This window comes from Danio aesculapii, chromosome 10 (genome assembly GCF_903798145.1).
Source record: "Danio aesculapii chromosome 10, fDanAes4.1, whole genome shotgun sequence".
In the NCBI taxonomy this organism is placed as follows: domain Eukaryota; kingdom Metazoa; phylum Chordata; class Actinopteri; order Cypriniformes; family Danionidae; genus Danio; species Danio aesculapii.
Genome location: NC_079444.1, coordinates 873,953 through 933,992, shown reverse-complemented (window position 1 = coordinate 933,992; position 60,040 = coordinate 873,953). Strand labels below are relative to the sequence as shown.

Below are 60,040 nucleotides of genomic sequence, written 5' to 3'. Positions count from 1 at the left end.
GTGTTTGGACTGTGGGGGAAACCGGAGCACCCGGAGGAAACCCACACCAACACGGGGAGAACATGCAAACTCCACACAGAAACACACACTGACCCAGCCGGGGCTCAAACTAGTGACCTTCTTGCTGTGAAGCGATAAATGTTTATCTGACAACCAAACATTAAAAAACACGATTAAAAAAAAACCCTAAGACTCCTGAAGTATTATGCAGATGTATTTAAAGAAGCTTCTCGATTTTAGTTGCTTTCCTTATGGTTATTTGTTTAAGTCTCATTGTAATTTAATTTGCTTATTTAATTTAGTTTGTTTAATTTAGTATTTCTTGTATTATTATTATTAAATCTTTATCAATACTGTAATTCTATTATTTTTTCCCTTTCTGTCTAATGGTATTATTTGTATTTGTATGTGATTTTATATTTTTTCTTATAGCTATGTATATGACGACGCAGCGGCGCAGTAGGTAGTGCTGTCGCCTCACAGCAAGAAGGTCGCTGGGTTGCTGGTTCTACACTCTGTGTAGAGTTTTCTCTGGGTGCTCCGGTTTCCCAAACACAGTCCAAAGGCATGTGGTACAGGTGAATTGGGTAGGCTAAATTGTCTGTAGTGTATGAGTGTGTGTGGATGTTTCCCAGAGATGGGTTGCAGCTGGAAGGGCATCCCCTGCGTAAAAACGTGCTGGATAAGTTGGTGGTTCATTCTGCTGTGGTGACCCTGGATTAATAAAGGGACTAAGGCAGAAAAAAAATGAATGAACTATGTATATTATTGAACTTTTTTAAAGATCTGTCTGTGATCCCCTGGACCTTGTTATGATGTCAGTTCAAGCATTTATAAATATATATATACAAATATACATGTGTGTGTGTATTAACTTTGACTAATATTTAAATTAGTTTAACCTGAAATATTTAAGTGTGACAAACGTGCAAAAAGAAAATCAGAGAAAGACAGAGTAAGGGGGCAAACACTTTTTCACACCACTGTATGTATAATATTTTACATTCACAAGGTTTCTTAAACATTTTAAAAATAAATAGCTTGTGCCTTATTATGTCTTAAATTATGAATAACCTCTCATTCTCAGCTCTCTCTCTCTCTAATAAATAAATAATGCTGTTTTAATTTAACATTTTAGTATGATTTATATAGTAATGAGCATTAAAGCAACATGATTGCTCACAGTAAAGTCACAAAATTGCAAATATATGTTATTATGAAGAAATATGATTGAAAGAAAAGCTACAGTAGGTCTTGAAATTTAGATTAAAAGACAACTGTAATCTTGAAAATATGTAATAGGTCATTTTAGAGTCATGCCACAGCATCTCAATTGGATTCAGGTCAGGACTTTGACTAGGCCACTAGAAGTCTTCATTTTGTTTTCCTTCAGCCATTCAGAAGTGGATTTGCTTTTTAACACAGGACTATGTCGTTTTGGATTAACTTTTCTCTTAATAACAACCTTCATTTCAAAACTGGATGATGTGTTTACTTGTGTTATTTTAATAAATATTAACATTTATTTGATTTGAAACGTTAAAGTCTGTTGTTCTCTCTCTTGTCCAAATGTCCTCTCCTTCTTCCTGTAGGACCAGATGCTTAAACGTGACACAAACTCCTTTCACAAATTGAAGTGCTTCTCAATACACATCACATCCATCGTAAACCTGTAAAACACGGTTTAAACATCTATTACCGCTAAAACAGCCTTTGTCTGAGTGAAACTGCTGGACAATGCTGTGTTTTACTGTTGTTACGCAGAGGCCGGACACCTGCTGAGAGAATTGCATTGCTGATGGGATGTAAAAGAGGAAAGTGCTGAAGTACATGTCGTTTTTTTTGTGTGTGTCCCGTCTCGTTGATGAATTGTTGACCATCTGTGACGTACAGACAGAATGACCACTCACATGTTTATTCTACATTAAATATATTTATATTTCACTAAATATAATCATTAGGTTTGCTAGCATGGAGTCAAAATTGCTATCCCTGCTGCTAAATTGTAATACTTTTTAAATATTTTTCCTAAGTGATGTTTAACAGAGCAAGAAAATGTTGACAGTATTTCCTATAATGTTTATTATTCTGGAGAATGTCTTATCTTCGTTAGACTGGAATACAAGAATTCAAATATATAAAAATATATATATTTTAGATCTACGTTTTTAACATAAGAATAACATTATATCGAATCTGTAATACGCAGGAAAAAGCTGATGTAATTGCTGATTTTCTAAGGGAAAAAAATAGCTTACTTAAAGTAGTGTGAAAAAGTGTTTGCCCCCCTCACTCATTTTTAATTTATCTGAATGCTCGTCACACTTTAATGCCTCAGATTATCAAACAAATTCAAACATTAGTCAAAGATAACACAAGTAAACACATCATGCAGTTTTGAAATTAAGGTTTTTATTATTAACGTAAAGCTAAATACATAGCCCTATGTGAAAAAAAGTGTTCCTAAATCTAATAGCTGGTTTGGCACCCCCTTAGCAGCAATCACTGCAATCAAGGGTTTCCGATAACTTGGTGTGTCTGTCACATTGCTGTGGAGGAATTTTGGCCCGCTCATCTCTGCAGAATTGTTGCAATTCCGACACATTGGAGGGTTTTCGAGCATAAACTGCCTTTTTAAGGTCATGCCACAGCATCTCAATTGGATTCAGGTCAGGACTTTGACTAGGCCACTCCAAAGTCTTCAGTTTGTTTTTCTTCAGACGTTCAGCAGTGGACTTGCTGGTGTGTTTTGGACTTTTTTCGCACAGGGATATGGTTACATCCCCCCCTCCTTTATTTTTTATGAGTCTGTTTATGCTTGTTTTGTTTTATTTACTAATTAACATATACATTTATATGACCCTGTTATTTCCCTGTTAACATTTTTTAACTCAAAAAATTTTGCTGCTTGTTCAAACTCCTTATCTAAAATAAGTTAATACAACACAATTCTTAAGTTTTTTGTTTTTTTATGGGTGGGACTTAATTGTTTCATGTTCAATCCACTTAAATTAGCAAAAAACGATCAAGTTAACTTAATGGATTGTGTGGAACCATGCATTTTTAACAGTGTACGTCCCATTTATAAACGCCCCGTTAACCAAAGCTGGTGGTCAATAATTGATAAGAGAGAGAGCGTAAGAAAGCAGAGCAGGTTAATAAGGTTAATCTGTTTGCTACAATACTGGTGATGTGTAATTGATCTGTAAAGCGGCAGAGCTGCAGGCACACTCCTCCTGCAGCCGCAGGACAAAGACTCGGGTCAATCCGGGTCAGAGACCCGGGTGACATCTGCTAATTGTCCCGGTGGGCCGGATGAGCCCCGCGCTCTGAATACTAGCAGCATTGCGGACGGCAGCTGCCACCACTGACCACCTCTGGAGACTCACACATTATTTACAACCAGAAAACCTTTGTCTGAAGCACCTGCTGTGCACACACTTACAGTAACACACACACACACACACACACACTAAGGCAGCACAATATATAGTTTCAGCATCGATATCACAATGTGTGCATCCGCAATAGTCACATCGCAGCCAACTTTCACTCATTCATTCTCTTTTCAGCTTAGTCCTTTTATCAATCTGGGGTCTCCACAGCGGAATGAACCGCCAACTTATCCTGCATATGTTTTACGCAGCGGATGCCCTTCCAACTGCAACCTATCACTGGGAAACATCCACACACACTTATTCACACACAGATATATGGACAATTTAGCTTCCCAAATTCCCCTATACCACATGTCTTTGGACTTGTGGAAGGAAACTGGAGCACCCTTAGGAAACAAACACAGGGACAACAAGCAATTTCCACACAGATTGTAATTTTTAATGATGTAATTTTTGAATGTAAAAATGTGCTGGGTAAAAATGTAATATATTAGACACAATCATTTTATAATGAATATTGATATATGATGAATATCAAACATAGAGCATAACATAAAAACAGAACAATACAAAATAAATAAATAAACGACATCATATAAATGTATATGAAATAATAAATGTGAGTGACGTTAGTAAGTAAACCAAACCAAATCACATAGAAAAAAAGAGGGTTCCAATATCATAGCCATATTTATTATTTTGTCTCGTTACATATTAATATTAGACACAATCTTAAAGAGGTAACTATGACTGTAATAATCGTTATAGTTCACACAAAAATTTAAGTTCCATCATCGTTTACACTTCTTAACTTGTTTCAAATCTCTATTAGTTTCATTATTTTGTTGAACACAAAGGGAGATCTTTCGAAGAAAGCTGAAAACCTGTAACCATTGACTAGTAATTGATTTTTTCTACTATGGAAGTCAATGGTTACAGGTTTTCATGTTTTTCCCCAAAAATATCTTCTGTTGTGTTCAACGGGAGAACTACAACTCATAAAAGTTTTAAAACCACATGAAGGTGAGTAAACAGTATTTTTATTTTAATTTTAGACGGAACTATCCCTTTAAGCCTCTGTTAATTTAAAATATAGAAACGCAAAAGACAACACAACACATCTACTTTCACGTTAGTAGTCTGAGAATGTGTTATTTTTGCTTTAAAAAGAGGTTAAGAAAGGCTTAAGCCTAATATATTACTTATTTATACCCAACACTGGATCTCAACCACGCTATTCTCCACTTCTTGAAGACTTCAGTCGATTAATTAGCATCACAACAGCTCCTCTCGCGCTCGAGCACCGTAAAATCACACAATTGCAAATAACGACAAGCTCTAATACAAAAAACTACACGGCTCTTCAGAAAAGGGCACATTTTAACCAGATGCAGGGCAATAAATAGCAAAGGAAGCGTGTCACCCACTGAGACACATTCACATGGTAAATTGTGTAAAGGAGGAGCTCGAGGGTTTGGTTTTACCTCACTGAGCTGCTTTACCATGTTAATTTTACACGCGTCTGTTTGAGGTGTATATAAGGTGAGGAAGTGATGGATGCTGGCACATATAACAGCACTCTGAGAGTTATACGGTCTTATTTACTTACTGCTCTCAGAACTCACCGTAAGGATGCACGAAGAAACGAGCAGTTCTGCACTGCAGGGGAAAACTTCCTTCTCTATCGCAGACATTTTGGATCCCGCCAAATTCAACGGGACTAGAGAAACGCGGGAAATCTCCAGTGAGTTTTAGCGTTTTTATATCGCTTTATTGAAGGGAAATTTCGTTTTAAAAAGTGTTATACTAGTATTGTTTGGTATAGCATATGACTGTGGTACAGTACGTTTTTTGCAAGCTAGCTATTCAGGAAAAGAAAAGAAATATAGGTTTTTCTTTGACAACATCTTGTAGAAAACAAATTTGTGAGGACTTTACGGGATATTTACAAAATAATTAACATTTATTTTATGAACTTCTGCAAAAATGTTGATAACATAATGACTTATTTATATAATAAGAGATTTTTGGACTCTTCAAAATAAAAACACAACAGGTGTTTTTCCAGAAGAGGGCAGCATTTGAATGTATTTGTATATAACAAAATGTATACTGTAGCCTACTATAGAGGCCTAAATATTGTTTTCAGTTATCAAAAGATTTATTAGTTCATACCAGTGGTGAAGTCGGGGCTATACGCACGTATACTCAGTATGCCTTTCCACTAGCTGTTTGGGTATTATGACTTCTGAGGATCAATAATTGCGTATACCCTCAGCATACTCACCTGTTTTGCTGATTAGACTTCCCTAATTTACGTGTATTCGCATCCCCTTTAACTGTATACCAAATTATTTTTTAACTCTCATCTTAATTTGTTTTTCGAAGTCAACTGAATGATGTCTCGCTGAAACGTTCCGGTAAAATTATAATTCAGCATGGGCGGGTTGGGTGGGTAATAGTACACCACCTTTTTTTTTTTAGGACTACACCACTGGTTCATACCATATTAAAAAATACAGCTATTTAATATTATAGAACAGTAGCAAGTTGCATGAAGCGCGTAGACTAGGCTTAAAATGTTAGACAGGTCAATTTTGAGATTCAGTTAACAAACGGTGGATTAGGTTAACTTTCATCTGAAAAATAAAAGTGATTGTCCTGTTACTTTAACTGTTAGTTGGTGAAACCAGTGCTTAAACTGATAGTTCACGCACAATCAACAAATGTTGTCATTATGTACTCACCGTTCAGTGGCAGCAGTCCTGTTTGGGATTCTCTCTTCTGTTGACATCATAGTAGCAGCAGGAAGTCAATGAGTCTTAATACAGTGATGAGTCTTAACACAATGACTGTTTATGTTTCCATTAACCAATGATTTCTATAGCAAAAATATTCGACATATCTGAATTATTATTTACCCTTTTATGAAATTTGTATACATTTTCATAATTTGTTTAACAGACCAAAATAAATTTTCACAGTATTTCATATAATATTTTTTCTTCTGGGAAAAGTCTTATTTATTTTAGTTTGACTGGAATAAAAGCAGTTTTTAAAACAATTTTAAGGTCAATATTAATAATATTGTCTACCGAACAAACCACTGCTATCCAATAACTTGCCTATTTATTCTAACTTGCCTTGTTAACTTAATTAATCAAGTTAAATCTTTTAAATCGCACTTGAATACTAAAATTTTTTTTTTTCAAAAATAATTAGAAAAATATGATGCACTGTCACCATGTCAAAAACGTTTAATTATCAGTTATACTTTATTTATTTTTTTAAATATTGAAAAATAAATATATTCTTCATTAAGCAACACTTGCGAAATATTATTAAAATAATTTAAATTTCACTGGAGTGCAAATATTTTTGACGTCAGTTGTATATTTGGTCTAGTTGAGGGTTTGTTCACATACTACAGTTAACAAAATAATGCACGCATCATTTTTTAATTGCACCTTCATTTCAGATAACAAAGAATCACTGAAGATGACTTCTCCAACTCCAGACCCATCGGGTTCAAACATCGCTAATGCTTCTGTTCCAAAAGCAAAGTCGAAGCGCATCCGCACTGCATTCACACTGGATCAGCTGCGCATACTGGAGCGAAGCTTTCAGAGCAGCCGCTATCTGTCAGTGTTCGAGCGCCACTGCATCGCTGCAGCCCTTGGCCTCTCAGAAACGCAGGTCAAGATTTGGTTTCAGAACCGACGCACCAAATGGAAGAAGGAGCTGGACGGTCATGGAGGAGATGAGCAGAGCCACTGCGCACCCGCAGCACTCACACAACACTCCTTCATGTACGCTCTGCCTGGACATCACGCTAATCATCATGTGCATTATTACCCACAACAAACACATTACCTGAATACATCTTTCCATCCTCAGACGCTTATGATGTTCTGATGTACTTTTGAACCTATAGAAATCTGATGAAAATATATGCAATTTACACAAATGAAAAGTTTATATTTGGATGCAGTTTCATATCCAGCTGGAAGGGCTTCCGCTGCGTAAAACATATGCCAGAGTAGTTGGTGGTTCATTCCGCTGTGGATAAATCAGGCACTATGAATGGAAGGAAAATGAATGAATATTTGGATTTAACATGTCTAAAATATGTTAAATATGCAACATATATTTCAAAATATTGCAAAAAAAATGGCTGTTTATATATTTTCTAGCATTGGAATTACAAAAATGTACATTTATGGTAAAATATACATATATTTATATATGTTCATCTAAAAAAAAAGCCCATCTGATTAAATTTATTGCACTTCTCTGTGATATAGATATTGCATATAATGATATATTGCATATTATAATATATTCGATATATCGTGCAGCCCTAATATATATCTACATACATGTAATTCCAATTGCAAAGAACGCTTGTTCACATATATTTTTCTTTCAGCCATTAGAGTTACATGTATGTAGATATATGTTAGGGCTGCGCAAGATACCGAAAAATTATCTTTATCACGATAATAGTATATGCAATATCCATATTGCAGAGAAGTGCAATAAATTGAATCGTGAGACAGATGTGGCCAATGAGATGCGCATTTGTAGATGTAATTAGCTTAGAAAAAGATCTATTACCTGTTTATTTTAGTATGATCATTATATACAATTATAATAATTAAATATATTATTGCTGATAAAAAAGTGCTAGTTTTATCGTATATAATATATAAGAAACCGTGTATCGTATATGAGGAATATGATTATCGCAACACTCAACAACAATATCCCATATCGCTGATTTTCCCATCGTGCAGCCCTAATATATTTTCAATTATATTAGCTATAATTTTATATATGTGTTCATTTATGGCCATGTATATATAGTCAGGTTTATTTAAAATAAATATAGTACACGATTATTAAACATAAATATAGTCAAATTATTCATATCCCTGGCAAATTCTGACTTAAAGTTCCTTTTATTCCACCAGCAAGTTTGTTTTTGAGTGGAAATGACACGGGCTTTTCCTAAAAGATAATAAGACGGCATTATTAGGGAACAAAATAATTATATTAATTGTATATTTGTATTTCCAATAGTAGGGACAAACATATTTAAGTGGCCATTTTTGCAATATTTCAAAGTACATGTTGCATATATGACATATGTTTTATATATGTGAAATCCAAATATCAACTTGAATGTCTAGTGAATGTTAACTATATGTACTGTAATTTGCATATATTGCTATATATATATATATATATATATATATATATATATATATATATATATATATATATATATATATATATATATATATATATATCAGATTTCTATGTGGGATGTGGGATTTATTTTTTTGCATAGACACTGAAATGAAGATCTTATGACGAAATGTCAACTTTTTTATATGTAAATAATCATATTTTTGCTCTAATGTGCTCCAGAGTTCCTTTAAAGAGAGTTTATTTTAAAGAGTGAACGAGGGCCAGCAAGATATTTAATGTATTTAATTTTTTACAACGCTGTCATAATATTAATGTCTTTACCAATTATATTTATACCACAGTTTAAATGAAACTATTTGTAAAATTCTAAAATACAAACAATAAAGATGATATTTTTACACATTATATTACTTTGTTATTTCAGAGAGCTGAACTCTCTCGTAAATTCTTGCTTAACTTAAAATGTATTTTCTATAGAATTTTTGTACCTCCGACAAAATACAGCACAAAACTAGTCCCTCAGTTTTTGTCTCAGACACTTGAAAGTGGGCTTTAATTATGCGAGTTATTCAAGAATGCTCTGCTTTGACTTTTCTAAGGTGTTGGGTTTTTTGCCCGCCAAAAATTCCACTGACTTAATCTATATAAGCCCAACGGCAACTATAGTTGCAGAGGTTCACATTTGCCATTTTCCATTTATAAGCAATTTTCTACATGTTTAATTTCTGAATAAATTCTCATGCAAGCAATCAACCAAATAAAAGATTTCAAGAAATAAAAAAGAAATTGAAATTCCTGTCACATGAGGCTTTCAACGTCCTACCCCTAATTCCAGAACGCAGAATGGAAGCAAGTCCTCCCTAACAAAGGCAATTTTGTGTTACTATAAAGGATTTTTGTTGTACAGACATGATCATGAAGCTCTCTAGAATCATCCAAACAAAACAATTCTCATAAGAGATTGTTTTTTCTGTACTTTGTCAGAAGTCCAGGTAGTGGGCAAATGTCTTGTAAGTAAACTGACAATAATGTCAACACTATCCTGGTGTCTATATATTAGTCACTGGTGTTTAATTAAGGATTTGACTCAGTAAGGACTCTGTTCATTGTAGTTAACACGTCTTAAGAGATAATCAAACTTATAAATACAGAGGTAACAATCTAGTGTGGGGCTAATAGGGGCTTGCTGTGGGCTAGGTAAGGGCCAACGTTTTCCATGAGGCCCTGCACTGGCTACTCTGAGTGAACCGGCAGACGTGCAACAACTTTAATCACGACGTAAACAAAACAAAAGACTTGTGCTCGAACAATTTCGAGCTCCTCCACGGGTCTTGACACTTTTAAATACTCGCGCCAATGGCCCGCTCCTCTCCCACAGCTCTCGGCCCCGCCCACACTGATGGGTCACTGCTAAGTCGACCAATCACATTTCAATCACATTTAAATTTTTTACTGAACACTACAAGTAGCTCAAACGGCAAGGGCAATGAAACCGTGCAAAGGCTGCGCCGGACCATACGCATACACTCGATGCAGAAGTATAAATCTAAGATACAATCTAAGTATAAATCCAAGACTTTAGTCTGCACCGGGCCTGTTTAGATTTGGTGTGGGCTGGCCGTAGCCCTCACTGTCTGCAAATAGCCAGCATGGGCCCTGCACAACCATGTTTGCTGGTCTAATATAGTTAATCACAAACTCTGGGTTAAACTCTGAGTTAACAAAATCAAGTGTTGTGAGTCAAATTAACCTGATCTTATCCTGGGGTGCGTTTCCCAAACAACAACGCTGTAACTCGCGGCTGAACTATCATAGTACGATACATCCTTTAGGAAAAGAACAATGTAGTGACGAGCGTTTCCCAAAAGCTGTAGTTTCTCTGTCGCAGATCCATCGTTTGAACCACGTTAGTTATAACGTAAAACGCCCATAATGACGCTCTAAATGGAGTGGAGTAACTACTTCTTTAGAGAAAAACCCCAGAATTTCTTTGTGCAAAGGGAGCGCAATTAAACATGAAGATCGCTAACACCGAACTGTAAAGATACTTTAAAAGCAAATTAAACGTATGAGTGATGACTTTAATGCTTTTTTAGTTTTTAATCATTCCAAGTTTAAATCAGAATGTTCTAAATGAATAGGGCATAGGGGGGATAAGTGGGAATAGAACACAGCCAGGAACTGTTTCTAACTACAGCTCCAGAGGTGTAGTTGCAAGGGCACAAGTTTGCGACCCAGTTTGCGAATGTTTATTGAAATGATGCATTTGGGAAACGACAAATCGATGAACTATGTTTGTAACAACGGAACTTGCAACCTTAGTTGGCTAACGATGGTTATGGGAAACGCACCCCAGGTTGGATTTCTTTGGTTTTGTCAACCCAAAAACTTACTCTGACCCGGAGTTTGTTTGCAGACCTCCTTTGTTTTTAGTTTTGTAATCAGCACATTGCCTCTGTTGCTCCCATCTCCCAGTTTATTACATTTATTTTAATAAGCATATTTCCACTGACAAAATATTGATGCTGCCAGTGAGAGTCAAATGGACTGGACTTGATGATTTCAGTTCATTTGTGCGCTGGAAAAAATAACATATAGAGTCAATTAAATCCAGTAGCAGATTCATTTACAGCTGGACGGCAGAAAGAGGCGACAGACAGGAAATCAGAAGATAAGAAGCGACTCCTGGCTCACGATGGTGAACGTAAGCAAACGTCTGAAATGCCTCCAAATGAGTCAAACAGAAACACATGTGTTTGATTAACGTCAGATGTCCGCTGGCACCATCAATAAATAGCTGCTTTTGCATGGCTGCCAGAGAAGCCTCCGCTATTTTTCACATTCTGAATCAACGCAAACCAGGAATGGAGTCATAAATGTGGTGGTGTCAATAAAAAGTATATTAGCTCTACAAGGCAAAGTTGAGAGCCAACATGGTTGAGACCAAGCGAAGGTTAAAGTTCTGTTATTGATAGATTTCATGCAACGTCACACATTCGCAAGAGAAATTTGAGATCTGAAAAAGGCCCAATCCCAATTCTATTTTTATACCCCTTCGCCCTTAAAACCAAGTGTGAAGGGGAAGGGCTTCAAAATTTCCCCCTAGGAATTGGGACAGCACTACAGCACCTGCACACGTCATCAGATGTCATCATAACGATATAATGTGGCAATAAGATCGTAACTATACTGCGCATTTACACTGTGGCCATGTAAACATGCAAGAACCAACATTAAGATTACAGCAGACACTGTAAAAGCTCAATCCCAGCCACTGGACTTTTCTGACAGGGTATTTCAGTGTCATCGAGTGTCAGAATGTTGTAGGACTGCTGTCCAGGAGTTATTGTTATGGATGATAGATCGCGAAATTCAGCGTTTTTTATTTTAGCTGAGTTTTTTTTTCAAAAGCATGACGGTAAAACATGAACGCAGTGATGAATATATTAAAACATGTGCTTGTTTGTTGTAAAAATTCATAATAATGACAAAAAAATACTAATTTGTGGATCTCCTTACTTCCGGGTGTAGCTGGTGTATTCTGGGAGCTTTTCTTACCCCTTGGTTTCGAGTGTGGTGCTGAAAAATCTTCGTTCAAAAGGCCACTCACCCCTTCCCCTTAGCCCTACGCCTTCAAGCTAAAGAGAATTGGGAAACCCCTTCCCTTAAGGGGAACACCCAAAACTGCTTATGCTGCTTATGGGTTAAATTTGGGCGCTGAAGTGACCGAGATATCGTTTAGGATAATTACGGTGGCCGAGAGAGCTTAACGTGCTGCAATTTAAGAAAGCACATGCAATTACAGAAAACAGCAGCAAATAAAGAAACGATCCTGGTCAAATCGGTCACAACACAAACAACTGATGAAACGCTGCAAATCGGTCACAACCCCAAAAACATGACGGACCCTGCTGAGATATGGATGTGTTATGTCATTTAATCAGAATATTAAAATAAACGAAAAACAACTCGCCTTTCGAAGACCACCAATCACTTCACTGAGCAACAGTGATAACACATCCATATCTCAGCAGGGTCCGTCATGGTCCTCATGCATTTCCGTTGTGTTACGTGGATTTATGCAAGTGTTGTGACCAATTTGCAGTGTGTTTCTTAAGTTCTTTGTGTTATGAGAATTTGCAACACGCGTGCTGTAAAATTGATGAAGATCGTTTCTTTATTTGCTGGTGTTTTTCTTAAACTGCAGCACGTTAAGCTCTCTCGGCCACCGTAGATAATAAATAAAACAGAAATAATTCATGGTTTCTTGCGCAGCCCGTACTAATTGATCCACGGACCGATACTGATCCACAGCCTGGTGGTTGAGGACCACGGTAGTAGACTATGTAACCCTGCCGGTCCTACTCCACCCAACCCGCTCCGGGCTGGGATCAAACCGGCGACCTTCTGCATGGAAGTCGGTTGCTCTAAAAAGGATGCTAAAGACCATAGCCTCTGATTACTGGGGGAATGAAACCGATTTTCACTGAGGTGTTCATTCAGTTATTTAATTGGATCCTTACATCTTCCTACAGTATAAAAAAGGTTGACTCAACCTATAAAAATGTGAAGCAAATCGCTGCAGAGCTTTTTTGAGTCGACTCAAATTACATCAAGTCAAGTGTATCAAGTCAAGTCCGTATACCCCATCTCAATCATTAAGATCTTATGATCTCACTTTACTCACCAGGCCCAGAACATGCCTTGAAAAATGAGGTGATCCAGCGTTTGCTGTTGCTGGTCCTAAACTCTGGAACACCCGACCAATTCACATTAGACTTTCCCCCCTCCATTTCTGTGTTTAAGTCTGTTTTAAAGACCTACTGTGTCTATTTTCTCTCGCTTTTAATACTCCTTGATCACTGTTTTATTGCTCCTATTTGTTAAATGTTTCTGTTATATTCTGCTTCTCTGTCTTTAGTACTCTTATGTACAGCACTTTGGTCAACCTTGGTTGTTTTTAAATGTGCTTTATAAATAAATATTTTATAGTATTGTATTGTATTGTATTGAAGTGCAGTACTTGGGTTAAAAGTTGAGTCAACTCAAAGCTGTGCAGGAAGTTATCTTTCGATTTTAAGCTGAGTCAACTTTTTTCTTAAAGTGTAGAATGGATGTTGGCGACACGGTGGCTCAGTGGTTAGCACTGTGCCCTCACAGCAAGAAGGTTGCTGATTCGAGTCCCGGCTGGGTCAGTTGGCATTTCTGTGTGGAGTTTGCATGTTCTCCCTGTGTTGGCGTGGTTTCCTCCTGTGCTCCCCTACAGTCCAATCACATGTGCTATAGGGGAATTGAGTACTCAATTAGCTGTAGTGTGTGTGTGTGTGAATGTGAGAGTGTATGGGTGTTTCCCAGTAATGGGTTGTGGCAGGAAGGGCATCCGCTGCATAAAACATATGCCGAAATAGCTGGCGGTTCATTCCGCTGTGGTGACCTCTGAAATAGAAAGTAGAGCATGTCTATAGTGCCGGTTTGGATTAGTCAATTATCTTATGTTGCATGTTTTTGGACGGTGGGAGGAAACCGGGGAACCCAGGGGAAACCCGCGTGAGCACGGAGAGAAATGCCTGGTTTGGTAAAGCCTGGAACCAGAGACGTTCTTGCTGTGAGGCAACAGTGCTAAGCACTGGGCCACCGGGTCACCCATCTAGGAAGAAGGAGGAGTAGGGGTGGATGGGGGGATTCTTCAAAACGAATATAGCGGTGATACGTAACCCATTTGTAGTAGCTTAGGAGTCATCTGATTGGTGCATTGAGAATTGGATAATGCGGATCTAGCCGCTAGTAATCATAAGCACGTGATCCTCTCGAAATTAGTTTATAAATAAACTTCACTTCATAACTCTCTGAAACTGCCCCTTTTTAGGCTTTGATCCTAATTTTGGCCATTTTGGTGGTCGCTTTAAATTCAAATGAGATTGTTCAGAAGAGGGCGGAGCTACAAATGCCTGTGTGTCAGCATAGTGGCAGAAAAAAAACATGACTAACGTTCTATGCTAATGAGGGAGAGATGCTCACTAATGAACTATACTACAGACTGAACTACTGTACCTATTTACTGTGACCTTTTATGTGAAGCTGCTTTGACACAATCTACATTGTAAAAGCGCTATACAAATAAAGGTGAATTGAGTTAAATTGAATTAATGGGCGGGGCTTTCCTCTTCTGATGACACATACAAATAGAGAATGTCAATCTAAGTGTTTCTGGATCAAGCCTGATTATAAAAAATGAAATTAATACATTATTACCATTAGCATCTGGTTATATTAACACTCTGTTCCCACACATCTGTGTTTAAACCCCTTATAAAAGTGATTTTTGCATAATAGCTCCCTTTTAAAGTACTTGTTAAACCTCCCTCTCTCTTTCTCTCAGTCTCCTCCTCTTTTTTCGGTGTGTTTTGTCCTCCTCCTCCTCCTCACTCACTCAGAGGGGGATGTCAGAGGAATTCCTTTCCACTACAACAGCGGAAAACAGCCACAATCCCCCTTACATCTGACCTCCACACCAGCTTCATTTCTTCCATCTCCAGCGCAGCCCAAGAGTCCGCAAACATTCGGATCAACAACTTTTCATAGACTAGAGTCCTAGCCGACCGGTTTACGCACACACCTACCATCTCTAAACTGTAGCACTGGTGCAGAAGAAGATCCTAGAAGACCATGAGGGTTTCAATATGTGCAGCCTTATTTGCTCTATGCTGGATTTTGACATTTGCTATCAATGAAGGGTTGGCTGATGCTCCCAACCAGAGAACCAGAAGCGTCCAAATGAGACAAAGCAATGGCGTTAAATCCAAAAGAGAAGATCTGCAGGAAGGGTTTTCAGATGACGCTCAGATGGACGAGCCTGAAGAAGACATGGCTGAAAAGGGAAAACCAAAGGGTAAAAAGACACCTGAGGAGATTTTAGCTGGTAAGTTGCCTTTATAAAGTGCTCAACAGTTAGTAATAAGGCGTTTAGGCTTTATGTAATGAGGTTTTCGGTGGCTGCAGCCCAGTTTTATGTAGGAGAGGAAAGACGTGCTTTGTCAAAATGACAGATTACTGGCTACGCCGAAAGCTTTTACTGGCTCTTCATGAGGTTATGCAACAATTCTAGAAAAGCCATGACTAGTCTGTAGACTGACACACTTTCTGCTGCTCTTTTCTTCTGCTTCGTTTTGGTCTTTCATCTGGAAAAAGAAACGTGAAGCAGGAGGCATGTGGGAATGAAATTACAGTTGTGGGCTGGACGAAAATCACAGATGGTTTGTGAAAACATTACGGGGTCTTGACTGCAAAAACAAACTCCTCCGTTTGCTCGAGTCCTGTGAGGTTTGGGAAACAGACAGGAAGAGAGGCAGAGGCCACATTTGGTTTGAGTTGAAACACGTGGAGTTATCTGATCTGTTTGAGATAGCCATGTGTGTGTGTAACCAAGGTGCTCGCTGTGACCCGAGTTCGATTCCTGGCTCGGGGTCCTTTGCCGATCCCTCCCCTATCTCTGCTCCCCACACTTTCCTGTCTGTTTGGCATGCTGTCCCGGGAGAGAGCCCTGAACTCATAAGATCCTCGAGCTCGGGGCTCCCTCCTGTTGCAAGGCGAGAGGGGAGTTTGAGCTGAGGTAGATCCTGAGAACTCCCCTGCTGTAATAACCAATGAACAGCCAGTGATTGCTCTTGAGAGATAACCATTTACTAGGAGCATGTCTATAGTGCCGGTTTGGATTAGTCAATTAACTTATGTTGCATGTTTTTGGATGGTGGGAGGAAACCGGGGAACTCGGGGGAAACCCACGTGAGCACAGGGAGAAATGCAAACTCCGCACAGAAACGTCTGCTGGTTTGGTAAAGCCTGGAACCAGAGACATTCTTGCTGTGAGGCAACAGTGCTAAGCACTGGGCCACCGTGTCACCCATCTAGGAAGAAGGAGGAGTAGGGGTGGAAGGGGGGATTCTTCAAAACGAAGATAGCGGTGATACGTAACCCATTTGTAGTAGCTTAGGAGTCATCTGATTGGTGCATTGAGAATTGGATAATGCGGATCCAATTGTAAAATGTAAAATCTCCACTGTCCTATCCCAATAAAAATTATCCTAAAGACTCCCAAATGATTTGTTCAGGGACTGATTTGTTCCCAACCTTTCCTTTGCTTGAGGCTAATCTCCGCTGATTAGTCCAATGACCCAGTCTGTTATGATTGGTCAACTGCGTTCAGCGCAACCATTGTTATGAAGTAGCCAGAGTTCAGAGTATATGCGTGAGCCCAATGCAGGAATGCATTAAAGCAATGCAGTTAAACACCAACATATTGCTCTGTTCTTAACCACAACCGTAATAACAGCAACACACATTCAGTATTAATCCACAGTGCCAAAAGTTGAACTATTTTGAAAACTGACCACGTCATGCGTGTGAGGAACAGCTGATGGTGGCCATGGCAAAGACAATTGTCAGAGGATCGCAAGTTCAGGAATGCATTTAACCGTACAGAGATACAGTACAAGCACTGATCTATAGTAGGTACGTGATTACAAGCCACGCGGAGCGATTACAACTCATAATACACAATTAAACACATATTTATCTTCCCAAAACCCAACCAACAATTTACAAAAGCCGTCCAGAAAAAGAAAAGCCCTCGTCTGATTATTTTAACCACGTTTTCGAATTTTACCACATTCTCGCCTTGTTATGAACTTGTTCCCGGACTCGAACCCGGTCGTCATCATGGTCAGCTCCTCTCTGTGTGTCAAGTCCACCGACGTACAGGACGAGCTAACCGGACAAACTGGTTGCGGCAGGAAAGCCCTCCACACGAAGGTAAGCGGTCAGCCGGTAAGCACTAAAAGGAACGGCGTCACACCGCCCAGTAGCGTTCGCTTAAATAAATGAAATGCAGCCATACGTACCTCCGGCTACATAATTCGCCGTCTCCAGAAACGTCCGCAGGACTACGTTTTCAGAATGAGCCTGGGTTGCAACACTCCCCAAGTCTTTGCAAATAAGTTCCAAACATTTGTTGGTGCCGTGACCCGGACGGCTATATTGAAAATCGCCCCTATACCCTCATTCACTACTTTCTACTTTAGTTCACTAAAATATACTCCACGTATAGGTGTGATAGAAAACAAATGATCTCCTCAGAAACTCTAGAAGAGGCAACATGAGAATACTGCCATTTATAAACATATTTTTCATAAGAAGATTATTGGAGTTCATTTTACAAGAAATTATTATTTTGGTCATTTAATGCTTCATTCTTTTAACTACCAACTATCAATTTCCTGTAACAGCCTGCAAATGTTTATTTCTAAACAGTAAAAAGCAGCAAATACCTCAGTTTCCACTGTTTATTTACATTAAATCTCATTGTTCCTCTTATTAAAGTGATTGTTATTAAGTGATCTCTTCATAAGCCTTTAAACACAAGCGTGAGTGGTAATTCACATCTGATGAGATGTTTGGTGTGTGAGATAGATGGCTTTCACCCATGGACAGTGATTTATTTATGTTCTCCACAGTCTGGATTTAATCTGGCAGGATTTCAAGCGCCGCTTCCACCGTCAGAGTGGTTTCAGCAGTTTATGACGGCTGTAAAAGTTTATAAAAGCTTCTCTTTGATTTGTTAAATGTGGACAATTAAGAGTTTGACATACATCCACCATCTAAACGGGCCGTTCCAGCATGTCAGTGTGACATCTTCATCCTCGTCTGTAGAAAGGAAAAGGCTAGTTACATCTCTCCTGCATGGTAGTTGTAGTTTTTTCAATTTATTTGATCCTAAGGAACTTTAGGGAAAATGTCTGAGCAAACTTTTCCTCTGGGTTTTTAACAGAAATGGACATGACGGATGTTCCTTTTTTTGCATCCTTAAAGGGATAGTCCATCCAGAAATAAGAGCTGAACTACTGAAATGTATTAATACTTTATATAAAAGGCTTTATTGGTGATGGCAGCCTAAAGACGGCACTCATATGAAGAATTTGACTTTCACAGTGTCAAAATCTTGATGTTTCTGTGGGTCTCGTCTATCAAATCTGAGCTTTATTTTGTATTCTCTATTGGATTCAGCTCAGGTGATTGGCTGGGCCATTCTACAGCTTGATTTTCTTTCTCTGAAAGCATTTGAGAGTCTCCTTGGCTGTGTTTTGGATCATTGTCTTGCTGAAATGTCCACCCTGGTTTCATCTTCATCCTCCTGCTAATGTAGATGTTGAACTGAAGCAGCTGATATTCATTTACACTGATGAAGGGCAGAGGGTTGCTGAAGAGCTACTGAGAGATTTCAGCTGCTGTCTGGGCTTTCACTGCCTTTCTACTCCTCCCTTTCTTCATGTGTTTAATACTTTTTCCCTGCCTCATTTCATTTTATAACAACATAAGTTCATGTGTAATCTAATTAGTTTTGTTTTCTTTGCATGTGTGGATTTCTTTGTTTGCTGTCAACATCCGGTGATAATTTCAAGTCAACAGCACCTTTAGAAATATATATTTTATAGACAAATGGTGACGTGTTCAAAATGAATTTTCCTCGCTGTATATAACTTCAAAGCAGAACATATATGTCAGCCGTGCTCTCTCATTTTGTTGTCTAGCCAAGGCTAAGAAGGCGGCTGAGAGGGAAGCCAAAGCCAAGAAACCGAAGCCCACAAAAAAACCCAAACCAACAAAGAAATCCAAACCTCCAAAGGCCACCAAGAAGCCAAAGCCTCCTAAAGCCACCAAAAAGCCGAAAGCAGCGAAGCCAACAACACCAGCTAGAGAAACTAAACCAACCAAGAAGCCAACAATGGAGGAAGAGGAGGAGAAACTGCTGCTGGAGTTGGGATGGGACACGTGTACGTACAGTAAATACATAATATATCAGCACATTGTTGTTTTAAAAGGGAGCTATTATGCGAAAATCACTTTTATTAGGGGTTTAAACACGATTGTGTGGCAAGAGTGTGTGAATATAGCCAGCTTCTAATGGTAAAGATTTATTAACTGTATTATTTTGTAATCAGACTTGATGAAATCAGTCTGCAGAAACACTTTGATTGACATGCTCACATTGTACGCATCATCAGAGGGGGAAAGCCCCGCCCACTAGTGACCATCTCTCCCTCATTAGCATAGGATGTTAGTCTTGTTTTTGAATCTGGCACTATGCTGACACACAGGCATTTGTAGCTCCGCCCTCTTCTGAAAAGAGCACAATCTCATTTCAATTTAAAGCAACAGTCACCAAAATGGCACAAACAGTCTAAAAGGGTCAGTTTCAAAGAGTTATAAAACATTATTAGTGTGGGATTTTGAGCTGAAACTTCACATGCACACTCATACTAGACTTTTTTTTTTAATCTTGTAAAAAGGGTCCCCTTTAAACGGAATGCTCATGTGGTTTTCTTTGCTCAATATTTCCAACAGTGTCACCAAAGGAGACAGAGATGGAGAAACCCATTGGCCCAGATCACGGTATGACAACATGTACAGTACGACACAGAAAATCAACCATGTTGCAAAACATGATAGAGCTGAAACGCATGAATAATTGCTCCAGTCATAATTCAACCAATCCATTAGGTTCATTTGAGTATGCAGAATTTCTGGACTATGAGTGGGTGTAATTATAGAGCAAGTCAATGGTAGATCGACTCCTTGAGGAGTGTAAACACTGGCAGAAAACTCCTGTAGATTTACATTGAAGAAGAGCAGAGGGAGATCTGAGTGTGGAGAAAACACCACCCAGAAATAATGGTTCTACCGATGGGAGAAAATACAGTCTTCATCTTTAATCCCATATGAACTCAATGAGATGTAAAACCAAATTAGCAGTATGGGTTTACTGTTGATTATTATAATGGGTTGATACTGTTGAAAGTTGAGCAATTTCATGGAAAATTGCATGTAATGTTCAGATTCGACCCACTACAAAACACACTGAGTGGGTTGCACCAGTAAGGATTAAATTATATCTGTGTTTTAAATTATTTTATTAAAATATTTTAAATGCTGGGTTGTTTTAACCCAATGTTGGGTCAAATATGAACAAACCCAACCATTAAGTTAAAATTTGGTACTTACATCAATGTACTTATGGCCCCTTTCCATTGAGTGGTACAGTACGGTACGGTTCGGTACGGTACGCATTTATGACCGTTGCACTGTCAAAAGGCGTACCGAACCGAACAGTACCGTACCACTTTTTCGGCACCCTTTCATAATGTATTTCAGAACACTTCTAGTGGATATGCGTAGGGTTAGGGACAGGTTTGGTGATATGAGTAGGTTTAAGGGTGGGTTATGGTGTAAGGGATGGTCAACAGTTTAATTACAGATGTTATTACATGCAGGCATTTAATCAAGGTACAATGTAAAAACATGTATTTACACAATAAGTACACTGTAAACCCCAACAGTCAACTTTATCAAATGAAATGAGTGTAGTTAACTCAAAAATTGACTGAAAGTTAATTCTACTGATTTGAAAAGAGTTTTGAACTCAGTGTTGAAGGTAACGAGTTCATTAAATAAGTTCACAGTACTCATTTAGATTAGTTTTTTTTACTCAAATGGTTTGTAGTAATCGGTTCCTCAAACAGTTTGAGTTGCCCTAACTTTTTGGGTTTTACAGTACTCAGTTGGTTTGAGTTCTCTTCGTTTATTGGGCTCATCTGTGCTCAAATTGCTTCGTTTACTCAAATGGATGGAGTTCACAGTACTCATTTGGATTCGTTTTTGAACTTAAATGGTTTTTTCAATCGGTTTCCTTAAATGGTTTGAGTTACCTTAACTTTTTGGGTTTTACAGTGTAACAAATGATTAATTTTGGTCCAAGTACATATTGCTTAAGGCCACCGAATATAAAGTGGGACAAAAATGTAAATTTTAATTTAATTGGGTTTGTCCATATATGACCAACACAAGACCAACACAAGAGTGTAAACAATTCTGAAAGATTAAGGAAGAATTAACAATTCAATCTCTGATTGTCTGCAACTTGGGACAAAAAAGTGCATATTATGCAAATCAAGCGGCTGTTTTCTATTCAAATATTGCTAATCACAATATTTATTTACCTTCCAACAGACATGCACAGCAAGAAAGACCCCACAACACCTCCATCAGTCAAAGAGCATGTGCCGGATTACTGGGACAACCGACGTATGTTTACAGCAGCATCCATTACTCTCTTCAAGGAACACTTTTTTTTGGAAAAGTCTCATTTAAAAATTCCCCAGAGTTAAACAGTTTGGTTTTACCATTTTTAAAACATTCAGCCAATCTCTTTTAGCTTAGCATAAATCATTGAATCCAATTGGACCATTAGCATCTCACACACACAAAAAAAGAGTTTTGATAATTTTCCTATGTACAGCAGCAGGCCCAATGATATTACGCAGCACCTGAAAATAGTCCCCAAGGTTTTGTTTTTTTTGAGTAAGATGCTAACGGTCTAATCCGATTTAATAATCTTTGCTAAGCTAAGCTAAAAGTGCTCCACCTGGAGATCTCCTGAATGGATTCAAAAATGCAGTGTAAAAAAAGCAGGGTTTCACACAATCCATTCATGCTGTCCCAACACAAATTGATTGATAATTTAACACTGTTAACACATTTATGTGGGTTGAACACAAAGAAATTAAGTTGCCCCAATGAAATCTCAAGAATTAAGTTATTTCAGCTTATTTTAATTAGGCAGTTTGAACGAGCAGAAAAAAATATTTTTGAGTGTGGTAAAATTCAACAACTCAACTGTTTAACACTGCAAAATGAGCCTATTTTCTGGAAAAAAAGGAGTGTTATTTTAAAAATAAAGCTTTATTATCAGCATTTATACACAATTTAAGAACATTTAACATCCTTAAAATATTTCCATTTCACTAAGGGGATAGTTCAGCCAAAAATGTCAGTTCTGCCACTTCTGTTCATTGGATGTCAATAGCAGCTGATTCCCAACATTTTTCAGAATATCTTCTACTGTGTTCAACAAAAAAACCTATTCATGAAAATTTAGAACCACTTGAGTAAATAATGAGGACATTTACATTTTTGGGTGAACTATCCCTTAAGACATTTTTTATATTGCAAATGGGTTCTTTAGTTTCCCAGCGTGGGTTGCAGCTGGAACGGCATCCGCTGCATAAAACATATGCTGGATAAGTTGGCGGTTCATTCCGCTGTGGCGACCCAAGATTAATAAAGGGACTAAGCCAAAAAAAGAAAATGAATGAAGGAATGGGTTCTTTAGACGATTTCATTAGAATAACCCAAACCTTAATCTAGAATCATTCTAATACTGCTACTAATACATTTTATTTCCTGACAGATGAAATTCAAGAGCCTGACCTCATTCCTAAAGTCAAGCAGCCGTCCTCCACCGATGACCCGAGTATATACTTACCAATCCCAGGTAATCATGTACAAACGCTGACTGACCTTTCTAACCAAAACAAACTTGCTCACTGACTTACAATGGTGAAAAAACTCCCATTCCAAAAACCATAGAGATTTGGGGTGGGCTCATTTAACTCAAGCAACCAATCGGTCTCTCTGGAATATTCTAAAACCGCACACCCTAGCAACCATTTAGAGCACCCAACTGATCTCCTAGACTGCCATTATAAAGATATCTTTATGCTGCAGTATCATAGAGACATCAGGGTTGACTTATATCCTTCATATTGGCGATAATTTGATGTATCATCACTTTAAACTGTCAATTGACTCCATAGCAACAAAACAGACTAACCTAGCAACCATTTAACAACAGCAACATCTCTACATCAGAACATCGTAGGGATTTAGGTATTGGCTCGTTTGACTCGTGCTAGCAAAATGGGGATTCCTGTGTACTATACATGCTAACAGTGATTAGCAAAAGGCTAATAACGGTTAGCTACATCCTAATAACCATTAGCTAAGTGCAATAACATGCAAGAAATATATATGAAAGAGTAATCATATAGCAAAAACACTTATACTCATAGTATTTATTAGTAAATGTTCTAATGTTTCGAACCATACTTTAGGAAAGTATATATTTACAACTTTTTGTTAATGAATGCTACCTCATAATGTAGCATTACCTAATAAACTGTAATAAATACTGTAGTATACTAGTTTTTACTCCATTAAACTGTGATGTATTGTGGTATAATATACCAAATAAGTGTAAAACGCAACTACCGTATCACCACAACAGATTAATTCAAGTACATTACTATAGTATGGTTCAAAAACACTAGTATTTACTATAAATTACTGTGGTATTTTTCATTTGGGCACACACAACACTTTACTATGAGGTTTGAGAGTAAATTAAAAGTGAATTCACATGCAACCACGTTCATGCAAGATTGCAAAACATAAATAACTACAATGATTATACCACATTGTGTCCTCGAATCTTCTTTTCTGTCTAGAGGAAACCACTACCACCCCTCGAACAATCGCCCCTTGGTATGAGGAATATGATTATGCTGACTGTACGTTTGTAAGATCTTTAATATTTGATCATAAATCTGTGCTGTTTTGATTGTATAGTATTTTACATCTATATATTTGCTCTCTCTGAAATATTAGTGGCGGCAAAAAAGCAGGAGGAAGAGCTGGAAAAAGCAAGAAAGGCCAAGGAGGAGAAGGGTCTGTATATCAAATAGATTTTTTATGAAGCTTTTATTGGATGCACTCCGGTGGATCAAATTAAATGTTTCTGCTTAAATTTGTTTAGGAAAATGACAGAAATTAAAGGGATAGTTCATCCAAAATCAAAATTCTGCTATCATCCGCTCACTCTTTGCTAGTTTCAAACCTGTTTGTGTTTATTTCTTCTGTTGAACACAAAAGAAGATATTTGAAAGAATGTTGGAAACCTGTAACCACTGACTTCCATTGTATTTGTTTTTTTCTACTGTGGAAGTCAATGGTTACAGGTTTTCACCTTTCTTTAAAATATCTTCTTTTGTGTTCAACAGAATAAAGAAATGTATAATGGTTTGAAACCACTTGAGAATGAGTAATCTGTCAGTAAATGTTCATTTTTAGGTGAACTGTCTCTTTAATTTGATCATACGCTTATGGATATGTAAATAATGTTGCATTGATAAAACAAACAAAACATTTTTAATGTTTTCTTTGTTTTGATTAAGGTGAAATACAACCCCAAATCAAAAAAAGTTGTGACAGTAAAGCATTTACCACTTTGTAATGTTGTCATTACTTTTCACAACACTTAAAAGACGTTTAGGGACTGAAGACACCAAGTGATGAAGTGTTTCAGGTGTAATGTTGTCCCATTCTTCCTGCAAACAAGTCTTAAGGTGTTCAGCAGTACGGGGTCTTCATTGTCGCATTTTATGCTTGAAAATGCATCACACATTCTCTATTGGAGACAGGTCGGGACTGCAGACAGGCCAGTACCTGTATCCTCTTCCTCTGCAGCCAGGACTTTATAATGTGTGCAGAATGTGGTTTTGCATTGTCTTGTTGAAATATGCATGAGCGCTCCTGGAAAAGAAGGCAGCTTCTCCAAAATCTCTATGTACTTTTCAGCACTAATGGTGCCAACACAGAAGTGAGACTGGCTTTTGGACTTGTTGCTGGTAACAGTCTGGATTATCCTTTCATTCTTTGGTCCAGAGCACACGGCATCCATTTCTCCCAGAAAATACCTGAAATACTAATTCATCTGACCACAGTACACGTTTCCACTGTGTGATGGTCCATCCCAGATGCCTCCGAGCCCAGAGAAGTCGATAGAGCTTCTGGACACTGTTAACATAGGGCTTCCTTTTGGCACAGTACAGTTTTAAATGGCGTTTGTGTATGTAACTCTGCATTGTGGTACTTGACAAAGGTTTGCCAAAGTAGTCCTGAGCCCATGTGGTGATATTGATAATGGTCCGTTTCCACTGAGTGGTACGGTACGATACGGTTCGGTACACTTTTATGGCCGTTTCCACTGTCAAAAAGCGTACCGAACCGAACCGTACCGTACCACTTTTTCGGCACCTTTTCAAAAGGGTACCAAACACGAGAAAGGGTATCCAAAAGGCGGAGCCACACGCGCAGCTGAACGCTATTGGTTTACAGAGATACGTTATTCGCTTACGCAACAAGCCAGAATGAAAACAAAAGAGCCGCCATGTTTGAAAAACACAGCGAGAGATTTTAGCGGAATTATAAATACATATAATAACGAGCCATGGTCGATCTGGGCTCAAACAAACCTTGTCGTCATCTTGATGGACAGCAAGAAGAAGAGCAGATTTACCCTGTGCCCCGTAGTTTTTAACGAGCTAGTCTGAGGCGCGAGCCGTTTCGCTTTCTTGCTAGCGCTCGCCGCGCGTCTAACATTATATCTGAAATAACAAACTTCTTGAGCTGATGATAATAACCTGCGCTTGATTATTGATGTGCTTTTGAAACCCGATCCTGTCAGACACTGACAAACGCGAGAGTGAAGCGCGAAGAAACAAAGGAGAAGCCGGAAAAAAAGGAGCACATTATTTTTTCAACAAACGCGAACAAAATGCCATGTATAACTAACTTATTATCTTCACATTTTGGACTAATATGAACTGAGAATGACGGAATTACTGTCTAACAGAGGCTACATGTGCTGCTGAAGATTACAGACACAGATGAGAGGTTTGCTCTGACTGTAGGCTATATTTTGTGTTGTTTTGAACCTAAATACCAGCGAAATGTCTGCTGTGTGTAGTTCGTTTGTAGTTGGGAACATATCAGAGACTGTAAGGGGCTGTATGTGTTTATATATGTTCATTTATTTAGTTATTTGATATAATTACAGACGTTACAGTAGGCTGTCATTGATCTGCAGTTATAATCAACTCATGTTCATTGAAAAGTTAGTAATAAACATTTATACACAAGTATTTGTGTGCAAAGCATCTGTTTTATGAGATGAGCTTCTCATATGATATGTGAGCGACCCGTACAGCTTTACTGTAGACATTTCCTCCAGCTAAAATGACGTCGAATGAAACTGTCTGTCATACACCACGCCCACCAAAAGGGTACCCTTGTTAGTGGAAACGCAAGCCTGATAAAGGTGACCCGTACTGAACCGTACCGTACCGTACCACTCAGTGGAAATGAGCCATTATAGATGAATGAGGATTCTTGATGCAGTGCCGCCTGAGGGATCGGAGATCACGGTTGTTCAGCTTATGCTTGCGTCCTTGTCTTTCAAGCATTGAAATTCCTCCAGATTCCTTGAATCTTTTACTGTTGAAGGTGAAACATCCAAATCTCTCCCTCTCTTTCTTTGAGGAACATTGTTTTTAAACATTTCAATTATTTTCTCACGCATTCGTTGGTAAACTGGCGATCCTCGGCCCATCTTTGCTCCTAAAGGACTAGACCTTTCTTGGATGCTGATTTTGTACCAAATCATAATTACAATCACCTGTTGACATCACCTGTTTCACATCACATCATCATTTACCAATTTACCTGATTCATGTTGTCTGCAATGAAATAGTCAAAGTAAATTTAGAAATCACTACTGTCTTTTATTAGCGTTTTCCATACTGTCCAAACCTTTTTCTGATTTAGGGTTGAACAACCCAACATGATTTAGTGATGTACACAAAATGTCTTCATATTCACTCTAAAAATTTGCTGGGTTATTTCAACCCAGTGTGTGTAAAATATGGACATTTAGGTCTTTCATAATCCAGCAGGATATATTCCTCAAAAAAAAAAAAATGTGAAAAACTGATTTAAAAAATATGGAGGATAAATAATTTGCACATTTCGCTCTTAAGTTGCGCTGGCAATAATTGAATAGATTTAAAGTGAATTATGCAAAAAAAAACGAAGTAAATGACCTGTTTGAACAAGTCACTCGGTATTACGCTCAGTCTGTCCATTCCCGTACACAGCAGAAAAACTGCGGAAGATGTGGGAAGAAGAGGAGGAGGAAAAGAGGAAGCAGACAGCTCTTCATGCCGAGCCAAAGAGTGAGTATTTCTGGAAAACAGCCACAGATTACTTCATAACCATAAACAGAAGCACACAGTCCCTTTCAGATCAGGCTGTTTAGAAATGCAGAAGAGCTTTTCTGGGAGTTCAGCAGTTTTGGGGAAAGGAATATCGAGTTACTCCTCAAAAAAGTAACTAGTTGCATTACTTGGGTACTTTGTATGGTAAGTAATGCTTTACGTTACTGCATTGCTTTTCCTTGCCTTTGCTAACTTGCAGGGGTTTTTTTTAAATAAAGGAGCTCTGCAATTAACAACACATTGTATTATCCACACATTCACTTACCTTAAAAAACTAAACCTTAAAAAATCACAAGGATAATGTCATGTTTTGAGTGCACTGCAAAATAGCGGAGTTATTTTAACTCCAACAGAGGGAAAATCAACTCAGATGGAGTGAACATATTGTCTCAAACAAGTTAAAACAACACATTTCAGAGTAAAAAACAAACATTTTTAGAGCTAAATGAACACTCTTACGAGATTTACTTGTACGCCTTTATAAATGAGCTATATTTACACTGTACAGAGTTAAAAAAAACAACTCTGGTCTACACTCCTGGGAGTTGATTGTTCCCTGACTCTAATGTAAAGAGTGAAAATATATTGCGATAATATTGGATATAAATTAATAATAATAACAATAATATCCAGCTTGACCAGCCGAGCCAGGCTGGGAGCCCAGCCAAAACCAGCTATGTCCAGCTTAAACCAGGCTGGTCAAGCTAGTTTTAGCTGGTTTTAGCTGGTCATTTTCCAGCCTGACCAGCTAAGACCAGGCTGGAAATGGCTGGAAACCAGCCTGGATGTGGCCAAAACCCCTCTAAAACCAGGCTGGTCAACCAGCTAAAACCAGCCAACCAACCTAGGCTGGTTTAAGCTGCATTTTTCAGCAGGGAAAATGATTGAGGTCATGTCCATGTTTTGTGCGATAAGTATTGATTATTGTGACAGGTCTAATTATTACATAACTGGCGTTACTTGTATTGTGTTAGCTCCAACTTCAGTGAACACACTCTGAGCTGAAGGCAGTAAATGTCGAAGCCCACATGTTTTTTTTTTCCCCCTCAGTGGTTTTGGCTTCCAGCTGGACACAGACGGGGCCAGATCTGCTGCTGGCTCCAGTTTCAGCCTTTGTGCAGGACAAATGGATTTCCTGTGTAAAAAGAAATAAAAATACAGTCGGTGTCTAAAATACAATGTTCAGAGAGAGCTGTCAGCCATCTCACTACGTCACAGTGCAGTGGGCCTCAAAATCGATGTGGTTTTGGTCCTTATTTAACATTAATATATATATATATATATTTAAAAAGGACTTGATGTTTGTGTTTATATCACTTCAATACGACAGTGGACACACTTTACTACACACATCTGTCCAAACAGTTTCCAAAGGTTGATGATGCATGATATGTGCCCTTTAAAAGGAGAGTTCAGCTTCAGAATAACTTCTTTTGTGTTTAGCAGAATAAAATAAACTCAGAAACGTTTGAAACCACATGAATGATCAGGTCATTTTCATTTATTTTAGGGTGAACTGTTCCTTTAAGTGCATTCAACAACTGTGTTTCTCATCTGTCAGAGTGTCCTCCTCTTGGACTGGAGTCCCATCGAGTGGAGGATGATCAGATTCTGGCGTCTTCGTCGTCTAATCATGGATATTCAGCTCTGAGAGGACGGCTCAACATGCAGGTTCATACAATCCTACAAACGCCTATGCGTCACCATAGTGACAGATTCAAAACATCTTTGAGAAACACTGAAAATGTCAGAAGTGTCTCAGAAAAAGGCAGTCTAGTGTTCATTTGTGCTTGCTAAAACTGGATAATCCTCTCAGTCCCTGACGTACATCTTAGTCTTCAGTAATAGCTGATGGCTGCTTCTCACTCAGGGCTGTTTATGCTAATGGGAGAGAGATGGTCACTAATGGGCGGGGCTTTCCCCCTCTTATGACACGTACAAAGAGTGAATATCAATCAAAGTGTTTCTGCAGACTGATTTTATGACGTGTGACTATAAAAAATTACAAATAATTAATTTTTACCATTATAAGCTGGTTATAATCACAGACTGCTGCCACACAACTGTGTTTAAACTCCTTATCAAAGTGATTTTTGCATAATACGTCACCTTTAATATGTGTACTAATGTGTTTAAAAATTAAATGTACATATTTTGGTGCACTTACAGCATTTGCAAAGTTCTGTTGCCTATTTTATTAACATTTTAAATACAGTTCAATATGGACAGAAACAGGAATCTTAAGGTAAGCATCTGTTTTGCAGAATTCGGCTGATGAGGAGGACGTTTACGGTGGAGCGTGGTGTGCTGATACGGAGGAGAAGGAGCACTGGTTTCAGGTGGACGGCCGGCGAGAGGTGGAGTTTACCGGTGTAATCACACAGGGCAGAAACTCAGAATCAAAGTAAGACAACCATCAAAACACTCACGCCGTTTCCTAATGCAACAAGATTCCAGCAAATGCACCAAAAGCGACACGACAAAAACATTTAAATACCAGCCACTGCACTCCCAATGAAATGATACAGGCTTTTAAACTAATCAATATTAAACCTCTTTAGCATTATTAATATGCTACTGAGTGACTGATGTTGGGTTGCACTGAATAACAGTTCTGATTTTCAATTTCAAACCATCTACTAGTTATTTTATTTTCAAGATCTGAGGTGAATCTGCTGCTGCTTTCAGTAGTATGGCAATAAATGTAAGGGAAAATGGTATTTAAACTCACATTGGCAGCATTTAACACTGAATAAAGCCCATAATCAGTACCTGAGGTGATCATTGTCATAGTAGTTTATGCTGTTTGTTATTCTCTCACAACGTAACAGAAAGCATTCCTAAAATAGCCGTTTTGCACTTTGCTGTCGCAGATGGTTAGGTCAAAAACTCCTTTTAACATTGGAGAGATACCTTGTATTGTATGTTACGGTGCCAAGCCGCGTTTAGTTAAGACACGAACAGCACAAAGACAAGGGGGCGCCTGTAACCACAGCTCTTCTTCTCTTCCAGCAATGACTTTGTGTCCTCATTTTTCGTGGCCTTCAGTAACGACAGTCGTGAATGGACGGTGCTTCATGATGGTTATGCTGAATGGGTCAGTATTATACTTTGATAAAACTACACAATGCTGTGAAAATAATACAACACAGCTCTCTTTTCACATTTTTATTATTTCAAATATTTCCCAAGTGCTGTTTAATGAAGAGAAGATGTCTTTGCCATGTGCATAATATCTTACTAGTTATTTTGCTAGGTACTAGTAAACTACTAGTAGTGAAGTTTGTTCCTCGCCGCTGTCGCCACTGGCTTGCTTGTTTTGGGACTTGTGGAGCTGCACGTGGATGGATTTGCTCTTCAGTGTTTGGACTTCCAGCAGTGAAAATTAAACCACACTGAACTGAACTTCAGCTCTGAAAACTGGACTGAATCAGTTTCAGTGATCAAGAACGTCTATGTGAAGCTGCTTCGACACAATCGACACTGTAAAAGCGCTACAGAAATAAAGATGAATTGAATTGAAATAGGATTCAGCTTAAAGTGCCACTGAAATGCTTAACTAGATTAATTAGGTTAACTAGGAAAATCATTGGACAACAGTGTTTTTTCTTAAAGGAACACTCCACCTTTAGTATTTTAGTATTGTTTAGATATTCTAAAGAGATCATAGTGTCCAAAAGAAAGTCCACTTGATCACTGTTACCCTGATGAAGGCAGATATTTGCCGAAACGTGTATGCGCAGTTTTAAGGAATAGCATGTCAATAAAGGATTTTTAATATTTTTTACACATTCCTCGAGTGCCTTGGACTGATTTTTGCAGTTTATTCTGATGAATCCCTTACCCAAATTTCACCGATACATTATTTTAAGCTACCCCTGAGCTTTTTTTGAAGGACGTCACCCAGGGGTAAACGGTTGGGTTTTACCATTTTCGAAAACATTCAGGCGATGTTTTGATAATTGATTTCAGAGATATACTCATTCATTCATTCATTTTCTTCCCTTAATTAATCCGGGGTCGCCACAGCGGAAGGAACCACCAATTTATCCAGCATTTATTTTATGGATGCCCTTCCAGCTGCAACCCAGCACTGGGAAACATCCATACACACTCATACACTACGGACAATTTAACCAACCCAATTCACCTATACCCCATATTCCGCATTGAAGATTAAGGTCAATACCCCATGTCTTTGGACTTGTGGGGGAAACCGGAGCATCAGGAGCAAACCCACGCCAACACAGGCAAAACAAGCAAACTCCACACAGAAACGCCAACTGACCCAGCCAGAGCTTGAACCAGCGACCTTCTTGCTGTGAGGCGATCGTGCTACCCACAGCACCACAGTGCAGCCTTTAGAGATATATAATAGAGAAAATGATAACGGAGTTTTGATAATCCTATACTGACCATTAGCGTGATGCCATTGGGCCATGAACATTTCTTGCTTGTTATCAAACTATTTCATAATTGTAATTATGCAATTCTATCATAACTTATTGTGAAAACAGATATCATAACATTATTTATGAATATGTGGCTTTTTTCTTTTGATTCTCAGAAACTACAGAAATTAAAAATATTAAACAGGAAATACGTTGGGACAGTTGTTTTTGTGCACATCCCTCAAAATGGTCTATAAAGCTTGACTTTTCTGTAGTTACTTCATGTTCTTAAACTGAAAAGTTTCATTTTCTGTTTCTATTTTCTGCGTCGTCATATTGCGTATTAATTTCCTATCGGTCTTAGTGCACAGTGTAACTACAGAATGGAAATGGGAAAATTATTGAAACTCTTTGGTCATTTATGAGTGAGATGCTACTGGTCTAATCCGATTCAATGACTTATGCTAAGCTAAGCTAAAAGTGCGTCCACCAGACCCAAATAAAATACAGCAGGAAATACTGTGCCGATTTTCCATGCTCTTTTAAATAGTGCTTGGGAAATATTTTTTAAAGAATCAAAATGTAGCAGGAAAGCTAATAATATTATGCATCATATATGCTCAGAATTATTCGCCCTCTTGTGAATTTTCATTTCTTTTTTAAATATTTCCCAAATGATGTTTAACAGAGCGAGGAAATTTTCACAGTATGTCTGATAATATTTTTTCTTCTGGAGAAAGCCTTATTTTTTTATTTCGGCTAGAATAAAAGCAGTTTTTAATTTTGTAAAGTCATTTTAAGGTCAAAATTATTAGCCCCCTTAAGCAATATCTGTTTATTCGATTGTCTTCAGAACAAACCACTTGCCTGATTACCTTAACTTGCCTAGTTAAGCCTTTAAATGTCACTTTAAGCTGTCTTGACGAATATCTAGTCTAATATTATTTACTGTCATCATGGCAAAGAGAAAATATATCAGTTATTAGAGATGAGTTATTAAAACTATTATGATTAGAAATGTGCTGAAGAAATCTGCTCTGTTAAACAGAAATTGGAGAATAAATATACAGGAAGGCTAATAATAATGACTTCAACTGTACATGCATGCAGTAAAACATGCAACACTGAGATTTTGACTTGCCCTTTTTCTTTCTCCTACAGCTCTTTTACGGTAATGTGGATAAAGACACTCCAGTAATGACGGAGTTCTCGTATCCGGTGGTTGCACGGTATATCCGTGTGCTGCCGCAGAGCTGGAACGGGAGTTTATGCATGAGGCTGGAGGTGCTCGGCTGCCAGTTACCCAGTAAGCATTGCACAGATTTATCATTATTCCATTTGACTGATTCAGAAGACATGATAGGATCTTTTTTATGCATGAGATTGACTCACTAAAGCTGTGCATTACTGCATTTTTGGAACATTTTGCCATTGAATATCGAAATATGGGTGGTGGCTCAGTGGTTAGCACTTTCACTTCACAGCATGAAGGTTGCTGGTTTGAGTCCCGGCTGAATCAGTTGGCATTTCTGTATGGAGTTTGAATGTTCTCCCCGTGTTGGCGTGGGTTTCCTCCAGGTGCTCCGGTTTCCCCCATAGTCCAAACACATGCGCTAGGGGAATTGGATTAACTAAATTGGCCGTAGTGTATGAGTGTGTGTGTGAATGAGTTTTGGTGTTTCCCAGTACTGGGTTGCAGCTGGAAGGGCATATGTTGTGTAAAACAGATGCTGGATAAGTTGGCGGTTCATTCCGCTGTGGCGCCCCCTGACGAATAAAGGGTCTAAGCCGAAAGAAATTGAATGAATGAAAGAATTAGTTAATCTATCACACCTTTGACATTTAATAATTTGTTTCGGCTTATTCACCTTTTATTCTTGTTATTTCAGCTAATTCTAAATTAAATAAAATTCAATATAATTTTTTGTCTCCAAAATTGTATTAAAAAAAATAAAATTAAACTAATAAAATTTGTAAACTATTTTTTAAAATCCCATAATTATGACTTACCAAAGCATGTTTGTTTTGAGCGTGTGTGGCGGAGCAAGGCCTCCAAATATAAGTCAAATATTAAATACGATAATTATTTTTTGACAATATATCTTTAAAACTTAACTTTTTAAAACTCAATAAATTTATAATAACATTTTTTTACTTAATTGTTTGGTGTCTGATATCCGTGATGTTTTTCAGTACATTTTTTAAGTAACACTTTATTTAAGAGTCCAAAATAATGCATTAATGAACCATTAATTAATGTTTATGTTTTCATTAGTTAAAAACAAGCACTAGTATTTAATGGTTAACTAAACATTTTAAGGGTCCGGAATTATGCATTAGTCAAACTTGTAAATCATAATTAACTTGTTCACAATTATGCATCAGTTAAGCATGAGCAAACACATAATTTATGATTAGCTGAACATAACTATTACTTACAATTTGATAAGCCAATTATAATTTTCTTTTCGGTTTAGTCCCTTTATTAATCCGGGGTGGCCACAGCGGAATGAACCGCCAATATTTATATATTATTGTTGTAATTTATATTATATAGCGACACGGTGGTGCAGTAGGTAGTGCTGTCGCCTCACAGCATGAAGGTTCCTGGTTTGAGCCTCGGCTGGGTCAGCTGGCGTTTCTGTGTGGAGTTTGCATGTTCTCTTTGCGTTCGCGTGGGTTCCCTCCGGGTGCTCCGGTTTTCCCCCACAGTCGAGACATACGTTATAGGTGAATTGGTTGGGCTAAATTGTCTGTAGTGTATGTGTGTGAATGAGTGTGTATGGATGTTTCCCAGAGATGGGTTGCAGCTGGAAGGGCATCCGCTGCATGAAACATATGCTGGATAAGTTGGCGGTTCATTCCGCCGTGGCGACCCCAGATTAATAAAGGAACTAAGCCGAAAAAAAACTAATGAATGAATTATTATTATATATTGCCCAGTTTTCTAAAATATTCACAAACTATGTATAATTACGGTTATATACACTGGTAATGATTTTTGTAAAATACACAGCATTTAACTGTAATATGAACTGTATTTATTTTGCTGTATATGTATTTACAGTATTACATATCTTTAAATATACAGTCATGTTTAATAAATACAGTCAATGCAACTTTAAAATACAGTAACAAACCGCATAACTGTCCTACATAAATGCATTGACTGTATTTATTAAACATGACTGTATATTTAAAGATATATAATATTGTAAATACTTATACAGCAAAATAAATGGTGCTGTAAATGTAAATACAGGATTTTGGCTGTAATTAATTCTACAGGAAAAATGTTAACAGTGTAGCACTTGAAATAATAATTTGCTACATACGTCTCATTATAGCTCATATGATTCTCCTTTTCCAGCTAGTTATGCAACTGAGAATGACGTTCCACCTACAGATGATCTGGATTACAGGCATCACAACTATAAAGAGATGAGACAGGTGAGAGTTTGCAGGTATTCTCTAAAGTTACTGTGGTAAGTAGCGCATCGCAACCCAACAAGCATCACATTTGGACTCAACTTTGTGAATCTTCTACTGTTGAGTTGAGGAGATTTCATGTGTGTGTGTGTGTGTATAATCAGATGATGAAGGTGATCAATGAGGAATGCCCCAACATCACTAGAATATATAACATCGGGAAAAGCTTTCAAGGGCTGAAGATGTATGCCATGGAGATCTCAGACAACCCTGGAGAACACGAGCCAGGTAGACTACAATAGAGTTTGCTCTTGAAATGGATGGAAAGGCAAATCAAACTGTAATTTAAAAACAAGGACTGGGAAAAATGACAAGAAAATCTGGTGATTTTCTAGTGAGGGTATAATAATATTATTATATAGTACAATATATTACTATATACAGCTGAAGTCAGAATGATTCGCACTCCTGTTTATTTTTCCCCCAATTTCTGTTTAATGGAAAGTAGATTTCAACACATTTCTAATCATAATAGTTTTAATAACTCATCTCTGATAGCTGATTTATTTTATCTTTGCCATGATGACAGTAAATAATATTTTTCAAGGCATTTCTATACAGCTTAAAGTGACATTTAAAGGTTTAATTAGGCTATCTAGGCAGGTTAGGGTAAATAGGCAAGTTATTGTATAACGATGGTTTGTTCTGTAGGCTATCTAAAAAAATATAGCTTAAAGGTGCTAATAATATTGACCTTAAAATGGCTCTTAAAAAATTAAAAACTGCTTTTATTCTAGCCGAAATAAAACAAATAAGACTTTCTCCAGAAGAAAAAATATTATCAGACATACTGTGAAAATTTCCTTGCTCTGTTAACATAATTTGGGAAATATTTAAAAAGAAAAGGAAAATTCACAAGAGGGTGAATAATTCTGAGCATATATGATGCATAAAATTATTCAAAGGGGGGCTAATAATTCTGACTTCAACTGTATATTCAGAAATCTCTCCTGGTTTTATAAGGTGAACCAGAATTCAGGTACACAGCAGGGCTTCATGGGAATGAGGTGCTGGGCCGGGAGCTTCTGCTGCTCCTCATGCAGTTCATCTGCAAAGAATACAATGACGACAACCCGAGAGTGCACCGCCTGGTGGAAACAGTGCGAATTCATCTGGTGCCATCACTGAACCCTGATGCTTATGAGCTGGCATACGAGATGGTACGACGCGCTCTCAGACCAATAATACCAACTAAGGCTCATTGGAAATACATGTTCGGCCTACATTTTTGCTAAATGTTTTGCTTCGGATACGTTTTATTGCACGTTTCAGATGCACTAGAGGGCGCTACATTTTTGCGTAATCTAAAAAACTTGAATTAGGGTACGTTTTGTTGTACACTGCATAAAATGCTAGGTTCCACATACCTCCTACATGCTGCCCCAACACAAATAAATCAAGTTACCAATTGTTTTATGTTCAATCGATTGAGTTGTCCCCAAAAAAAACTTAAGCAGTTGCTTCAACTTATTTTAAATAAATAGTTTAAACAAGCAGCGAAAGTCATTTTTTTTGAGTGTGCATTTCAGATACAAATCCTTCATGTACACGCCCATGAGAAGGCGGAGCTTGTAGCGAACCACTGACCTAAACCCAACCTATAGTGTTTCCAAAAACAAACATAAGAGAAAAGTGCTCTGTGACCATATAGATTTACCTTGATCTTACATTGCTTTTATTTATTTTGTGGAACCAGGGCTCTGCATCACAAGCACAACACCCTAGAAAGTGAGCTACGAGTGTGCACGCCACAAATTTTAACCATATGAGACATAGATAGTTGAAGCAAACATATCCGAATTACAAATCATGCAAATAATTCTCTACATGTCAATAATATGTACTTGTAAACATCATTAATGTGAAAAGAAACAACAAATTTTGTCGTCACACTGCCCCCTAGTGTTTACTTTATTTATAAACTGCAGTTAAACACATTTTTAAGTATGTTTTTTTTTTTGCATGTGTACAAAAATATAGGCTAAAGCCGGTAGTAATGGGAGTCGGACCTTTGAGATGAATGAATCTTTTGAGTTTTATTGTTAAATTTGACAAAATATTAATAAAATGTTAGTTCAAAACCTATCTACCACTAGCCTAAACGTTGATTACACTACAAACAGGTCGTAACTAGAATGCTACAGTAAAGAGAAAATAATCATTGTTTACCTGGATATTTTGTCTATGATTGGCTCAGCTAGCCTGATCTCACGAGAAAACGTAAGTATTTTACGTTTTGTCAGTTTAGTGGCTAATTCGTAGGAATTGTACGAGTTCAGTCGTACGAAATTGTACGATTTTAAAAAGGAGGCGTGGCACCTAACCCCACCCCTAAACCCAACCGTCATTGGGGGATGAGCAAATCGTACTAAATTGTACGAATTAGATAGTAGAAATTCATACAAATTAGCCACTAAATCAAAAAGTAACGAATTGCCGTGAGATTGTGTTGGCTCAGCTCTTCTGATGAGTCTTCAAGTTTGAGTTGTTTAGTTTTGTGACACACACAGTCCCATATAAGCTTAACCAATGCAGACGGTCTAAACCAGAAGGATTCGTTCACCTTTCAAGACTTTGAGTCGTTCGTTCATCATGTAAAGAGATGAATGACTCAGAATCAAATCTTTTTCTGGCTCTGACTGCATCATGTGTTTCACATGTGAACGAACCATGCGCGAATGAACAAATCACTCCCTCAGACGACTTATCATTCCTTAGTCACATTAAAGATTCGTTCAAAATGAATTAATCAATCAAGAAAAACCTATCACTAGAAGCAGGTATTTCCAATGAGTCTCTGTTGAATGATCTGTTTTCTATTCTGTTTCATAGGCTGCTTCATGCTTTATCTGACTTTATCTCATTGTTCAGGGATCTGAGATGGGAAACTGGGCTTTGGGACACTGGACAGAGGAGGGATACGATATTTTCCAGAATTTCCCAGACCTGAACAGTGTTCTCTGGGGTGCAGAGGACAGAGGATGGGTGCCGCGGATCATTCCCAATCACCACATCCCCATCCCTGAGAACTTTCTCAATGGCTCTGTGAGTCGAGCTGAAGAGTCCTGTCTGGACACTTTCATTCTGTCTTCTGGATGCATTACTGGATTTGAATTGTGTTACCATGAGTTAGATTGGGATAGTTAGTTGAAAATGTGCTAACGCTCAAGTGGTTCCAAACCTGTTTTTGAAAAATAAAAAGATATTTTGAAGAATGTTGGAAACCAGTAAACACTGATGAAACCAGTAAACACTGACTTTCATAGTTGGAGAAAAAAAAATTATAGAAGTCAATTGAAACTGATTTGCAACATTCTTCAAAATATCCTCTTTTTGAGAAAGAAAGAAAGAAAGAAAGAAAGAAAGCAAGAAAGAAAGAAAGAAAGAAACTCAAACTGGTTTGGAAAAAAAAAAATCGCAAATAAATGATGACAGAATTTTCATTTGTGGGTGAGCTGGGGTACCATGATTTAGTTTGGGACAGTTAGTTAAAAATGTGTTCACATTCAAGAGGTTCCAAACCTGTTTGAGTTTGTTTTTTCTTCTATTCATAACAAAAGATATTTTGAAGAATGTTGGAAATCGGTAAACATTGATAAAACCAGCAGACACTCACATTAAGAGTTAAAAAAACACTTTAGAAATCAATTAAAAGTGGTTTCCAACATTCTTCAAAATATCTTCTTGTTGAGAAAGAAAGATAAATAGGATAATGTGAGCACAAAATTATAATGGAGCACCGCAATACTTTTGCACAAAATCACTACTTTCCTCGGTTGTGAATGCAAATGTTTCACAAACAAATTCAAAAATTTCTCAGGAAACAACAACAGTTTTAGGGAAAATCTAGTACTTTTGTTAGGTTTGTAGGAATATTGCTTTTGTTATAGGATGCAAACGTTTTAAATGTAAAGGTGCTTTGTTTTTATCTTGTTTTAGGATTGCAGCACTTTCAAGTTGTAAAAGTTTCAGGCGAAAACAATAGTTTTTTTTTTTCCTGTTGAAAGCAGATTATCCTTTAGTCTTCAGGAGCATTACTGGATTTAAATTGTGTTACCATGATTTATTTTTCAAAACAGGCTTGGAACCACTTGAGCATTAGCACATTTTTCAACTACTATCACCAATCTCATTTGAAGACAGCTGAAACCCATAATAGAAAAACTATGAAAGTCAATGGTTACTGGTTTCCAGCTTTCTGTTAAATATCTTCTTACATATAAGAAAGAAAACTAGCTTTATTAATTTTTTATATTTTCTACAGTTTTGGTTCTGTATTCGTATATTTTTCACCTTAAGCAAAGCTAAATTTGCAACAAAATAAAGGTCAAAGTACAGGGAAAATAAACCAAAACTGATATCTCGTAAATGTCGTAGGCTAGTTCCTGTTTAGTAGACATGGATGACTTCTTCATGTATGAAGAATTTACTTGTAGTCACAGAAAATCCATACTAATTAATCTATCAGAGTTTAATTTACGAAACAAATCTGCTCTCAGGTGGCGACTGAAACTAAAGCGATTATCAGCTGGATGGAGAGGACGCCGTTTGTTTTAGGCGCGAATCTGCAGGGTGGAGAGAAGATGGTGGCGTACCCGTTCGACATGCAGCGTCCACCACGGGCCACGAGCGCGGAGGGAAGGGTAGGTCAGCCGGCGCAGGAGTACCACAACATGAACGAGGAGACCTGGGCCCGGATTCAGCGGCAGAACGAAGGCGCTCTCCGTGAGACTGCGGATGAAAACCTGTTCCGGTGGCTCGCCACGACGTACGCACACAGTCACCTCACCTTGACGGAAAACCAGCGTGGGTCCTGTCATACCGATGACATCACCGGCGGACAGGGCATCATCAACCGCGCCAGCTGGAAACCGGTCGTGGGCAGTAAGTGATGGCTGAACAAAATCTGCAAAAATTTATTGCTATATCTGTGCAGAATTTTGTAAAATGGATGATTTTGCACTGTAATATAACGCAATGCTGTCCCAACACAAATCGATTAAGTTTAATTGGACTCAGTGTACAAGGTTTGTGTACGTGAGAAATATTTTAGAAATTAATATGGAAAAAAACACAAAGAAAATTTTGGATTTTAGTGTGGAAAGACTCTGCTTTATACTAGCTTGATAATAATAGTTGAATATTTTAACCCATCCATCAACATGGTTTCTGCAGGAGTCCTATAGGATATAATGAGGACCACAATCCCCATGATTCCACACTCAGTCACTCCGTCATCAAAATACACCTTTAGACTCCTTTTTACTGCACACGACAAGTGACAGACCGGAAGTCATTCATTTCCAGTTCCGATTATCTCCGTATGCGGAAAATTCAGATCTGATTTGAGCTGCGGATCCGTTAAACTATTTGAACTCCTGCGACTAGACCGTATGATGTAGTTAAGTGTTGTCCAAGCAGGTCCGTGTGCGCGAGATGAGAAATAGTGTTTTTTCGTTATTTTTTGAATCAGAAAATTTCTATATTAAAACAACATTTACATTCATTAATGAGTAATAAAAAATTATATATTTTTAGGTTGTCTCCATATTCCCTCCAAAATATTTAGAGGTCTATGACTAGTATTCATTCATTCATTCAACTATGGTGAACGCACGGAGAATAAAGGCTCTTGCTTTTGTACTCCTTTATTTCGACCACTGCGAGAATCAGCTTCTCTCCCATGGTCCACGACAGAACTGAACATTCTGTGCTACTGCCACAAGGGGGCGTATTCCGACAGTCGTGTCCAAATGTCATGTGCAGTGGAAGAATGGCTTTTGTTTGTTGAGAATATGCGCCCTCTAGTGGAGACAATTAAATACTGTGACTTTAAGGCATCGTTCCAGTTTGCAAACATGAATTGTTTGTTAAACATTCTGAAAAGTGTGATATTTAAGCTGGAAGGGCATTCGCTGCGTAAAACATGCTGGATAGGTTGGCGGTTCATTCCACTGTGGCGACACCTGATGAATAAAGGGACTAAGCCGAAAAGAAAATGAATGAATGGATGAGTGTATAGGAGCTGAAAACCGAACACAAAATTAAAAAAATAACTTTTTATTTACAGTTTACGATTAAAATCCAATCAGAATCACTTGTTTGGTAAACAGAGACAGCAGATCTCATATAATACATCCACTGAAAGACAAATGCCTTCTTGCTAATCCTTTTTTATATCAAAGTTGGTCTCAAAATGTGTGTATTGGTTTATTATACAGTTGAAGTCAAAATTATTCTGCCTTCTTTGAATTTTTTATTCTTTTTCAGAAAGTATTTCCTCCTATCTTATGCAATTGTATTTGTCTGTGTTGCTTTAGGCATGAACGACTTCAGCTACCTGCACACCAACTGCTTCGAGATTTCCATCTTTCTTGGGTGCGATAAGTTTCCCCATGAGAGTGAATTGGCGTCGGAGTGGGAAAACAACCGCGAGGCGCTGCTGGCTTTCATCGAGCAGGTCACAAAACAAACACAGCACCTATATCTGTCACAGATATGTAATAAATGCACATTGAATCTGTTTATAGTCAGGATGCACAATGATGAATGCCACACAAAAACGTTTCCCTTCTGACCTGCAGGTGCATCGAGGCATTAAAGGGGTTGTGAGAGACATCAATGGGAATCTTCTAGCAAATGCCACAGTGTCAGTGGAGGGAATAAAACATGACGTCAAAACAGGTAACAGATCCTAATATATCCTCAGATAAATCATTTATATTGAAGCCTTTAGATTAAAACACTAAAGAATTACTTGTCTATACAGCTGAAGTCAAAATTATTCACCCTCTTGTGGATTTTTTCAATGATATCCCAAATGATGATTACCAGACTCAGAAATTTTTCACAGTACTTCCTAAATATTTCTTCTTCTGGAGAAAGTCTTATTTGTTTTATTTCGGCTAGAATAAAAGCAGTTTTTAATTCTGTAAAACCATTTTAAGGTTAATATTATTAGCTAGTGATGTGACGTTGTGCGCAGAGGCTTCGAAGCATGTATCTAAAAAACGATACATCTCGCAGTGAAGCAGTGTAGCTTGATTCGTTTTGCCGTCGCCACGTGATCAGTGGCGTCCGAAGCTTCATTTTCGCCTATACCTTCGTGACCCGCTTTGAATTTTGATTCAAAGGTTTAAACACCCCCATGGGTTAGTAAAGTGTATAGAGAGAGATTAGGCGTCGATTACATACATTTCTAATGTTTCAAAGTACTGCAGCGGTCCCGTACACCAGTAATTAAACTAAAATACAATAGTAATTTATAGTAAAAAGGTTTTGAAGCATACTAAAGTGTATAAGCGTATTTTATTACAACTATCTTTAAAGAAAACCACTGCATATCGTAGTATAGTGTTTAATGGGGGCCAGCTGGTGAGTGTAACCTGAAAGCATTACTCACATAGCCTCCTCCTTAGAGCATTCGCCTCCCATGCAGGAATTGCTGGTTCAATCCCTGCTTGGAACGGGACTAGTTGTAATATGTTAAATGTAAATACTTTTGAATACCTTGGATTTAACTACAGTCATCGGTCGTGTAATGTAACAAACCTTATGTGTAAAAACTAGAGTAGTTTGTTTATATTACTGTTGTTGTACTACATGAATGAGTTGGTCAGTTGTGAACATTTGACATTATTGCAACACAGTGCTTTCCCACACTCTAACCAGAAGAGGTCCTCATCGAGCTCTGATTTAGAAAGCTTCGAGTTACGAATCTTTTTCCGATACAATTGACTCGAGCGCTTCACTGGTTCAAAAAGCTTCATTTCATCAACACTATTATTAGCCCCCTTAAGCAGTATTTTTTTGTTGATTGTCTACAGAACAAACCACAGTTATACAATGATTTGCCTAATTAACCTAGTTACGCCTTTAAATTGCACTTTAAGCTGAATACTAGTATCTATAAAATTTCTAATCAAAAGTTACCCAACAGAAGTGTTGTCACGATACTGGAATTCGATGCCAAGTGAAGTTTATTTATAAACTAATTTCGAGAGGATCACGTGCTTATGATTGTTCTCAGCTGTTCCAGCATCAGCTCATGATCGATTATCCAATCAGATGATTCCTAACTCACTAAATAACCAGAGTTTTCTTATCTCAATATCTTCATCTTGAAGAAGCAGGGCTCGAGGATCTCATAAGCTCAGGGCTTTCTCCCGGGACAGCATGCCAAACAAGCTTTTATTATCAATCATCAGCTAAGTGTGAACTCTTGAAATGATACTGATATTTTAAAAACCTCCATTTCCAACATTTGAGCAATGTTGAGTGCGTTCTTAAACACCTTTGATTTGCCATCGTGTTCACATGCTCAACAGAAATGACTGTGATTGGCTGTGAAGGTGATCAGTTTACTGAACTCACCGCCGTTTACTGAGCGAACACAGATACAGGGACACTGGCGCATTTTAAAGCCGCGATTCATCAGCGGATCATGTCCGCTTATAGACAAACCAGCTGATCGACGTGACTTTGAAACGCTCCAGTGTCCCTGTATACGTGGTTACACTCAGTAATCAGAGGTGAGTTTGTTGAACTAATGATCTTCATGGCCAATCACAATCATTTCTGTTGAGCACGTGAGCAGAGTGGAAAATCAGCGCTGTTTCAGTATCGATTGGTACCAAATTCCAGTATCGTGCAACCCTACCCAGCAGGCACAGGACGTCAACATGACTTCATGACTCTGGATTAGTACAGTTCTTGGGGAGTAGGAAGGGTTGTACCAGTGATTCGCTCAGCAGTCCGAACTATTCGACGTAGTCTTTGGAGATCGTATTTAGTAGCTGAGCTAAACCAGACAGTTATTGACGTGCAGATGACTGATTCAATGATATATTACACTACAAAAGCTTAGTAATCAACTGACAGTTCATTTTCTGTCATTTTACAGACTTATTTCTTTCTCTTTATTTTATTTATTGTACATTATATTATTTCAAACTACTAAAATGTTAATAAAAGTCACTTAGTTGAAATGCAGAGTTGAATTTTCAACATCAAAAGTCAACAGAGCAGAGATTAACATCCCGTAATGCAGTTCAGAACCGTAAATAAACAGAAAATGAATCACACAATGATGGTTATCAACATATATTTTTTACACTTTTGTGTATTATTATAATCTAAACCTATTATTTTCCTAAAGCTTCCACCGGTGATTACTGGCGTCTTCTCAACCCGGGCGAGTATCGTGTAACAGCACGAGCGGATGGCTACTCCACTCAGACACGTCTTTGCATTGTTGGTTATGATGCCAACGCAACACCCTGCAGTTTCACCTTGACCAAATCTAACTGGGCTCGTATCCAGCAAATCATGGCTCAAAGCGGAAAGAGACCAAGACTGGTTAACAACATCCCTCGAAACACCAACAACCAGGTCAATGGTGGGAGCACAGGGCCCGCCGGTGGCTCCCAAAACGAACGTTTGCAACGCATACGACTGATGCGCATGAGGAAACTGCGGATGGAGAGGATGAAAAGCAGCACAACCACAGAAATGACCACCTCAACAACAACAACTACACCCGAACCCACCACATCAACAACACTGGGGTCAACAACTGAGTCTTGGTATGACTGGTTTGAACAGGAGAGCTTTAACTTTGAGCACACAATAGATGAAGATTAGAGAAGACTCACATGGATATATTTGGATTATTAAAGACCTTTAACATCTTAAAGGCTCCTAAGGGAATAGTTCACTCAAAAAATGAAAACTCTGCGATCATTTACTCATCTCTACTTGTTTAAAATTAAGTTTCTTTATTCTGTTGAACACAAGATAAGATATTTTGAAGAAATAACCAGTCTGTTGATGGGAAAATATCTTGTTTTGTTAAACAGAAGAAAGAAATTGATAAAAGTTTAGAAAAGCTTCAGTAAATGGTGAGTTTTTTGGGTGAACTATCTAAAAATTGTAGATTTATGCTCTCTGTGGAACAGAGTCTAACAGACGGAAATATTATATTTAATTTAATTCAAGAATCCTGTTCACAAGATTTTGTTTTGTATTAAAAGATGGCAAATGCTGACTATTTCTGTCCTCAAGTTACTTCTTGTGCAAATATTATAATGTGCACTTTTTCTAATAAAATGTCTCAATATCATTCTGTTAGTTTGTTTTCATTCATTACGCAGCGGATGCCCTTGCAGCTGCAACCCATTACTGGGAACACCCATATACACTCAATCACACACACATTCCTACACTACAGCCAATTTAGTTTATTCAGTTCCCCTATAGCGCATGTGTTTGGACTGTGGGGGAAACCAGAGGAAATCCACGTCAAGGAAAAGTCATGGTTTGGGGTTACATTTAGTATAGGGGCGTGCAAGAGATCTGCAGAGTGGATGATCAACATCAACAGCCTGAGGTATCAAGACATTTGTGCTGCCCATTACATTACAAACCACAGGAGAGGGACAATTCTCCAGCAGGATAGCGCTCCTTCTCATACTTCATCCTCCACATCAAAGTTCCTAAAAGCAAAGAAGGTCAAGGTGCTCCAAAATTGGCCAGCCCAGTCACCAGACATGAACATTATTGAGCATGTCTGGGGTAAGATGAAGGAGGAGGCGTTGAAGATGAACACAAAGTATCGTGATGAACTCTGGGAGTCCTGCAAGAAGGCTTTCTTTGCCATTCCAGATGACTTTATTAATCAGTGATTTGAGTCATTGCAGAGATGTATGGATGCAGTCCTCCAAGCTCATGATGGAGTCAGACACGATATTCATTCTGTTTCCACTGCAGCATGACCACATATTCTATACTGGACATTATTGAAGGTTCAGTGACCAGAGTTTAGTCTAAGCAGAGTCAGACCTTACTGTCCTAATGAAATCAATAAAAATCAAGACATGATCATATTTTATATGGAAAAGGCCAAAACCCCTCGAAAGGCTCGCTAACGATGGATTATTCAGCAGGGACATCTCACAATTCTGAGATAAAAAGTCGCAATAACACGTTTTATCATTATTCAATGTTGAAAACGGGCTTCCATATGGTTGGAATTAGCTACGTAAGAAACATGTAGTATAATAAAAACATATTATATATTTTTATGCAAATAAAGGGAACTTATTTGCTCTATGTTGCCTTTCATAGACATGAGTCAGCACAAAAGTAGATGAAATTTCAGCATGGTTGTAGTTAAATTGTCACGTCGAATGAAATGGATTAGGAACTTTTTATTAGAACTTTTATTTCCTCCATCTCCGGTTTCGTCCACATGAACTTGAGACTTTTGTTCTGGGCACGTCATCATACTGTGTGCTTCACATGGGTGTGTTATGAGGAGCTTTTATTTTGAAATGCCGCTTTCTGCCAGCTAGCAAGTTTCTGAAAAAAATCCTCGGATAGTTGTGAGCTGATTAAATACCTTCAGTTGAACGTGGACTCTCCGAAATGCCAGTGAAAATATTATTTATCATACAAAATATTAATTAACAGCGCGGCAGAAACATCGCTGTCGGTTAAAACAAAATAAAAGTTATTCTGATCTGGTTAGATTAGCTGTTAGCGGATTAGCTTCAGTCTTGGCTGTTTTACTCAGAAGCAGGTGAGAATGACATTTGCTCGCTTATGTCTATAATGTTTCATTTAACATTGGTGAATCGGTTAAGTAATGATTAAAATTCCTGAAGATTATTCTGGAGACATCGGGGTGTATAGAGCTAACTTAGCTCGGTGCTAAGCAGCTGTTCTTCATCATCAGCCTGTTGAACTGCATTGAGTCATTGTGACAGAGAAATAACACTTCATTTTAACCTCTTCACGATTTCATCCGATGTTTTCACGTTTTGGGAGTCTTTCCAGAGCCACTTCGTGTGCTCATCTGTTATATAGGTATACATGGGTGTGGTGTAGTGGTTAATTAAATACATGGGCTGGTAACTAAAGGTTGTCAGTTACAAGGTTAGTAGATTAGCATTGGTTGTTCTTTTAGTATAGTTTTCACATGCGCTAGTTTCAGATTAGTTGTGGTTGATTTCATTTTGTTTTTTGTTTTTTTGTGTGAACACATTTTTGTATTTTATATATGTCGTTTCAGTTGTATTTTTAGTAATTATTATAGTTAAACATAGGAATTTCAGCACAATTTGAGCTCTCTTTCATACATGCTATGTCATACAGCATAAGAGTTTGAGATGTAAAAATCCAAATATAACTTATAGGCCATGAACATGAAACAATTTGATAAACTTGCATACGTCTTAAAAATGAATTGTAATATTTTGATATTCTGGCTTTTAGAGTTGGACCGATAAACAATATTATATCGAATCGCGATAATTTATGTCAATAACAAAAACTCTGGACTTTTTTCACTCTATATTGATCTAAGAGCCAATCACACAGCAGAAATGTGCAACAATAGGAATCTAGAAGTGTGTTGATATTAGAGATGGACCGAATATTTGGCCACCGAAAATTTTTCGGCGGAAAATATGTTATGCCATTTGATGGACCCTCTAATTTTCGTGGCTTCAGTGAAGTTTGGGGACTCTTTTAAATCGGGAAGCATTAACAACTGATATCGAAATATATATCATAGTCGTGGAAAATAATTATTGATGTGTTTTTGCCATATGTTGATCTTGTTGCTTTTAGTTTCAGTTTTACTTTGGGAAAACAACTCCGCTCACTTTAAACCTCACAGGCTTTTCGGGACTTAACAAGACTTTAATGGAATCAAATTCGAGCTAAATGACTGATATCTTGTCTTGTATTTTAATAAATCTGACCACATTTGAATGATCAGTTTTTTTTAGCAGTAATACATAATAAAAGTAAAATACAATAAAATAAACAAACAATAAAATAAATAAGACTAAGGTTAGCTCAGGACTTTTCAAATAAGTCGCTCAGGATTATTAATTTGCTAGATGTGAATGATCACTTCGCTTAAAAACAATGCAGAATTACTCACACATTGTGTTTTTTCATTAAAATAAAATGTTTAATTGTAGATTAATTGTGACGACTAAATATAATAAATATATGAGCCTAGAAAAATTCAATAAAGAAATCATACAAATGAAATAAACAGTGCTTTATGGTTTTTCTGAGACATTTAACAGTATACATGTACAGTAACTGAATAAACAAATGTAAAATATTTTCTTCATTTTATAAATTAAAGGAAATTAATCGTTATTAAAGTTGTTACAAACGGTGCAATTTATTAGGCCTGAATGCTTTTAAAGGTCAGGTTTTCACACAGTCACAGGCCTTAAAACCGCATACAAATGTGTATGCCTTTGTTTGTTGTGAATACATGCCCTCTAGTGGTGAAAATTACATACTTTAATTTTTATTGTAGTGGACTGTGGCATAATAAAAGCTCTGCTGCTTTCGTGGTGCGCGCTAGGGCACGATATGATATTGGAATAATATAATTTGCAATATTTTTATTATTCTACGATTAATAAGTAAAATATTAATAAGTAAAATATTGTCTTCTATTATTTTATAAATTAAACCAAATGTATCGTTTTGAAGTCAGTCACAGGCCTTAAAAAACACATGCAAATGATAAATTATAATACAGACTCTACATTGCATATCTTGTCATGTGACTATTGCGAATGATCACATTGCCATATCGATGCTGAAACAATATATATTGTGCAGTCCTACCACGTATGCCTTTGTTTGTTGTGAATACACACCCTCTAGTGGGTAAAATTGACATACTTTAATTATTAATTTTCACAAATGGTGTATTTTATTAGGCCTGAATGCTTTTAAGATCCTCATACAGTCACAAGCCTTAAAAAACACATGCAAATGATAAATTATAATCCAGATTCACCATTGCATATTTTTGTGACTATTGCGAATTATCACGTTGCGAAATTGATGCTGAAATTATATATTGTGCAGTCCTACCGCATACGCCTTTGTTTGTTGTGAATGCGCGCCCTCTAGTGGCGAAAATGACATACTTTAGCACATTTTTTTAGAATAATGGTGAATTTTTAGTAATAATTAAATAAACAGATCTTTAAAAATGTGTCATGCTCATTATAAATGCATTATTGCAGGTCTTGCCCAGAAACACTATGAAGCTCTACAGTCTCAGTGTCTTGCATAAAGGCTCAACGAAGGCCAACCTGCTAAAGGCGGCATACGATCTGTCATCGTTCAGTTTCTTCCAGAGATCCAGGTACAACCTCTAGAATGTCTCTTAGATATTTAACATTAGTCTTATGCAGATACTACGGTTTTAGACAGTGACTGTAATCTGTTTTTGTTTTCCAGTGTACAGGAGTTTATGACATTCACCAGTGCCCTGATCGTTGAGCGTTCAGCATTAGGAAGTCGTGCGTCTGTCAAAGAACAAGGTCTGTGATAACATTATCAAGGGGAAGTCTTAACAAACTCTGGCCTGATTAAAGCTGTTGAGTTTACTTGTTGCTTGTGGAGGATTAAAGACTGGTTATTAGTCTTACTGTGCAATTACTGATCACCACAAAGTCAGCAAATTGCAGAAAAGTACACTTGAGTACACTACTTTTAAAAGGAGCTGTACGTATTTTTGTGTAATAATCACTGTTTTTATTGGCAATGGTTGAAGTGTACTGCAGAATGCACTTACTGAACGCTGAATGCATTGGTTAGCTCACCCAAAAATGACAATTCTAAATTAAGATTTTTTAGGTGAAATCCAAGAGCTCTCTCATCCTCTAAAGACAGCAACATGGTCCGTTTAATGTCCAGAAAAGTAAAGCTGTGGCCAAAAAATTGTTTGAGAAATCAATTCTGATATTTTCTAAAAGCATCACCATTCTTTTTTGAATGGATTCTGAACCAGAGCTGTGGAGTCGTCTGCTATTTCAAAAGTAGTCTAGAGCACCATCTGCTGTATAAAAAAAAAACTAGCCTAGTGACATGTTAAACAAACAAGCCTAGAACGCTGTATTATATTTAAAAACTACCCTAAAGTGCCATCTGCTTTATAAACTAGCCTAGAGCGCCATCTGCTGTTGAAACACTGGCCTAGAGCACCATCTGCTTTTAAAAAAACTAGCCTAGAGTGCCGTCTGCTTTTTAAAAACAAACCTAGAGCGCCGTCTGCTTTTTAAAAACAAACCTAGAACACCGTCTGCTTTTTAAAAACAAACCTAGAGCACCGTCTGCTTTTTAAAACTAGCCTAGAGCACCATCTGCTGTTTAAAACTAGCCTAGAGCACCATCTGCTGTTAAGAAACTAGCCTAGAGCACCATGTGCTTTTTAAAAACAAGCCTAGAGCGCCGTCTGCTTTTTAAAAACAAGCCTAGAGCGCCGTCTGCTTTTTAAAAACAAACCTAGAGCACCTTATGCTGTTTAAAACTAGCCTAGAGCACCATCTGCTGTTAAGAAACAAGCCTAGAGCGCCATCTGCTTTTTAAAAACAAGCCTAGAGCGCCGTCTGCTTTTTAAAAACAAAACTAGAGCACCGTCTGCTTTTTAAAGCTAGCCTAGAGCGCCGTCTGCTGTTTAAAACTAGCCTAGAGCACCATCTGCTGTTAAGAAAGTAGCCTAGAGCACCTTATGCTGTTTAAAACTAGCCTAGAGCACCATCTGCTGTTAAGAAAGTAGCCTAGAGTACCATGTGCTTTTTAAAAACTAGCCTAGAGCGCCGTCTGCTTTTAAATACTAACCTAGAGCGCTCTCTGCTGTTAAAAACTACCGTAGAGTGCTGTTTGCTGTTAAAAACTAGCCTGTAGCACTGTCAGATGTAAACATCTAGCCTAGATGCGCCATATGCTGTTAAGAAATACCATAGAGCGCCATCTGCTGTTAAAAACCATCCTTGAGAGCCATCTGCTGTCAAAGATTAGCCTTGAGCGCAGAGTAGTGTTAAAAACTAGCCTAGAGTGTTGCCTGCTGTTAAACACTAGCCTAAAGCATCATCGGGTGTTTAAACTAACCTAGAGGGCCATCTGCTGTTTAAAAAATAGTCTCCTGTTAAAGACTAACCTGGAGTGCTGTTTGCTGTTAATAACTAGCATGTAGCACTGTCAGATGTAAACAACTAGCCTAGAGTGCTATATGCTGTCAAAAACTAGCCTAGAGCGCCGCCTCCTGTTAAAAACTAGCTATGGGCGGCATCTGGTGTTAAAAAAACTAGCCATGGGCACCGTCAGGTGTTTAAAAACTACCTTAGAGTGCCATCTGTTGTTAAAACTAGCCTAGAACACCAACTGCTGTTAAACACTAGCCTGGAGCGCCGTCAGATGTTAAACTAGCCTAGAATCCCATCTGCTTTTAAAACTAAGCTCAGAATTGATTTAAGAGAGAATATCGATGCATTTTAAATATGTCCGCTCTACAGAAAAGAATTAAAAAACATCGTCAAAACATTTCATGTGTCTTTTGTGTTTAAACTGTAATCAAAATAAAACTTTTGTGCGCAAAAAACACCTAAAAGTAGTTTGTTTGCTGCTTCTCCTGAAACTTGTGTATTTTAATATAATGGTAACTACACTGTTACGATGAAGGTAATAAATTTAAACTATATAATGTAACAATAATATAAAAATTACACGCTAATTAAACATAATTGCACAAGTACTTCGTTCACTTTAGCATGTTAGTCAGCACATCAGTATAAGTGCACTTGTTTTAACCACTACGAAAATCGAAATGTACAATTTTTAAAATTTAACTCTTACAAAATACTCTTTCAAAAAGAGTAGAGTAGATTAAATAATCAATCATGAATATGAGCTCTTAATTATACCGATTCTGCATGTTATTTAGTTAAAATAATATTAGCCCTTTTTTTAATGTACTCAAGAGGTTTGAAGTATTCATACAGTTAAGTGATTGGGTTTGGATCAAATATTCATTGTGTGTGTTTTTTCTCTCTCTCCCTGTTAGAGTACTTGTGTCACGTGTACGTGCGGAATGACAATCTGGGTGGTGTTGTGATTGCAGACAGTGAATATCCCTCCCGAGTCTGCTTCACTTTACTGGACAAGGTGCATCATGTTGACACTATCATTACAGTTTAATACAAATAACACCAGCAAGAGGCATAACAGGCATAACATAACATTCTATATGTAGTTATCATGCTATCATATCTCATCTAGCTATCTACCTTCAGAATTTAAGACTTTCAACGGATGGATTACCCAAAACTGAAAATTCTGCCATTATTTATTCAGTTTTAGCAAACCTCTCTGAGTTTCTTTCTTCTGTTGAACACACAAAAATATTATTAACAATTATTTAACATTATTTTTAGTCTTTTTGTTCATTTATGGATGTACTCTTCTTGTTGAATAACTCTTTTGTCATTTGCTCTCGACAAAAGCGTCTGCTAAATGACTAAATGCCTGTCAGTGGATATTTCAGAATATCTTCTTTTGTGTTCAACAAAATAAAGACGTTCATAAAAGTTTATGTTTTTAATTTTCTTTTCTTTTTAAATGGATTACATGTGTTATCTCTCTGAAACGGGTGTTGTCTGTAGGTGCTGGATGAGTTCTCCAGACAGGTCAACAGTATAGACTGGCCTTCTGGATCACCGGCGACCATTCAGTACACAGCCCTGGACAGTCATCTGGCTCGATACCAGGTGAGTTATCATGACCAGGAAATTAGTGCAGATCAGTCGCTATTGATGTTCAAGGGCCCACAAAACTTTAATTAACCCTTTATAGGACACTGGAGTGTTAATAAGGGCGTTATTACAAGACGTTTATGACTTAAAGGGCCAGTTTACCCAAAAACGAAAATATATTCACCGTTTACTGAGAATTCGCTGTATTTTCAGTTTCTTTCTTCTGTTTAAAACAAAAGAAGATATTTTGAAGAATGCTGAAAACCTGTAACCATTGTACGGAGCCCCTAAAACGATAAATAATAATGAAGACTTTTGTGTGCACACACGATACATACGTGGTGCGCATTTGATATGTGTGTCTTAAGTTGTTCGTACGTGATATGCATGTCTTTGTTGTGCGCACACATGTGACAAACATATTGCGTGTGCAAGACATAGACATAAAAATCATGTGCGCACGACATGTGTATCGAGTGCGCATGACAGACACACATTGTCATGCGCACGCGATACATGTCTTGCACATGCGATATGTTTGCCGTGCACATAATACGTATGTCATGCGCACATATGTATATCTATGTCGTGTGCACATTATACGCATGTCGTGTGCACGTGATGCACATATCGTGCACACGCGATATGTATGTCTATGTTGTGCGTACGCAATATGTATGTCTATGTATGCACGTGATATGCATGTCTTTGTTGCGTGCACACATGTGACAAACATATCACACGTGAAAGACATAGATATAAAAATCGGGTGCGCACGACATGTATCTATGCATATGTTGTGCGCACGCAATATCTATCTATGCATGTATGTTGTACGCATGCAATATGTATGTCTATGCCATACGCATGTGATATGTATGTCTATGTTGTGCGCACGCAATATGTATGTTGTACGCATGCAATATGGATGTCTATGCCGTACGCACATGATATGTGTGTCTATGTTGTGTGCACGCAATATGTATGTATGTATGTTGTACGCATGCAATATGTATGTCTATGCCGTACGCATGTGATATGTATGTCTATGTTGTGCGCACGCAATATGTATGTGTGTTGTGCGCACGCAATATGTATGTGTGTTGTGCGCACGCAATATGTATGTCTATGTTGTACGCATGCAATATGTATATCCATGTCATCCACAGATACTTAAGTCATGCACATGCGATATGTATGTCTTTGTTGTGCATATGCAATATGCAAGTCTTCATTATTATTATTTTTGCACGTCACTTTAGGGGCTTCGTACCATTGATTTAGATTGTAGGAAAAACAAATACTGTGGATGTCAATGGTTACAGGTTTTCAGCATTTTTCAAAATATCTTCCTTTGCGTTCAAAAGAAGAAAAAAGGTTTGGAAGAAGTGAAGGAGAGTAAATAATGGCCGGATTTTCATTTTTGGGTGAACTATCCCTTTAAAAGAATACAAATTTATATGGTAACCAAAGTCAATGAAGTTGACAAGTTGAATGAGTTTACTTCCTGTCCTGCAGAATCCACGTGAGGCTGACGCCATGACCAAAGTGCAGGCAGAACTGGATGAAACCAAAATTATTTTGGTGAGCAAACGATGAAGTGAACTCAAGACTTTTTGTAGCTAAAATCAGTGGTGCTCTGTGTGAATGAGTGTGCTGTTGTAGATTCTTGGAGTAGATTTCCATTTGTATTTGATTTGTTCCTCCAGCACAACACAATGGAGTCACTGCTGGAGAGAGGAGAGAAACTGGATGATTTAGTTCAGAAATCCGAGCATCTGGGAAACCAGTCTAAAGCCTTTTATAAAACGGTCAGTCCATTTACATGCTTCACATTATAATATATTGTGTCATATATTCATAAACCTATATAGAGAGTAAAAAGGCATGTTAAGACTTGCCCTGAATTTACTGAAGTGGCTGATGGATGGATTTTAAAGGCACCATCACTTATTTTTTAAAACTGAGCCTTCATATATGTCAACATGCACTTTTTAATCTGATGCAGTGTTTGTTTACGTTCTAGGCAAGAAAGCAGAACTCGTGCTGCGAGATCATGTGATCATGACGAAGAATCTGATTGGACAGGACTTTTTCAGCCACCCTTTCCTCTCCGGTTTCCTCTATATTCCCTCTCTTTCTCTCTCTCTCTCTCTCTGTCCTGGTGCGGGCTGGTGCTTTCATCACGCAAGCTGTCGTGCACAGCCCAAACCAGCGGCATACAGTTAAACAGGCTCAGAGGGGGGGCTGATTTCCCATCATGCACCACATTTATCCGCCGTCAGTTTATTTTGTTTGTTGTGTGAGAACTCGGTTTTCTATTAGGCATTCCTAGACGGTTCCTCAGGGTCTTGCACAAGCTCAAAACAGATGCGGATAAAAGCATAGAGGGGCTCGAGTCAAACGTCCCTGCTGTGCCTTACTCTAAATATATGTTGATTTCAGTGTTTCCCAATCATGTTCCTGAAGGCACACCAACAGTACATATTGTGGATGTCTCCCTTATCAGACGCATTAACTTCAGGTTTTGGAGTCTCTTCTGATGTTCTGATGAGTTGATTTAGGTGTGTTTGATTAGGGAGAGGTTAAAAATGTACTGTTGGTGTGCCTTCAGGAACAGGGTTGGGAAACACTGCTTTATTTAGCCTTATCAACGGAGGACATGCGAGCGCTAATGCTGCGGTCTGTGTGTCTAGACTCATTATTCGTCTTTTCGGCAGTTTTGAAGCGCCTTGTAGAGTGAACATGTAGCGTGGAGTCTTTTTAAAATGTGAAATATTGATGTGCTCATAATGTGACTGACCAAATTTAATGTTTGTGTACACATATAATGCTTTTTTTTTCTCTTGGAAATGTAAATAAATAATTGAATATGCTTTTGGGTTCACTAGGTTTTTAATTTATTTGGGTTTGAAAAGACACTGCCAGTCAAAAGTTTGGATTTTTTTTATTCGGCTCACCACGGCTACATTTGTTTAATGAGAAAAATATCGTTAAAAATAATGAAATATTATCACAATATTAAATAATTGCTTTCTTATTGAATGTAGTTTGAAATGTAATTTATTTCTGTGATTGAAAACTGAATTTTCATCATGACTCCAGTTTTTAGTGTCACACGATCCTTCAAAAATGATTATAATTTGATGACTTCACTATGATCAATTGTTATTGGTGCAAAATCACTAAAAATGATTCATACGATCACTGACTCGAGTATCAGAGCTGTCTTGTTTCATAGGATCATGGAAACTGGAATACATATTAAATTTAAGATTTAAAAAAAAATAAAAAGCTCAACATAATAGCTTATTTAACATTATAAATGTAATTATTTTCACTCTTAAAATTTATTAGTATTAGTACTTTATTAGTACGTTTCCCAAACTGACAACAACAATAATACATTTCTTCACGAGCAGATCATGATACTAAATATTTGACACTGAAGACTAATCATGCTTAAAAATTCAGCCTTAAACCTCAATATTTAAATTTAAAGATAATAAAACAACAGTTCTTTATTTAATATTGCAATAACATTTCACACATTTTACTGTATTTTTTTTAGTCAATAAATACTTTGTCAAAAATATGCGATGTTAAGTACTGCGATAACGATATAACATTTCCCTAGATAAAATGCTATTTTTAAATCATTTATTTAATATTTTTCAGATCTAAGTCAGACTCTGATTGGCTGTTGTCATTTTTCCTCTATCGTCTCAACTCCACCCATTAGTGTTTATTTTCAGCTATGGGTTTAAGTTTGGGTTGCTTCAGCCAATAGCAGAACAGCAACTACTGGGGAGGCGGGGCTAAAGATAGTATAGCACTATCTGATTGGTCACATTTATAAAAACAATCAATGCATTAAAGAAATGTAATTTATCACACGTCTGTGATGCGTATATTGCATATATCATCATTGCGATAACACTAATTATCGTGATGAGGATATATCTTGTGATATTCTTTAGCTATTTTATTAACTATGTATTTAAATAATTTATTTATTTAATATTATTACAATAAACAGGTAAAAGATATTTTTCAGATATAATTCAGACTAAAATACATTTTTATTCTCAGACTCTGATTGGCTGTTATCGTTTTCTGTCTCGACTCCGCCCATTACTGTTTATTTTCAGCTCTGAGTTCACCTTTGGGCTCCAGCCAATAGCAGAACAGCAACTACTGGGGAGGTGGGGCTACAGATAGTACAGCCCCATCTGATTGGTCGCATTTGTATAAACTACCAATGCATAAATGTACTTTATCACATGAGTCTCCGATACGTATATTGCATATATCATTATCGCGATATATCGTCCAGCCCTAAAATGAATACGCAATAATGCTTCCGAAACGCTACCTGGCAGTAGGTTTTTATGTTACTCCGGGTTTCGTTCTCGTTTTGTTTTTTCTGAACGCTACCTTAATGTACAAGTAACTAAAACTCATTCAGAGGCGGGAACCAGCGAACGTGCAACAATATTAATCATAAGATAAACACAAAACAATAGTTTCCATGTAACGTTTCTTCACGGTACTCCACACTTCTAAAAACTCGCTCCATTGTTCCCGCACTCATCGCCGCTACCAAGTCAACCAACCAGAGAGCTTGCACTATGTGTCATTGCAATGCGTAGTTATATTTTTTTGACAGGTGCACGTCAGAGAGAGCTATGCGACCACGCGAAGGCTGTGCCGGACCATATGCTTAAGATAGCTATATGTTAAAGATAGCAACGCTCCATCTGATTGGTCGCATTTATATAAATAACCAATGCATTAAATAAAAATAATTTATCACAAATCTGCGACACGTATATTGTATATACCATTATTGCGATAACGATAATTATTGCGATATTTTGTGCAGCCTGAAATTAAATGCAGCCTTATTGTAAAACCTGCTTTTTCCATTAGTGTTTATTGTCCATTAGTGTTTATTTTCAGCTTTGGGTCGCTCCCGCTAATAGCAGAACTACTGGGGAGGCGGGGCTAAAGGTAGCAACGCCCCATCTGATCGGTCAGATTTATATAAACAACCAATGCATAAAATAAATACTTTATCACGCGAGTCTGCGATATGTAAATTGCATATACCATTATCGCATTTACGATAATTATCGCGATATATTGTCAATCCCTAAAATAAATGCAGCGTTATTGTAAAACCTACTGTTTCCATTATTGTTTATTGTCTATTTTTTCTCAGCTTTGGGCCACTCCAGCCAATAGCAGAACTACTGGGGAGGCGAGGCTTAAGATAGCAACACCCCATCTGATTGGTCCGATTTATATAAACAACCAATGCATAACATAGATGTACTTTATTACACTAATCTGCGATGCGTATATTGAATATACCATTATCGCGATGGTATATCGTCCAACCAGCCCTAAAATAAGGGCAGCCATGTAAAACCTGCTGTTTCCATTAGTGTTTATTTTCAGCTTTGGGCCACTCCGGTCAATAGCGGAACTACTGGGGAGGCGGGGCTAAAAAGAGCAAGGCTCCATCTGATTGGTCGCGTTTGTATAAACAACCAATGCAAAAAATAAATGTAATATTTGACACATCAGCGATACGTATATTGCATATACCATTATCGGATAATGATATTTATTGCAAATGCAGCCTCATTGTAAACGTTTCTAAACGTTTGACTGGTAGCGTATGCGAAACATTCCAGCAATATTTTCATCTGATTCGAAGTAAAGCAGTCGGACATTTTTGTGTCGTGATTTTTGAGTTAATAATAAAGCCTTAAAGTGTGTTTTCTGGTGAAATCAGCCCCCATGATCCTCGTGTGACGGAGTTTGTGGCGTGTTGGTGATTGTGTTTGGTCATATCGTGACCTTTCAAATGCTGTATTCAGTCTAATGATGCTTTTGCTGCTAACAGCCTGAAGGTGGTTATAATTCGATGTGCTTCATCTCTTTCTGTAAAGCTGAAATACACACATGCACAGATTTTTCGGGGGTAAAACCAGCATTTATCTGAGTGATCCTGTGGAGAAACACGTCTCGGTCATGTTTCAACCCCAAATCAAGAAATCCTCAAGTTATTAAATCCCCAAATTAAGATTCATTTTTTTATTTATCATTCATTTAAATAGTTTTTAAAAATGGTTTTCACAATGTCAATGCTACTAATAAAATTCTCGCCGAATTCTCATTAAATATAAAAAAAAAATTCGATTTTTATTTTTTTAAATTTTTTTTTTATTTAATTTTTTTTGGTGTGAAAATTTCATACATTACCATTTATTTGCATTTAAACAATGATTTATCCCCAATTTCACACAAATATCATCAATGCAAGGTAAATAATCCTAAAATTGACATGTACTGCAAAAAATAAGCACTTCAGATGAAGTATTATTACTTCATATACTGTATTATTAATTGGTAACAATTTACAGTGAAGTCCACTCGTTAACGTCCATGTGAAATCCAAATTTACAATGTTTATTTGGCTAGCTCACGTTGTTATTCTTAAGATCGACTGAAGAAAATGGTTTGTTTTGGTAATCTTCGATCAAAACTTATCATTTACTTCCACGTCTGGAGTGGCGCTCGTTCTGTTGACGTCAACTCAATGGTTTCCATAGCAACTGTATATTAATACCCTCTCTTACCGTTAGTTTGCTATTAGGGAATGATGCGCAAAAAGAAAGCCCCGCCTCCTACTAAATATTCAATGGTTTTATGACGGTGTATAACAGTAATTAATATTTGTACAGTAGTCTGACAGTTGGGGTTGGGGTGGGAGTAGGCGTTAAAAAAAAACAATTTATTGGATAATTTAATAGATAACATAAATAATACTTGATACAACTACTGTTTTTAAGTTACTGTGACGATTGGGTTTAGGGTTGTGGTGGGGGTAGACGTAAATAAAATACAATAAATGGGAAATTTAACAAATAATAGAAATAATTCTCATCAACTTCCGGCCG

The 60,040-nt window shown here is 37.6% G+C and overlaps 3 protein-coding genes across 4 annotated transcripts; all 3 read left to right on the top strand.

Moving 5' to 3' along the window:
• Positions 1–4,948: 4,948 nt before the first annotated feature.
• Positions 4,949–7,313, top strand: pnx (posterior neuron-specific homeobox). Its single transcript, XM_056466290.1, has 2 exons — positions 4,949–5,142; positions 6,877–7,313. The coding sequence occupies exons 1-2, from the start codon at positions 5,031–5,033 to the stop codon at positions 7,311–7,313; spliced, it is 549 nt and encodes a 182-aa protein (XP_056322265.1). The 5' UTR covers positions 4,949–5,030.
• Positions 7,314–15,041: 7,728 nt separating this feature from the next.
• Positions 15,042–45,613, top strand: aebp1a (AE binding protein 1a). Of its 2 annotated transcripts, XM_056466530.1 has the most exons (20): positions 15,042–15,531; positions 19,196–19,438; positions 20,010–20,057; positions 21,672–21,746; positions 22,912–22,995; positions 24,008–24,070; positions 24,168–24,227; positions 27,494–27,571; positions 29,175–29,284; positions 29,878–30,017; positions 30,626–30,710; positions 33,166–33,310; positions 35,375–35,454; positions 35,598–35,721; positions 36,457–36,653; positions 38,365–38,538; positions 39,993–40,377; positions 41,814–41,953; positions 42,078–42,177; positions 44,651–45,613. In XM_056466530.1, exons 1-20 carry the CDS (start codon positions 15,279–15,281, stop codon positions 45,133–45,135), a joined length of 3,069 nt encoding a protein of 1,022 aa, XP_056322505.1. In that variant the 5' UTR covers positions 15,042–15,278; the 3' UTR covers positions 45,136–45,613. The 2 variants fall into 2 exon arrangements, with proteins under 2 accessions (XP_056322505.1, XP_056322506.1); XM_056466531.1 differs by lacking the exon at positions 20,010–20,057.
• A 1,202-nt stretch (positions 45,614–46,815) lies between these two features.
• ykt6 (YKT6 v-SNARE homolog (S. cerevisiae)) lies at positions 46,816–55,945 on the top strand. The gene is made up of 8 exons (XM_056466665.1): positions 46,816–47,071; positions 49,560–49,681; positions 49,777–49,859; positions 52,382–52,482; positions 52,980–53,084; positions 54,588–54,653; positions 54,779–54,880; positions 55,096–55,945. The coding sequence occupies exons 2-8, from the start codon at positions 49,578–49,580 to the stop codon at positions 55,129–55,131; spliced, it is 597 nt and encodes a 198-aa protein (XP_056322640.1). The 5' UTR covers positions 46,816–47,071; positions 49,560–49,577; the 3' UTR covers positions 55,132–55,945.
• The last annotated feature ends 4,095 nt before the right edge of the window (positions 55,946–60,040 follow it).

Excerpts from the sequence above, each read along its gene's own strand:
- ykt6 (XM_056466665.1), top strand. The coding sequence starts at position 49,578 with ATGAAGCTCTACAGTCTCAGTGTCTTGCATAAAGGCTCAACGAAGGCC. Across the intron at positions 49,682-49,776 it reads AGTTTCTTCCAGAGATCCAG|TGTACAGGAGTTTATGACAT; the intron begins GTACAACCTCTA and ends TTTGTTTTCCAG. Across the intron at positions 53,085-54,587 it reads GTCATCTGGCTCGATACCAG|AATCCACGTGAGGCTGACGC; the intron begins GTGAGTTATCAT and ends CCTGTCCTGCAG.
- aebp1a (XM_056466530.1), top strand. The coding sequence starts at position 15,279 with ATGAGGGTTTCAATATGTGCAGCCTTATTTGCTCTATGCTGGATTTTG. Across the intron at positions 33,311-35,374 it reads GCTCGGCTGCCAGTTACCCA|CTAGTTATGCAACTGAGAAT; the intron begins GTAAGCATTGCA and ends CTCCTTTTCCAG. Across the intron at positions 38,539-39,992 it reads AGAACTTTCTCAATGGCTCT|GTGGCGACTGAAACTAAAGC; the intron begins GTGAGTCGAGCT and ends ATCTGCTCTCAG.
- pnx (XM_056466290.1), top strand. The coding sequence starts at position 5,031 with ATGCACGAAGAAACGAGCAGTTCTGCACTGCAGGGGAAAACTTCCTTC. Across the intron at positions 5,143-6,876 it reads AGAAACGCGGGAAATCTCCA|ATAACAAAGAATCACTGAAG; the intron begins GTGAGTTTTAGC and ends CCTTCATTTCAG.